At 44.5% G+C, this 71467-nt stretch overlaps 4 protein-coding genes across 4 annotated transcripts; 2 read left to right on the forward strand and 2 right to left on the reverse strand.

Annotated features, from left to right (window-relative positions):
* Window positions 1–878: 878 nt before the first annotated feature.
* Window positions 879–16784, forward strand: LOC108938136 (carnitine O-acetyltransferase-like). Its single transcript, XM_018758493.2, has 14 exons — window positions 879–978; window positions 2776–3054; window positions 4076–4194; window positions 5631–5684; window positions 6689–6854; window positions 6978–7152; window positions 7685–7863; window positions 8256–8356; window positions 10709–10828; window positions 12733–12855; window positions 13002–13137; window positions 13235–13297; window positions 13463–13600; window positions 15475–16784. Exons 1-14 carry the CDS (start codon window positions 940–942, stop codon window positions 15688–15690), a joined length of 1908 nt encoding a protein of 635 aa, XP_018614009.1. The 5' UTR covers window positions 879–939; the 3' UTR covers window positions 15691–16784.
* Window positions 16785–16845: 61 nt separating this feature from the next.
* On the reverse strand, window positions 16846–31745 carry adamts13 (ADAM metallopeptidase with thrombospondin type 1 motif, 13). Its single transcript, XM_018758492.2, has 30 exons — window positions 31544–31745; window positions 31024–31090; window positions 30645–30877; window positions 29743–29899; window positions 29145–29281; window positions 28963–29046; window positions 28758–28882; window positions 28008–28154; window positions 27802–27936; window positions 27550–27700; window positions 27357–27461; window positions 25660–25811; window positions 25011–25074; window positions 24553–24679; window positions 24263–24411; window positions 23083–23203; window positions 22913–22993; window positions 22511–22692; window positions 22240–22381; window positions 21327–21456; window positions 21005–21184; window positions 20503–20885; window positions 20301–20430; window positions 20045–20218; window positions 19750–19954; window positions 19070–19349; window positions 18820–18966; window positions 18505–18684; window positions 17533–17714; window positions 16846–17167 (listed from the first exon to the last, which is right to left on the reverse strand). The coding sequence occupies exons 1-30, from the start codon at window positions 31619–31621 to the stop codon at window positions 17012–17014; spliced, it is 4584 nt and encodes a 1527-aa protein (XP_018614008.2). The 5' UTR covers window positions 31622–31745; the 3' UTR covers window positions 16846–17011.
* Window positions 31746–33518: 1773 nt separating this feature from the next.
* Window positions 33519–48077, forward strand: ptpa (protein phosphatase 2 phosphatase activator). Its single transcript, XM_018758221.2, has 10 exons — window positions 33519–33655; window positions 36922–37031; window positions 38541–38627; window positions 39484–39609; window positions 40005–40122; window positions 40839–40938; window positions 41363–41487; window positions 41886–41986; window positions 42690–42797; window positions 46171–48077. The coding sequence occupies exons 1-10, from the start codon at window positions 33613–33615 to the stop codon at window positions 46243–46245; spliced, it is 993 nt and encodes a 330-aa protein (XP_018613737.1). The 5' UTR covers window positions 33519–33612; the 3' UTR covers window positions 46246–48077.
* A 1503-nt stretch (window positions 48078–49580) lies between these two features.
* On the reverse strand, window positions 49581–51652 carry LOC108937997 (immediate early response gene 5-like protein). The gene has a single exon (XM_018758260.2). The coding sequence runs from the start codon at window positions 51497–51499 to the stop codon at window positions 50636–50638; it is 864 nt and encodes a 287-aa protein (XP_018613776.2). The 5' UTR covers window positions 51500–51652; the 3' UTR covers window positions 49581–50635.
* Window positions 51653–71467: the final 19815 nt, after the last annotated feature.

The raw sequence follows: 71467 nt of genomic DNA on the forward strand, positions 1-71467 counted from the left end.
ATCGAGGCTATACCATCTAGGTGTGTATAAGAATGCTCAATGATCGAGGCTATACCATCTAGGTTTGTATAAGTACTCTATGATGTTCGCACAACGACAAAATGGCCTAATGACTTATTTCTCAGAATGTATCCCTGTCGTTAAGAGACACATGTCGGTAAATAAAAATAGAGAATTCCCAAAATCTTTGTCATCTTGCTCTTGATTACCAGAACTCAGGAACAGCAGAGACCAGCTGTAAACACAATGGAAGTGAATTGAATTAAGGTGGCCCAATAGTTCTAGTACGCTTGGGTGCTCTTTACTGCCATCTATTGGCTGGGAAGGTAAACACAGATCACCCTTGGAAAATAAGCAAATTAATGCTATTAAAACAAACAAACAAACAAAAAACATACAGATAAACTGGGAGGTTTTCATAATCTTAAAAATGTGCAGTGTGCTCAAAACAGGAGGCTGTACACCGAGACAGCGCCACTGAACAACCAAAAACCTCAGCCGCGCGCGTCATTATTTATATTAGAAAAAAACAAAACTTCACAAAAATGTTGCAAAATTTACAAAGGAAAAATAAATTTTACCTCTTATTCATTCAAAAATGTGAAGCTGCACATTGTATCAAAAAAACAAAGAAAGATGCAAGGCAAACAAAAAGACATGAAAGCCGACATTTCAACTCAATTCCAACATGAAGTCAGCAGATCAATTTCGGGGGTCTGGGGGCGGAGCTCAGTGAGGGATGTGGTGTTATGATTGGCTGGAGGGCGGGCGTTATGATGACCAGGGGCGGGGCTGAGAGAGGGGCGGGGCGGTGGGGTGGGCAGGGGGCGGGGTTACGGGCTGCACCCTTTCAGTTCCATTCCCTCGTTCGTCTTGCGTATCGGCGCAGAACCCAGTTCTTGTACAGCAGAGCACTGATCGGACCGGACCGAGAGGAACATGCTGGGCTTCTTTGTAAGAACCATGGTAAGAAAACAGGTATGTTGTTATTTATTAATTTATTACAAGAATTTATATAAGAATTAAAGCTGATCGTTAGTTCATAATCTCCTCCCGCGGTCCAGGCCGTTTCTTGTGTCTATCGTTCATAACGATAGAATTATCGTTATAATAATAAAAATAATAATAATAATAATAATAATAATAATAATAATAATAATAATGTCTTATCTGTGATGTCTCTGTAAGAAAAAGAAATATAATGAACGAAGTTCAGTTGTTGCAATTCTGCACTTATGTGTACGAACTAAAGTTAAATCAGTTTAACAAGTTGAATAACAACTTTAGTCACATTTGTACGAGTTTAAAAAGATAAAACACACGCAGTCCTCTGGCCTTTTCTGGTTATTTAAGAAATTTATAATGAAAACACAGACACACACACTGACACGCACGCACGCGCACACAGTCGCACCTACATTCTTTCACGCTGCTGCTGAAAATAGACACACAAAGAGTCTATATTAGGAAACAGACACTTTTACACACTTTATTTTTATCATCTGTAAATTGAAAAGTCGTGGAACTGCTGTGTAATCATATTGCAGTAGAGCTGTCACACAGTCACTGCACCTGTCACTCGCACACAGTACAGGGCCTGATTTTAATACTTTTATTTTTTATTCTGCAATGAGGTATGTGCTGTGAAATTTACAAATATAATTCGATTCCATATATCGATATTCAGTTTTGGAAAACCTGATAATCTGAAATTATGTTGCTGCACATGCAACACATTTTGCATTAGTGCAGCTTGGTTTGTATAGATAGATAGATAGATACCTGGCCCAAATTATTCCACACACACACACATTTTCAGAACCGCTCGTCCCTTACGGGGTCACGGGGAACCGGAGCCTACCCGGCAACACAGGGCGTAAGGCCGGAGGGGGAAGGGGACGCACCCAGGACGGGACGCCAGTCCGTCACAAGGCACCCCAAGCGGGACTCGAACCCCAGACCCACCGGAGAGTAGGACTGCGGTCCAACCCACTGCGCCACCGCACCCCCCCAAATTATTCCAATAAAAGCTAAATAATCTGTATATATTATTTTATGTTGCTCTGGAGAAAAGTGTCAGCAAAACCAGTAAATCCAAACATCATGCACTCGGCCTTCAGGACTTGAACCTAACCCCATCACTGCACGACCTCATCAGCAGCTTTGTGGGGTGGGTGGGAAGGTGTTGGGTTTCCAATGTTGTGATTCTGCCAGGAAACTGAAAACATCTCCTGCTATGACCTTTAGCATCGTAACGACCACACGGGGATGGGAGGGGGGTGGTCTTCCCTGATAGCACACAGCATGGAAGTGCTCCCCTCGTCGTCTTCCGCATAGAGCGAAACGTGCAAACTCCAATCCCTCTGAGCCAGATTTAAACTTATACACGAGTGTGCAGTTCATAGACGGTGAGGTGCCAGATCCTTACCTACTAAATATTCAACGGACATGTGCGTTATTAAACTTTTATTGATTGCGTGGATAACAAATTGACTGCACAGATGATGAAGAAACCTGAAAGGGGCTGGAAGCTGACAAACATTTCACATGTCTGTGTGATGAATCTGCCAACTATTGCCATTCAGTTGGAGATTGTGGCAATCCTTTTAGTAATTTTAGTTTTAATTTTACTGCATTTTTATGAAATAAATAAATAATAAATAAGTGTTAAACTGAAAAGGACTTCCATCTCAACTGGGGTGAACCCTCCTCCCTCGCACCCTATGCTTCCAAGATGGACTCTGGACCACCACGATCATTTCTCCGTGTACACAGGCTGCACCGGCCATGGCGGTTCCCTCCAAGCTCCTGAAGCCGGTGTCCCTGACGAAGGTGGCATCCCGCTACCTGATCCACCAGGATTCCCTACCAAAGCTGCCAGTGCCAGAGCTCAGGCAGACGTGTCAACGGTACTTGGCTGTCCTGGAGCCGCTGGTCAGCGACGAGGAGCTGGAGCACACAAGGACTCTAGTGGCCGACTTCATGGTGCCTGGTGGAGTCGGGGAGAGGCTGCAGAAGGGGCTGGAGCGGCGGGCCCGTAAAATGGACAACTGGGTATGGTGAGGCATCGGGAGCTTTTTGTTTTCTTTTCCTCGTTTGCTGTCTGGCTTATTTTAGTACATCAGTTCATTAGCAAGGGGCTTTATGTGTTTATTTTCCTTTGTTTGAATTAATAAAATTATCAGACAGATCAAACTGGATTGATTTCCTGGAGAGAAATTCTGTTTGGTTGCAGCATAAAATGTACCACTTGCAATCATACACACATATTCTTCTTCTTCTTCTTCTTATTATTATTATTATTATAAAAGCTGCAACTTCATTATTTGCTTTGAATTATAGTTTCATCTATTGGAGAAAAGGTAGTACAGGTGGTCCCTGATTTACGATGGAGTTTCGTTCCCTGGAACCTATCATAATGCAAATATCATAAGTCGAAAATGCATTTAATACACACCTCCATGTGGCAGATGCAGATCACTGCTGCTGCCTAGCATCGTGAGAGTAAACGTACACACACACACACTTTCTGAACCGCTTGTCCCATACGGGGTCGCAGGGAACCGGAGCCTACCCAGCAGCTCAGGGCATAGGGCCGGAGGGGAAGGGGACACACCCAGGACGGGACACCAGTCCGTCACAAGGCACCCCAAGCAGGGCTCGAACCCCAGACCCACCGGAGAGGAGGACCCCGTCCAACCCACTGCACCACCCCATAGTGAGAATAGTACTCCGCAAATCACTTGCCTGGGAAAAAAATCTAAAAGTTCGAAGTACAGTTTCTACTGAATGTGCAGCTCACTATTGTAAAGTCGAAAAAATCGCAAGTCGAACCAGCGTAAATCGGGGACCACCTGTATAGTGGTTAGAGCTGCTGCCTCTGGATCCAAAGGTGGCACATTTGAGACCCTCCCATTGATCAAAGTATTTTAATTGATCCAGTAAAATTTCCCTGCTGTATAAAAGGGTAAATAACTGTAAGAAGCTTAATGCTGTAAGCTGTGTAATAATTTTTGCTGTGAAACTGCCTGAGAGTCCCCTCCGCCCCCCCCCCCCCCCATTGTGCTCCGCACAGCTCTCAGACTGGTGGTTGCAGTCGGCCTACCTGGAGTTCCGAATGCCCGTGGTGGTCTACTCGAGCCCGGGAGTGGTCCTGCCACGTGCAGAGTTCCAGGACAGACAGGGGCAGATGAGGTAAATCTCAGGAACCATCGGTTTGAAAGGGGGCATTTGAATGGTAAATCCATTTATTCATTTATTCCATTCATTATACAGTTTTGACCTACAAGATTTACTGCAGGTTTACTGCAGTCTGTACAGTAATTCGACAAGCAGTGAGAAGAAAATAGCAGTGCTCCACTTGCACAATTAGTCATTTCGATAATGGCAGCGCGGTCCGTCTTCATCCGCATCAGTTTACAAATCCTGTACATTTTGTGCAAAAACACTGTAATAACCTTGAAAGAGATCAATACTGTAATTGATAATTATGTTTTTTCCCCTCCCAACTTCAATCCTGCAAAATATCCTTTAGCTGAAGTAACTTGTATTTGACCTTTGTATAAATTACCAAAATTTGAAAAAAGTACACTTTGGTCCATTCTTAATATCTTGAAAAAAGTTTTTTTTTTTTGTAATTCTTTGGATGAGTTCTTCAGCAAGCAAATTGGGTGCTCCTTTGCTGTTCTGCCGTTTGCTGTAGTAACTATGACCCCCCCTGCATTTTTTCCTATTTTCATCTCGTCCAATATAGGGCTAGAATGGTCCTGGACAGGCATACACACACATTTAAACACTCAGACACTGCCTGCACATTTAGAGCCACCAGTTTATCTGAAACACGTGTCTTTGGATTGTGGGGGGAAACCAGAGCGCCTGGAGCGGCGTAGTCTGGCGAAGGTTTTGAATTTCAAGTTGACCTTTATACAGACTTCCCTCGACCGCTCTTGCTATTAAAAGCACGTCGACCCACAACAGGAACGCGCAGCTCCCCTTGATGGCCAACGGTCAAGATGACATTGCGTATTACTACGGTGGTTCTTTATGTTCCAACCTAACAGGGTATTATTTTACATCCTTGTGTCTTTTAATCCGTTTATTCCACACATAGCTTACCACAAGGCAACTTATAGAGCAAAACTGACGTTGAACGCTTGCAAGTATTACATGCAGAAATTTCCTGGAAGCTCAGCTGCATTAGATAAATATACAAAACGATGGATGGACTTAATCCATGAACAGGGATTAAAGGGATTTAACTGCACTTTGAGGGAAAACATGGGTACCTGTGTGTGTTAATATATAATGTTTACCTGGATTTGGAGAAACAAAGGTGGTTTTGGAGGATTATAGCAAAATGTGAACAGTTTGCAGCTTTGGGACATGTTCTGCTTTGCTGGAGGTGCCGCCTGATGAGTCTGCAAGGGGTGCGAGTCGACCTTTAACCTCAGGCCTTGGACCCATGTGGTAGCACAAAGTGGAGGAGATCCACCATGAGGGAGGGGGGTGGGGGTGTGATAACTGTGTGCGTACTGTTGTATGTATGCTGAGTGTGCGGCTTTCGCACATATGTACACACACACACACACACAGGTGTCTGATAAATGATGGATGACTGTACGTCTCCTTAGATACGCTGCCAAACTGATTGCAGGAGTGTTGGACTTCAAAACCAAGATTGACAAGTAAGTCCATTTTCCTTCTTTTATCCAGTTATTGATTCACTTTAATTGGCCAGTTTCTAAATTTGGGAAGGTATGGTATGGCTGATGCTATATGACCATAATGCTATCATATATGTGTACGGGTGGTTGTTGGAATGGAACCCTGTTGGAAGTTGACTTTGTCATTAAGTCAAACGCCCTTTTTACCATGTTACATACACTATAAGGGTATATAAATAACTAACATGAATGAATATGATGATGGGCTTTTTGGAATATTTTTTCACAAATTTCACATATTTTTCTTGTGAAATTACATTTACATTTATTCATTTAGCGGACACTTTTCTCCGAAGAGACGTACATCTCATAGAAAATACAATTTGTGCTTTACATTAGGAGAAAGAGAAATATAGTTGCAGACCTGTGATTCTTAAGTACAGTTAGTTTGTTTCTTTTACACCAAATTACACCAACAAAGAATAATAATATCACGACAGTACAGTGTTATGATTACATTTTCATGCTGCACTGTTATTTTCACTTCCAGTTGCCATTTATTTGCATGTTCTTTTCTGCCCCACAGAATACTTTTTTTGCTTGTTAGCCATCGTTAAAAAAAGTAACTTGATTGGAATCACAAAGGAAATGTTCTGCAAAATAAAAAGTTTGGGTAAATACACAACAATAAAATATATAATAAGAAAGAAAACAGAAAGATAATAAAGTAAATTAAAAAAAAAAAAAAAACAGTGGATATATTCACTGTCAGTAAGAAATATTGTCCCTTGGGGGGGCAAGCAGCCAATGGGACTGTACAGATGGAGCAGTCGTCATTAGACGTTACAACCAAACATCAGGACTTGAAAATAATAATAATAATAATAATAATAATTCGAACTGTCATAAGTTGCATCTATTGTCGCAGAGTATTCGCAACTATACAAAAATTCTATGTACCACAAGTGGGAGGATATTATTATGTATCTGATATTATATATGTGTTCTCATGCTCTCCGTGGTAGCGGCACCCTCCCCGTGGAGTACATGGTGGGGAAACCCTTGTGCATGAACCAGTACTACCAGATCCTGTCCTCCTGTCGCATCCCCGGACCCAAGAGGGACATGGTGGTGAACCATTCTTTGGGCAAGGCTCCGCCCACACATGTTACCGTGGTGCACAACTACCAGGTACTACCAGGGGTGTGTTCTGTCAGGGGGCGGAGTCTATGAGCTGCCCTGGAAGGAAGCCTTTTGATGTACAATAAAGGTGTCCGTTTTGGTCGTCTGCTCTCCGTCGCCACCCCCACCCAGTTCTTTGTCCTAGATGTGTACAACAGCGACGGCACCCCGCTCACCGTGGACCAGATCTACATGCAGCTCGAGAAGATCTGGAACTCCTCGCTGCAGACCAACAAGGAGCCCATCGGCATCCTGACCTCTCAACACCGCAACACCTGGGGCAAGGCCTATGCCAACCTCATCAAGGGTAAGGGGGCGTGTCAGTGGGGGTGGGAAGGGTGTATGGGGCAGGAGGAAGGGCAGCGGTTACAGCTGCTGCTTTTCGACTCAAAGGCTGCAGGATCAAATCCCACCTCCTGCTGCAGTATGCTTTATCTGTATAAATGGGTAAATGTCGGTACTGTAACAATCTCAGTCACTGTGGAGGAAACCATCAGGGAAATGAGTGAATGAGCAAATGGAAACTAGTACAGCCTTTAGACCCAAAGGTTGCAGGTTTGAATCTCACCTACACCTGTAGCACCCTTGAGTAAGGTACTTCCCCTGAATTGCTCCAGTAAGACTGTCCAGCTGTATAAATAGGGAAAGAATTGTAAAGCAGCTTTACGTTGTGACTTTGGAGAAAAGTGACAGCTAAATTAATAAATTTAATGTGAGATTAATCAGTCATTAATTTCAGAGACCAGACTAAAAATCACTTGGTGTGTTCCCTGCTGCCGAATTTCTTATTGCTTTTTTAACGTTTTCATTTTTAAGTCTGCTTCGCATCCTCCTTCCAGACAAGACGAACAAGGAGTCGGTGCGTGCCATTCAGAAGAGCATCTTCATCGTGTGCCTGGACGCCCCCATGCCGCGAGCGTCGGACGAGATGTACCGCAGCCGAGTGGCCGTGCAGATGCTGCACGGTGGGGGGAGTCGCTGGAATAGCGGGAACCGCTGGTTTGACAAGACGCTGCAGGTGAGCGTGGCCGTGCGGTAAGGCGGGGCCAGTCCAGGGGGTGGAGCTTGGTGAGGAGGATATCAGTGTATGGGTGGACACTGATAGTGGGAGGGTTCAATACAAAGTGGGTGGGGCTAACCTGCAGGAGGCGGTTTTACTGTTTGGGCTGGGTGGTACTCCGCAGGGGGAGGTCCTAGGGAGCAAGAGGCGGTGTTACCATGCTGGGGGAGGAGCTAGTAGGCAGGGGGTGGTGTTAACTGCACAGGAAGTGGAGGTAAAACTCAGGAAGACCCAGTAGAAAAGAAGAGTAATGGAGAATGAATTTTTCCATGCTAAGCTGGAACGTTTTTTAACCTCAGATCCATGTAAACTTTGATGACGTTGACTCCACGCTGTCTTGCCATGTGCAGTTTATAATTGGAGAAGATGGGTCGTGTGGTCTAATTTACGAGCACGCCCCAGCCGAAGGCCCGCCCATTATGTCCTTGGTGGACCATGTGGTTGAGTACACGTAAGAAGCCGCTGAGAGTCAATCGCCGTGTCACAATACTAACCACAGCAGTCACGTTTTAGTCATCAAGAGTGTGTATTACCGCTATACGCTCAAGTCAAACAACGACTTGGCCACAGACTGTGTGTAATTGGAGAGTTTCTGATAGCATGGCTCCTGGGATTCGTACCTCTCACCCATCTGAGTGTATGTGTGTGTGTGTGTGTGTCCATGCACAAGTGTGTGTGTGCATGACTTGTGAGTGTGCATGTTTGAATTTCGCACGTTCCCACTAGTTTTCCACGACACCTTAAACATGTGCTTTTTAGACGTTGTAGCCTGTCCCCTGTTGGAATTTGTGTGTGTGTGTGTGTGTGTGTGTGTGTGTGTGTGTGTGTGTGTGTGTTTTGTCCCATCTGACTCATGGTCCTGGTTTCTGTTTTGTTCTTCACTTAAGAACAAAAATCAGTAAGGTTATCACAAAACATTATTAAAAGTCAGATACAGAAGAGCAATTAAATGTGGTAACAATTAAAGTGTAAGAAATGGAAATATTGTCCCCTCACCCCATCCTGGAAGGCGGTTGTATATGGGCAGGTGGTGTGGTATTACAGTGGTAATGGAGCAATAAGAGCGACGGCTGAAGTCTCAGAAGACCCTACTGTTGTACATCATATGAGTCACTTCAGTAAATATCCAGTGGCATAAATAGATACAACAAAAAGCTTTCAGTCAAGATATGTGCTAAACACCCGCAATATAAAATATTGCAGCTACTCTTGGGAAATAATTAACATAAAGACAAAACAAAATGCACATGCTTAGCGAGACGTGCAGCAGATGAACGATGAAGCCAAAATACTGGTTTCTCAACTGGTGCATGCAGCTGGCACAAGAATTTGTTTGTAACTTGCTTTGTTTGTAACTCAAAAGTCACTTATACTAAAAAGTTACATTTGATTAATTTAGCTGATACTTTTCTGCAGAGCGACTTACAATGTTAAACTACTTATAATTATTTGTCTATTTATACAGCTGGATAAAGGATAAATACCTTTCTCAGGGGTATTGTAGCAGTAGGTGGGATTTGAACCTGCAACCTTTGGGTCCGAATATGTTTATTAACTTCAAGGTATGTTTGCATTTATTAATTTAGATGATGCTTTTCTCCAAAGTGACTTACAATGTTAAGCTGCTTACAGTTATTTATCAGTTCATGCAGCTGCTTAATTTTACTTGAGCAATTTAGGGTAAGTACCTTCCTCAAGAGTGTTACAGCTGGAGGTGGGATTCAAACCTGCAAACTTTGGATCCAAAGGCAGCACTTCTAACCACTGCACTACCAGTTGCCCCATTGATGTTAAAATTAATACAAATTTAATATGACCAAAATAAAAATACACACACATTCTCTGAACCGCTTGTCCCAGTCGGGGTCGCGGGGAGCCAGAGCCTAACCTGGCAACACAGGGCATAAGGCCGGAGGGGGATGGGACACACCCAGGACAGGACGTCAGTCTGTCGCAAGGTACCCCTAGCGGGACTTGAACCCCAGACCCACCGGAGAGCAGGACCCGGTCCAACCCACTGCGCCACCGCACCCCCTCCAAATAAAAATATTCTATCTCTATATTCTGTCTGTCTGGATTGTTGCTCCAAAGCACAATGAAATGTCAGAAGATGGATTAGAAACTGAAGTTAAAAATAAATAAACACATCTGTGTCTGAGCTGTAACTCGATTGTTCGTAACCCAAGGAGGCAGGCCTGACTCTGGAGCAGCACTCCACCTTGGTAGTTAAGAAGGAACAGTAGAACGTTGATGATCCAAATTAACAGGGACCAAGATCGGGTCGTTTAATCAAATAGTTCAGATAATTAAACATACAGTCCATGAGAATATCCAGTTTACAGGAAACAAAGTGTAATTAACCCTGCAGTGAAATTATTGTGCAAAAGGCTACGACTACTATATTCTCAAATATGAAGTATTATAAAAAACAATTCATCTGGCAAATGGTTTTTAAATGATGACCAAAACATTTTGAAGAAACAGTGTATATTATATTTATTCTGGACCTACCTAATTGTTTTCTATGGTTTAAACTATAAATCACACATGAACAGAAATAAAGACAAGGAAATGCATACAAATAAGAGTATAGTACTGTAATTTTTTTTTTGGGGGGGGGGGTCAGGGGTGGTTTGACACATTCGACGGTTCGGATAATCGACGTTCCACTGTAACTGTATTAAAATGGCTGAGGGTGAGGGGTCGATGTCCTCTATGGCAGCAGAAGAAGTGAGGAAGTGATCGTGACTCTGAGTAAAGTGTGACCGTAACCTCTAGTGCTCTGGGTGTCTTGGCCAAACAGGAAGAAGTCTGAGATGGTGCGCTCTCCCATGATCCCGCTGCCCATGCCCCAGAAGCTGCGCTTCAACATCACGCCTGAAACCAAGAAAGACATCGAGAAGGCCAAGCAGAACATGAACATGTGAGCTCTGATGGGCACAAACACACTATGTTCACATCACATGCCGCAGATACGGTAACTGGACAAAAGTCACTCGTTATTCTTATTTCACTTCATAAACTCAGGTGGTTTTAAAAGAACACATCAATACCCTAAGAAAGTGTGAGCAAAAAACGGTGCATGCATCCCCCATTATCCGGTCTAAGTATGTTCTTAATATGATAACACTACATAGAGTTCATTGGAAGTCGCTTTGGAGAAAAATGTCTGCAAAATAAATAAATAACGAGATCAATGAAATTTTGTTAATTTTTTATGGGGAACAATTTCAATTCATTTTAGCCCCATCCCAAGTTCACTGCAAAATCACCCTGAATGATAATTAATATCATCAGGAAAAAGTCCCATAACACATTAAAATGTTACACAGTTGTACTTTCCTGCATTTCGGTCCCAGAAAATAATAAATAATTGCATTTTTTTATTTGGGGTGGTAGGGTGGCACAGCAGGTTTTGGCCGGGGCCTGCTCTGTGGTGGGTCTGGGGTTCGAGCCCCGCTTGGGGTGCCTTCTAATGGACTGGTGTCCCATCCTGGGTGTGTCCCCTCCAGCCCTGGGCTCTGTGTTGCCGGGTTAGACTCTGGCTCGCTGCGACCCCACTCAGGGCAAACAGTTGTAGAGATTGCGTGTGTCTCAGTGTCAAACAAACATTTTTTATTTGACAGCATCTACAAAGCTTTTCTGAATCACTGGGCCTCTATATAGAAAGTTTCCTTATACTTCTGCATCACTTTATATTTGCAAGTCTACATTTGGAACACACACATTTTCTGAGCCGCTTGTCTCGTACGGGGTCGCAGGGAATCGGAGCCTACCCAGCAACTCAGGGCATAGGGGGACACCCAGGACGGGATGCCAGTCCGCCGCAAGGTACCCCAAGCAGGACTCGAACCCCAGACCCACTGGAGAGCAGGACCTGGTCCAACCCACTGCGCCACCGCACCCCCACACATATAGAACAGATCAATCAAATTTCTTTTTGATACATTACATTATAAATGTAACAAGTCATATACAAATAAATTACTTAATATTCTATTGTCTGTAAATAGCGGGTGTGTTTTTTCCTTCTTGCACCCATGTCTGCTGCTGATGATGGTGTCAGGACCCCCCGTAGAGTATATATTCAGGGTCAATAGGGTACTGGGTATCTATCTGAGGAAACGTTGTTTGTGAAGGGTCTACTATATATAAAATAAATTATTTTTAAAAAATGTATGAAGTATAGTTATTGCGAGAATGAGTTTATGGACCATCTTGAGTAAGGCTATATAGCGACATTTAAATTAATAATAAATAAATAACCGCAACATTTTTTACAGTCTGTCGCACTACAGTTTTCAGTCTCAGTTTATCAGAGCAAATTTTGACTGGCAGACTATATAAATGAAATAAACAAATTAAATAAAAAGCTGAAAATCTGCACCAGTTGATGGCAACTGGTAATAATATGCTTGGACCGGATGCGGGAGGATGAGGGACTAGCGCTTTGTCCCAATATTGGCGCTCTATTATTCTGTTTATTCTCGCACTCCTGGGGAGCGGAGATGTATAGCTCACTCGCAATAAATTACGCTGCTCTCGTTCGCCTAATGAACATTTGCACAGCTTGCTCTCAGTATGACTTGTAGGAAAATTGATTTTGACTGTTACGCTGTTCTAATTAAATCTTAGTTTGATCATGAGAATACCAGGAGCGTGCCGCTTCTCGAAATTCTCGCTCGCAGAAATATTTGCGGGAATCCTTCAAATCGGTTTAGAGGACCGATGGTGTAAAATTTGACTGAAAGTGTCTCCTGTCTGAATTTTTTCACCCCACTTGACGGTTCAGTGCTTTTGTGTGGATTTTGGCCTCGTCTTCTTCAGATTGGTGCAGGATCTGGAGATGAAGGTCATCGTGTTCTCCCACTTCGGGAAGAACGTTCCCAAGTCCTACAAGATGAGTCCGGATGCGTTCATCCAGATAGCCTTGCAGCTCGCTTACTTCAGGTGATCAACCGTAGACATTTATTGACCATTTCTGACCTTCTGCTGCTCAGATCTGGTCCATTTATATTGCTTTTATTAGATTATTTGCATATGCAGGTTTGACGTTGTGGTGAAATGTGTTTTGAGGGTCAGAACGTGTCCCTCAGGATGTACCACGTGTGCTGCTCGACGTACGAGAGCGCGTCCCTGCGCATGTTCAGGCTCGGCCGCACCGACACCATCCGCTCCACCTCCATGGACTCGCTGAGATTCGCGCAGGCCATGGACGATCCCACCAAGACGGTTGGTGCACTACGTTGTTCCGCGAGGGACAAGAGGTGGGCTCGCCTGGACCGACGGAGTTAACGGGTTCTTCGTGTTCTTCCCTTTCTGCCGACAGAGCGTGGAGAAGGTGGCTCTGCTGCAAAAGGCTGTAAATGCCCACAGGGTTTACACTGACATGGTGAGTGGGCGGGGCCTGGCAATGACATCATTCATCTCATGGGGCGAATATCTCTCATGTACCACTAAATAACCATTTTCTTCTGCTTCACATCCTGTTAGATGAATATTCTTCTAAGCTGCTCTTCTTTCTACTCTTTTCCTCTCGTTACCATGGTGCATTCAGGCCATCAGAGGTCAGGCGATCGACCGGCACCTCCTGGGGTTGAAACTTCAGGCCATCGAAGATCTGACTTCCATGCCGGAGATCTTTATGGACACCAGCTATGCCGTGGCTCTACATTACAGCCTCTCCACCAGCCAGGTATGATTGCGGTGTGGGACGAGAGATGTTCTCACCTTCCCATTGTAGTCACAACCTCTTGAGGAGGAAATGCGAATGCATTACTTAGCATGACGATGGAGCTTTAACAGCTCAAACGGTCCTTGGCCTACGATGGGGTTCCAACTACCCCATGAGAAGTGGAATTGGTCGTCAAAAGTCATAAATAACCTTATATGAACCATAAGGACACAACTAACATGCTTAAATACACTTGCATGATGGGCTTTGTTAAGCCTATGCACCACACATTATCATTGTTAAAATAACTCTAATACAGAATAATAAGAATGCAAATACAGGACAGTATTATACAAGGTCAAGTCAAAAAGTATCCAGTAGAATTTGTATTTGATCAAATTTTAATATTGCAGATACTTTTTGATTTAACCTTGTATTTTCATGCTGCGCTATTATTTTCACTTTCATTTCTAAATCCATTGTGTGTCGCTTTTTCATTTCGTCACCATCGGAGCACTCGCTTTCTCTGCTTGCTTGCTATTTCGAATGAAGATAAATTGAAGGGAATCAGAAACAAAAGGTTTTGTAGATGAAATGCAATCTGTTCTAGAAAGTGGGACAATGAAAAATATGGTGCTGATGTTTACTACCAAAACCAGGGGGGAGATACAGTACATGTCTGGGTATTTTCTTCATTTGGGTGAAGGGGTTGCATATCTTTATCTGTTATTTCACTTATTTCATTTTTTGGTTTAATTTGAGTGAAGTCCCAGGATTTTATCCACATACTTGTGCCTGATGTTGTAGTTTTTACCCTTCAGCGGTTTACTCTTCATCCCATGGACTCTGGTGTCTAGATGTGCGTTAACTGGAAGTGGTGAAAGGTCATGGGTTCCTGAGCAAATCTGTCACTGTTTGTGAAGTCATGAGCCTTTAGATTCAGCATTTCTATATGGCAGAGTCTCGATTATATAGCCTTAATGGAATGGCGGTGGGCAGAATAACAAAAATCCATGTAAAACGGTGATGAGCTACCCTCTATGGCTTCCTGTCCTTCCTCTTATTTCTGGGATAAGAAAAAATCCAGATAACATGGAGACATGTGAGCTCTATGGAGAAAATGAGCTTTACTTTAACTCAGTCATTTACATTTATTTATTTATCAGACATAAGGGAGCGTGGTGGCACAGTGGGTTGGCCTGGGTCCTGCTTTCTGGTGGGTCTGGGGTTCGAGTCCCGCTTGGGGTGCCTTGCGGTGGACTGGCGTCCCGTCCTGGGTGTGTCCCCCTCCGGCCTTATGCCTTGAGTTGCTGGGTAGGCTCCGGTTCCCTGTGACCCTGTATGGGACAAGCGGTTCAGAAAGTGTGTGTGTGTTTATCAGACACTTTTCTCCAAAGTGACTCCCAATGAACTCCACATAGTGTTATCAGCCCACACACCTTGTTCACCAAGGTGACTTACACTGCTAGATACACTATTTACACTTAATCACTCATCCATTCATCAATGGAACACACACTCTCTCTGTCACTCACATACTATGGGTGAACCTGAACAGCATTTCTTTGGACTGTGGGAGGAAACCAGAGCACCCACACAGACACGGGGAGAACATGCAAACTCCACACAGACTGAGCGGGGATCGAACCCACATCCTCTCGTACCACCCAGGCGCTGTGAGACAGCTGTGCCCCCGTGCCGCCCTTGAAATGAATATTCGCAAAATTTTTCTTTTAATTACTCTGGAGCACATAAGGGGAAAGAATTAATTGACCACGATGGCAGGATGCTCAGACTGAAGGTACGGAATAATGAGGAACCATGAACGGCAAGACTGAGGTGATGAAGATGGTGTGTGAATGGCTGTTCTCAGCATTGTGTCCCCCTGCCCAAAGGTCTCGGCCAAGACGGACTGCGTGATGTGCTACGGCCCGGTGGTACCAGACGGCTACGGCGTGTGCTACAACTCGATGCAGGAGCACATCAACTTCTCGGTGTCGGCCTTCAACAGCTGCGCGGAGACCAACGCCGCCAAGCTCGCCCGAGGCCTGGAGGAGGCGCTGCTGGACATGAGGGCCCTGCTGGAGCAGACGCCCAAGGCCAAGCTGTGAGGCGTGAGCTGTGAGAACGCGGTGCTGGAGGCCGACGGCCGGGATGAGAGGGGCAGACCAGGGGCTGGGGGGGTGACGTCTTGTGGGGTGATGTCTCAAACGTTGTCTCGGACTCAGATGATCTCAACACTTCTTCACAACGTATTTTCTGGGACTTGACCTTGCAATGTTCTGGCGACATGACCTTCGTTAGTACGACACCGGCTGCCCCAGACTGCACTGCAGCTGAAGCTGTAGTGGCAATTCCTGTGGGCGGGACTTCTTGTGAACTGGGCGTGGCCAACCCTTGGTCTCCAAGTAACTATGATATTTCAACGCAACACACACACACTTGCAAATAATGGCTTTTTTGTATACTTTGAGGTCCGAAAGATAGGCAACAACACCTTTAAAATGTTCTCGTATATCGGACTCGTTCACCGTGTTCCTAAATTACTAGATAAATTACTTTTAAACATTTTATTCAGCTTTGCTGCCTTTTCAGGGTGTTGGAGGTTGATGACATCTGCAAAGAAGTATTTGCATTTTTTAAAACATCCAGAGACTAACACCAATTAAATATCTGCCTCTGAATTATGTACATATTATAGCTCTATTAGATTAATGTTGTGGAAGCAAATATGTACAATTGAGTAATGTATCAGGTACAAAGATACGCTGCTCCAGTCAGCCGTATTTACCAAGCAAATGCAGAAATCAGATTTACGCTAAAGTGATAATGAACCTGCTTTTTATGCTTCCAAGGAAAAAAAAAAAATTATATTTTATTATCAACAGCTTCTGGAGAGCAGGATTCTGCATGAATTCTTTTTGTTTTAAGTAAACTTTGATACACGTCAGTGTTGCGATGAAACATTTATCTGTCCCTGTAAATCAATCAGTTAAAATTGTGTGTATATTTTGAATATTTTTTCTGGTCCATTTCTGGATTTACATTTTAATATGCAGTGTTAGTCGCTGTACATATACTTGAGAAAGGGTTGTAGCGGAGGGTTAATGCACTTTAATACATGTATATCAAAAACAGGAGCTAAGTTTTGTGGAGACAATAAAAAACTGACAGTAAAATTTTTTGTTTGTCTAAAAATTAAATACCACTTAAGACGGAATTCAGAATTTAGGAACTACAAAACACTGTGCGTCATAAAACTCACAGATTAACTCTAGTAAAATATGTGTGGTGGATTTCCAGGAATTTTTAAAATGATTAAAAACATCTCAGGTCAAGAGAGTCTTCAAGCAAATGGTGTATAAAATGTTCCCGGGAGAAGTGTACTGTCCAATAGGACAAAGTGTGAGGTGTGTAGCGGGTGACGGTCGATCAGGGTTCGATGGTGGAGTATTCTGCCCGGAAGCTTCCCTTGGCCTGCAGATACCCCCCGTGGAACTCGATCTCCACCATGCTGCCCGACGAGCGCCACAGGAACAGCTGGTTCCCCCCGAACACCGTGGTCTTCATCACTCTGACATCACGGATCTGCAGGAGGAGCACCGTGAAAGATTCTGAGCGAGGAGGGCGGCAAACTTTGTCTTTCCTCCTTTGAGCCCCCCACTCTTATTCTTAATAAAAGCTGATGTTTCCGGATTCAAGGGTTGCAGGTTCAAATCCCACCTCCTGCTGTAGTACCCTTGATGCAGGTGCTGATCCTGAATTGATACAGTAAAAATACCGGTAAATCGCCGTAAATAGTGTAGTGTTGTAAATAGCTTTAGAGAAAAGCATCAACTTAACGAATGAATGTACATTTATGTGAGTTATGAGCAATGACGGAAACGTTGTCCCTTTTGGGTCCATACACCAGTCTCCACTGTCCCCCCGTGGAGCGGCTCTGCCTCGCTCACCAGTACGAAGGTGGACTGTGCGGCGCCACCGTGCAGCGTCGGTTCGATGCTCAGGGCACGAATTTCGATGGTGGCGGAAGGCCGGACGTTGATGAAGACGCGGCAGGTGTGAAGGGCGGCGTCCGACAGGTGCGTGGGATTCACTATCTCGCCCGTCGACCCAAACAGCTGCCGGTCGCAGTCTGGAGGCGCAGCGGAGATTTGAGTCACAGCACAATGAGCAGTTGCAGGGAATACAATGAAAATGGATGGAGAGCCGACTCCAGAATTACTGGCACCCTTCATCGAGGTGAGCAAAAATCAATATATAAATGAACAACATATACAATGGATGATATTTTGAGCTTAGACATATGGGCTTCCATATACTTTTATTGTTATAATAATTTATTACAGCTAGATCTGACTAATCAGTCGAAAAACTGTGGCACATCTGTATTATTAACTCTTTATTGACTGATTTTGTGGAGTTCGGAACAGAAAAAATTACGAATAAACCACGATACACACACACACACACACACACACACACACACATTTTCTGAACCGCTTGTCCCATGCAGGGTCGCGGAGCCTACCCGGCAACGCAGGGCGTAAGGCCGGAGGGGGAAGGACACACCCAGGACGGGACGCCAGTCCGCCGCAAGACACCCCAAGCGGGACTCGAACCCCAGACCCACCAGAGAGCAGGACCCAGTCCAACCCACTGCGCCACCGCGCCTCCCCCCATGATATATATATTTTTTAAAAAATCTGTCAAAATTACGCTTATTTTTTGCTCACTGATTTTTTTTTACTCTATGTAGGTCAATTGTGCTCCAAACGGCATTAACAGGATCAGGGGAATCAAGTTGCACACATCACATAAACTTTTCCTACACCCCTTTGAGTGGTGGTGTGACTCCACTGTGCTGTGCTGTTCCCGCTTTGTTGATCCTCCCTCCTTTTACTCCCTCTGTCCTGCTGACTTACCGCTATAGAGACCCTTCTTGGTTGACTTCTGGCTGCGGTAGGTTAGCAGCACGCCGTTGCCGGGGGCGACCAGGCCCTGCCGTATCAGCAGGACGTTGGTGTGGCTGGTCAGGGAATAGCCGGACAGCCGCTCGCACTTCTTTACCAGCATCAGCCTGTCGTAGAGCGCTACAAACTCCCCTGCGCACGCAAACACACACACGCACACACACACGCTCAGCACGGGGGATGCAATGAGGTCGCAGTTGCATGGAAAGGGACCCGACCCAAAACCGCTCAGACTTTCCCGTTTTGGGCTCCCGCGAGGCCACCTACTGCTTCTGCAGTCCAGGGAGCTGGACTCCACCTCGATGTGGACAATCTCGTCCAGAGGGCGCCCGACGGTCACGGTGCAGTCGCGCTCGCTTGCGCGCCTCAGGTCCACCGTGCCAGAGGACTGCAGCAGAAGCTGCCCGCACACACCTGGAGGGGGAAAAGACACGGGTTCGACATCTGCAGCAGGGCGTCCCAGTGTACAGAGCCCCCTCCTGGTAAGAATGTGCGGAGCAGCAGGCTGGAACCCAACTGGTCTCTGAAGGGGCTGTGGGTGTGGCTGACGGAGCGGGTAACGTTGATGCCTGATACTGAGGTGGGCGAGGAGTTCCGGGGGCCGCAGGCGTTGTGTCCGATCTCCCGGAGGCCCACGTGGTGGGCTCAGGGGGAGCGCAGTCGTGAGCATGGCATGCCTGGATGGTGATTGGTTTGGGCAGGTGCATACACAGCAGGGGGCTCAGGGGCTGGGCGTGCCCGGGTCCCACGCAGGACACCGCCCTGGACTGGATCCCATTGCCGCAGGTCACTGAACACTGAGGGGGAGGGCATGAGTGAGGCCTCCAGACCATGCCCACTTTTAACGAGCAGCAGCAGGCGTCCGATCGCAAGAGAGCAGCATTTACACAGCAGCCTCTACATTCACTCATTTAGCTGACGCTGTGCTTCAAAGCTACTTATACCAATTTACCGTTTTATAAGGCAGGGTCATTTTTACTGAGCAATTTAGGTTAAGTACCCGGCTCAACGGTACTACAGCAGAAGGTAGGGTTTGATCTTGACTTTTTTGGATTTCAGTGCAGAAGCTTTCACCGCTACACCACCTGCTGGCCGGGATGAACCTGACATCAGACGGCACTGTTCAGAAATAAGGCGTCAGCCCGCTGTTGTTTTAAACAAAGCCAAAAACACGGTGTGAGGTGTGTGTCGCCCTACCTGGCCCCACTCCTGCACCTCCCAAATGAAGGTACAGACTGTCATCAGGCACGGCTCCACGGCCGAGGGTTTCTGGGCAGGGGGGCACAGCTCCTCCGACACTTCCCTGTCTTCACCCTGCTGGAACCGGACACAGGACACACGGCGCTGGGCAACACCGAGACCACAGGATGCCGAGCAGGGTCCTGCCTCCTGTGCCCTCCATCTGGGTGGGGCAGAGAGATGGAGTACAATGTGGTTCCTTAACCGCCACCCCCGCTCCCTCTCTCTCTCAGGACGAGAGTTCACATGTTACCTGGCAGGGCATGGGTCCGTGTTACATGGTACCCTGCTGGAGGGGAGTGGCCCCCTGCACTCAGAGTCGCTGGTGATCTCTTCCCCAAAACCAGTGTCCCGGGAGCAGTACAGCACCCTGTGTGCCACCCCCCCGCCACACGAAACACTGCACACCCCCTGCTGGTAGTGCCACCTATTGGTTAAAAAAAAAAAGATTCATTAAAACAAATGCCCTGCTGGGAGAATATTCCGGATGCTTCCACTGTCATGCTCACCCGGGGGGGCAGACGTCAGTGCTGCACAGTTCTGTGTACGGCTGGGGTTTACTCGAACCGTTGCAGTAGACATCCAGCACCTGGTTCCTGGACAGGTGGTCCACACAGGAGTACCACACCTGCCTTTGTCCTGCAGGGAGTGACACCTCAGCCATTCCACGATTACCCAGCATTTCCACCCTGCCAGCAGAAGCACACCTACCAGTCCCGCAGCTCTTTGAGCACCGGCCAATCACAGGGTTCCATACAAAGACAGGCTCCGCCTGAGCCGATGACATCACGGCGAGCGCTGATTTGTGTCGCCACTGAACCTGGGTCTGCACATCAAAGCCTTTATTGTCACGAGAGGAACTCGAACTCTGGCTCCCCGCGATGCCGCCTCCTCCCTCGGCCTTTGTGTCCCAGCCCACAGGACAGATGTCCACCAGGCAGGGCAGGCTGTCCGCTGGACGGTCAGACTGCGGGCACAGGCTCTCGTCCACGACGGAGTCCGCGCCCCGCTCCATCTGTACGCAGGACACCACGCGCCAGGCCGTCCCTGGTCCACACGCGGCCGAGCACTCTCCAGGGTTCGACACCCGCCACCTGCACAGGACACACCCGTCTTCACTCGTCTTCAGGTGGAATACTGACAGCAATGAAACAGAAAGAAACAGGACTCTGTGTGTGTGTGTGTGTGTGTGTGTGTGTGTGTGTGTGTGTACCTCGCTGGGCAGGGCTCTGGGCTGCAGGCGCTCAGAGAGGGCGGAGCCGAGTCTTGCGGACACTCGGAGGCCGGCCGCTGGAGGAGCTCGGCCCCCTGCCTCTGGACACACCTCACAGAGCGCACCATCTCACCTCCACCACAGGAAACACTGCAGGGGCCAAAGTCCCCTGTTTCCCAGCTGAGGAGGACACAGCAACCACATTGCTCCGGTTAGGGTGTGGGATCGAGAAAGTTTCCATCCATCCATCCATCCATCCATCCATCCATTCATCCTCCAATGAGCTGGACTAAGGAAAGGAGACGCAGGAAGGCAACCATACTAGGGAGGGCAGGCCGCAAGGTGACAGGGGACCTCAAGGAAGGGGGGACGAGGGGTCGCTTCACAGGAGGTCTCTGACAGATGTTCATCACCATCTTCACTCACGCACAGAGCAATAGTCTGCTGTGTTCCTAGAAAACAGTGATGCACATTCCAGCTGATACCACATTCCTGAAGATTTATTAAAGCAGAGGGTGAAAACATAATTTAGACTGCTTAGCAAAACTTTGTGGAGTAGCTGGATATTCTGTTGAAGTAACCTGCGCATGGATTACCGAAGGGCACTGAAAAGGGAACAACACCTCCCCTTGTAGCTCCTTTCAGCAAGGCAATTACACTGAATGCACATCACACACATCATCTGAACCGCTTGTCCCAAACGGGGTCGCGGGGAGCAGGAGCCTAACCCGGCAACACAGGGCGTAAGGCCGGAGGGGGAGGGGACACACCCAGGACGGGACGCCAGTCCGTCGCAAGGCACCCCAAGCGGGACTTGAACCCCAGACCCACCGGAGAGGAGGGCCCGGTCCAACCCACTGCGCCCCCCCATTACACTGAATGATGCTCTAAAAACAGGGATCATTTTTCCCCTTTTATTCCAGGTTGTTTGCAGATATCAAATTTCCAAAGATACAAACTTGTTGCGTTATTTTCAATTCCTTTTTCTTCAGTTATTTATTTTCTAAATTTTCTGTCTGCTGCAGAGAGATGGCAGCCTATGCTTACCCACCGAGCCATCAGTAAAACACACTCAGGGAGGGAAGAAATGGGGAACCGCCTTTATTCAACTCAATTCCACAGTGATTACAGTGGACAATCACTTAGAAATTAAAAATGCACTGAAAAGTTATACCAAGGATATTATGAGTAATATTTCAATCTGAGTGAAATGTGACCCTTCTGGACTCTCATACCTGATCCACAGGTGACAGAACAGGTTGTCATGCGAGTTGTCCACTTGGCTCTGGTTTTGCTCGCAGTTCCCGGTGCGTAAAAAGAGTAGGAGATATTCGGGCTGGTTGCTTCTCCGTATTCTTTTCCGTACTTTCGATACACCTGCAGAACATCGATATGCGACATGTGAGAGATCATGGGCTGTTCTCTGGTTCCTTCCTATTTGTTTGTGTGTGTGTGTGTGAGTGTGTGAGTGTGTGTGTCTCCACACAGGTCGCTTCATCTGCCTACCTGTATGTGAATGTCCTCTTCTACCGGCCCAGGTAACAACAGCTCCTCTTTGTGGGGCAGGAGGTCAGGGGTGAGGTAGAGGAGGTACGTTAACCGTCCGTCCTCTAGAGGGGAGGGGTGTGTGGTGTTCAGGGACACACTGCCAGTTCCAGCCACCACATACTTGCCTTGGACTAGCACAGCTACACAGAAGCACATGCAAGCATGCTGTCAGAAAAATATCCTTTATATTTAATCCCCTTTTTGGCATGTGTTACCCTGTTTGCAAAATTAATGTAAAATATATTAATCTTTAAAATTTAAACATTTTTCTGGCTTCCCATCTAAAGAGGGCGCTGTGACCCTCATTTGACAAAGTTAAATAAACGCTTTTCTGGCCTCCCATCCACAGAGGGCGCTCACCCAAGTGTGTGAAGATGGGCCTGGTGTTGACAATGTGAACTTGAGTTGCATTCTGAGGAAGGGTCAAGAATGTGGTATACTCTGCAAAACACACAAGTATACATTGTTACTGTGCTACATTCAAGGAAAACTATATTTTTTGCTCAGATTCAGACTCTAGTTGACCCGACCTTTGGCGTGACCCTCCGTGTAGGAATCAGAAACGAGACTGCAGGATGAGCCATCTCCTCCACACACCCCACACGCGTCCTTCACCTTCCCAGAATTCAGCAGCCCATCGCATCCAAACAGCTGGTAAAAGAGGGGAATGGGAGTGATCCGTTACCCTGCTCTGCTCCTCCATTGCTGGGCATGATGTTTATTGCTAATAAAGAAGTGAAGGGCAAGTATACAACAGTCATACGCTGACTAAACCTGCTGTAAATCAGTTTTTGTCATTTTTGACAACGTTATTTGTCCAGATCATCAGTTTCACTTGTCCTTTTCTTTCCTTCTTCTCCAGATAGTTCTTACACAACTTTGAGATGTGTTTTGCATCAGTGCCTTGCTGAAGAATGAAGAATGGAGGACTGCCCAACTGGCCGTATCCTTGAAGGAATGGCATGCCTGAAGTATGTTATGATAGCTATGCTGCATCACCATAAAGCGATCAACAACTCTGCGATCGGCAAAGCAGCCCCACAACATCACACTGCCCCCTCCATGCTGGATGGTGAGAAGCACAAAGGCACAGCTTATACATTCGCCCTCTCAGTGTCTCACAAATATCCTACAGTTGGGCCCTATAATTCAGATTTAGACTTATTGGTTTGTAACACTGGCTTCCACTCCTTAAACATCCAGTTTCTGTGTTTTCGGTCCAGAAATTCTCCTTTTAAACCATAATTCTTGTTTCTAAATTTGAACAACAGTCACAGGTCTAGAGATGATCCTCATGAGGTCAGTCACCAAATAGAATCTATAATAGAATCAACTCACCCTTGACAACAGCAGATGCTCATCATAAAGTCAAACCCCAGAAGGAAACTATAATAGATCCAACTGACTCTTGACAACAAGAGATACTCCTCATGAAGTCACTTACCTAAAGGAACCTATGATAGATCCTGCTCACCCTTGGCAATATTAGATGCTCATCACAAAGTCAGTCACCAAAAGCAACCTATGACAGAACTAACTTACTCCTGACAATAATAGAAGCTCATCATAAAGTTGATCACGAAATGGAACCTATAATTGATCCAACTCACCGATGACAATATGATTTCCTAAAATTGCCTTGTGCTTCACTGCAAAAACATGACGATCTCCTATGAAGGTAAAAGGGAGCTGAACTGCAGTGAGCGATACCTGGCACGTCCCCGCCAAGCAAGCCGAGACAGAACCGGTCGGAGCCAGACTGCTGGGCTCGCACCGCGTCCCGTCCACAAACCGCGCTCCACGGCTCACCATGAAGTCCTCGCCCTGGGAGCGGCACATGAGCTTGCACTGGAGGTCTCCTGCATGTTGACGGCACGGGGGGCGGAATACAGAGGTCAGAGGGTAAAAGGCACTCAGGGGCCAGGCAGGCATCCAGCTGTTAAAGCCATGCAATGTCATGCATTAGTCCAGGGACACGCCCACAAGCTACACCTGCTCACCTGTAACGTAGCCCACGGCAGAGATCCAGTGGTACCCAGTGGCATCGCTGGAGGACAGGTACAGGGGCTGGGAGTCTGTCATTGAGCACTGCTCCTCCATGAACTCCAGCTGGGTCCTGGGACAGGGCTGCTCGGGGTGTGCGCACACACACACGCACACAAACACACGCTCGCACACTGAAAGTCACATTTTACAGTAAATACACCTGCATAAATACAGACTCCACCCCCAGTACTCAGCCCTACTTTTTATCACTGAAAATGGGAGTATGGGAGGAGAACCATGAAATAAATATGTAAATAAATATCAGACTGCCAGGGTCCTAATCCGAAATACTTCCAATTATACATACGCACATGCGCACACGCGCACACCCACACACACACACACTTGCAGCACACATGCATCAATACTTAATGCAAGATTCTCATTGCAAACATGACCCGCGGAGCTTTACCTGCATGTTACACAGTTCGGCCTCGGTGTCCGGGCCCTTGCAATTGTTCCCTCCAAAGGCAGGTCTGTCATTGGACAGAAGAGGAGCTCAGCGGAAACTCACACACAAGTCAGTGCTCTGCTCTGAGTATTTCTAATATTTATTTTATTATAGTAGAAAAATTATTGTATATTGCATAGTATATCACAGTGCTGCTTAAAACTATATGAACCCCTTGTGTCCTTTAGTTTCACCACAAAATGTTTATTTAATGAAAAGCAGTCTTTCTCGTGTGACAAAGTAGGTGTGCAATGACCAATTCCATGGGTTGTTCCCTTGAGAGGAAATCGTGTGTATAGTAGAAACATGCAAGTAGTACAGGTATAATAATAAGTGAAGTGTCATTGGTTATATCAACTAGGTCAGTAGAATCAGGTATGTAATTTATAATTATTTATTCATTTCATATGTTTATTTTCATGTAACCTTTAGATTTCATATGTTCATTTTAAAATGTCATACAAGAATAATGACCATCCCTACAGGGTTCACACACTTTCCTCTGTCCCTTTGAGTTTTTCAAAAAAAGTTGGTGATGGATGGATGGATAGATGGATCCCCAATGTGAGAGATGTGATTTCGTCCGGCCAGTCCAACAAGGGGTTGTTACCGTGGATTGTTGCACTGCCTCCTCCTAGCGCTGACCCCACCGCCGCAGGTGCGGGAGCAGGGGGAGAACTCCGACCAGCTGGACCAGGAGCCGTGCACTGCCATGGAGGAGCTCAACTGGGATGGGGAGACGCAGCGCCCCTTCAGACACCACTGGGTCAGTACAGGAAAAACACTTAGAAAGCTCTGCTCATATGTGTGATACTCCACTGTGAGGAGTTCTGAGGAGTCTTACCAGGGTTCGGGAAGGGTGGATGGATGGATGGATGGATGGATGGATGGATGGATGGATGGATGGATGGATGGTTCAGTTGAGGTACATGGGGTTTGGCTTCAATGTGTTTTAACCTTCTTGGTAGTTTAATTCATTTAGTGGTTAGAGCTGCTGCCTTTATGTCCAGATATTGTAGGTTTGAATCCCCCTTCCAGCTATACTACTTTTGAGCAAGGTATTTGCCCTAAATTGCTCCAGTAGAAGTTACCCAGCTGTATAAATGGGCAAATAATTGTAAAGTACCTTAACTTCAGAAGTTGCTTTGGAGAAAAGCATCAGCTGAATGTGTCATTCTGTATTTTGATGTGTGTGCTACCGTGTTTTATGGTAGTTGTGTTTGTAACTATCTTTTAGTGTCACACATCATGGAATGTCATGGAATGGAATCATATTGCTTGTTGAGGTGTCATTTTTTCAGTTTTAGTATTAGTGACTGATGTAATTTGTGGATGTCTTGTATTTTGTTTGAGAGTGCTGTGCTTTGCGTTAACTGTAAGGAGTTAATGTCAGAGGTGCAGTATGGTTTTTCTTGACTATATTGGGAATGTGAGTTTTTGTATTTTACTGTTTATATTAATGTTTGCGAAAATGAATACGTTTCATTTTTTGATTTCTTTGGTGGATCAAGTGTGAATTGAGAATTGCTTTTCTATCTGATTTTTGGAAGGAGTCTCTTACAGATATACATTTAGGAGGTTGATAATGAGGTCTTTTAAAAAAAAAAAATGTGAAGAATGTTTCCTTTGTTTATATTTTAATATTCTGCTGTTTTTAATTATTGTTTTTGGTCTAATAAAGGAAAGTAAAGAAAAAAATCCATGGTACTCCACACTTGTTGCCGTGGGGTCCAGCGCATGGCAGGCTACTGCTCCAGCACCCAGCACAGAATTATCAACATTTAATAAATCAGATCACATTATTGCTCTAAATGGCAAATACAAACCATACAAAATATTTCTAAGGTTTTAATGGTGTGACTAAAAGACAATATAAGATGCAGCGCTGAACAACAACAGCCAAATACCTCATTCCTAATTTATTTGCTATTATAAACAAGAGATTATATTCTTGTTTCTAACAAGAAATAAACACAATGAGAATTTAGGCTTTGTCATCCAGCATTGGGCAAACAGTTTCTGATATTTAATGGATAGATAAATAATAAACAATAAAGCAGGCCCCAGAAGTTCGTATTATAGGTAAGAAATCAGCGATACTCAGTTGAATCCAATACAGCAATATTTCAGATATATTCACTTTGTTTTCCCAGTAACTGCTAACCCCAGGGGGTCTTCATTAATGCCACTGTTTGTAAGACTGCCCAACGCTGAAGGGAAACATGTTATTTACAGCTGCTGTCTATCAGCACTACCTTTCCAACTCTACCGCTATCGGACTGTCAAACCTCAATGGGAAATTCATACCTGATTGGGCGCACACTCAGTTCCATCAAGCAGGGGAACTAACAGTCGAGTGCATGAGCTCTGGTCACCAGGGACGACGTGGCAGGACAGTACGCGACACATATCCTGAAGAGACCAAGAGACAGGTTGTTGCAGACGTTTTTAAGGGTGCAGGGTGATGGCAGTTCAGGGGTCTGAGGTATGCAGTGCTCACAATGTCCCCGGTGTTGAAGGAACAGGCCCTGGCAACGTTGCCGAAGGCGATGCGGCATTGGTCATCGATGCCATAGTACAAGCCTGGCTTCCAGTCCTGCAGAGAGCCTCCGAGCAAGGGCAAGTCCTTTACGCACTCGCCGTGGTCAGAACTGGCAGAGCATCCCACAAGCTCATCACACACAGATGCCCACATGGATATTACTACACAAAGATTCCAGCATGACACTCCCACCACCACCAGGTCACACACCTGAGGAAGCTCTGGAGTTGGTCACGGCTGCACTGAGACCAGCTGAGGTCCACACTGTTGTAGCCGCCATCGGACGCCATAATGAACCCGCTGCTACTGCAGGTGTTGCCCGTCCCATCGTGATTGATGCCGAAGCTGTATAAAAAATGGAAATGGGCAGCCATTCTGGGACCCCTGCCATTCTCCCCACACCACACTGCCCCTACCTGTGGCCAATTTCGTGCGCAATGGTGATGCCCAGGTCGAACCCCGTGTCCTCTGTAATAACACAGCTCCACTGGCTGGAACAGGCTCCACCCAGCTGGGCTACTCCCCGCACTTGCTTGTTCCCGTCCGGCAGCTGAAGGTCAAATCTATGTTGCAACAGTAGAAGAAAACTAGGCTGGAACTGCCAGGTAATCTGGTCTAGACCTTTTAGGTGCTGATTTCAGTGTTCAGAGGAGAATATAATACGCAAAGAGGGAAGAAAAAGGCCCATTTTGTGATGTGATGGAATGAACTCCCTCTCTCCCTCGGAGCTGCTGAATCCTTTCCACTTAGCAAAGATCTCAGAACTATCTATCTCAGATTCATTTCACTTCTGAGCTCCTGGCATCTTGGCAAGTTAGTCTGTCACTACCTGTCACTCTTTGTCTACTATTTTCCTATTTGTATGTCACTTTATATGTAGATACTGGAATGTGTGTACTATGAAGGCAGTGGTATTAAAGAAAGAAGCTGTGGGTTAATAATTATGTGCAGGTATCTAAGCTCTCTACCTCTTGAGGGATACATTGATGTTTACACTCTGGTGTCACTTTGGGGAAAAGCATTTGTCAAATGCATTCATGTAAATGTCAATATAACAGTAACAGCTGAGGAAAATGGTGGTAACTGTGTTATGGAGAGTCATCTGGGAAGAAACATCATGCATTTGTGGGCCAAGAACAGGTATTCATGTGTCTTCTGCAGCCTACCGTGTAATATAAAGCAGCAGGTCGGCATGCAGGGGGTCCGTGTCATTGGTGGGGTTCACCCTATGCCCCCACTGGCACACGCTCATCAAGGAGGAGGTGATGTTGCCCGTGATTTGGATCTCTGGCTGGAAGCAGGATGCAGGAGGATCAGGGGAGGAAAGCTGGAGCTTTGTAGCCCCCCCCCAGCTGAGCGAAGCATGTGTACCTCAGGTTCCGTCAGGATTATGATGCGAATCAGGTGGACCCTCAGACTGGCCCCCAGAGAGATGTCCCTGAGCAGCTCAGAGGCCTGAAAAAGACACCGGGGGGCAAAAAAAAAGCCAGTCAAATCGTAGGTACGACCAACCTTCTCAACCTCCCACCCTCACCACCCCAGGCTCTACTCACAATGTTGAGATTGGTGAGGATGTACCTCTCAGTGTCTTGCCTGTGCACCTGCTGCACATCTGGCCCTGCCACCACCAGCAGCTCCAGGTGGGTGACCTGTGACCCCATGGTGGAACTGCGCTTGAGCCTGACATTTGCTGGGGGGGTCATGGGAGACAAATTTGTGAAGGGAGGAGAACAAAAAGAGGGGACAGAGGAGAAGATCCATCAGACAACACGAGAAGTCTATCATGGGCTCAGTGCCCCACAACACCCTGTGCTGAACACACACCAAGTTAGTAAACTGCAAAATGAGAAGTTAACAAACTGTTAAGTATCTTTATTGCATACAGCTTACAATACTAAGGAGCCCAAGAATACATACCCTTTTACACAGCTAGGTAATTTTTTATTGGAACAATTCAGGGTAAGTACCTTGCTCAAGGGCGCTTATGTACGAAGTGGGATCTGAACCCATGAGCTCCAAGTCCCAAAGCAGCAGCTAACCACAGTGCTACCTGCTGGCCCTTTTAGGTTTCCTTCTGTCACCAGAGCTGCCACCTAGAACTGTAGACTCTGTGCTTTCTAACCCCAATTCCATCTGTCCGGAGATACCTACAGCGAGGGAGGCCCTGCGATGATCCCTCGAACACGGGCCGGGGGAACACCAGGTGTGCTGTGGCTGGGGGTCCGTCGGACGAGCCAGCCAGCTGCTGGTGCCTCTGCAGTACGGGCTGGATGTGGAGCCATGTTCCCTGGGTGAGCAGCAGGCCTCTCTGTAAGTGAAACCAACAAAAGTAACTGCAGCAACGCAGGAGAGGGATGCAGAACACGAAAACAAGATCTTTAGGATTCCTCACAGACTACGCATTCATTCAAGATACGCAGGACAAGATGTTATACCCCATGCGGATATTACAAGAGCTGTACACAAAGACCCAGTCCAACCAAGAACATGAAGCCACAGAGAACAACATCCAGCATAGCCAACATATATCTCCATGACCCGAGACTAAGAAGCTTAACTACCTTCTCCACCCCACCCACCAAACCCATCAGATTAAACCCAAATGGTGTGGGGTGGATTTGGATGTTCCACGGGCATATGGACTGTGATTACCCTACCAGCAGGTGGCAGGGTGGTTAGGGCCACCGGCTCTGATTCGAGTGACCGGGTTTGAATTTGACGTGTTTGATGACCCTTGAGGTAAGTTATTTACTCAATTATCTACCCAGCTGTATAAATGGGTAAATAACTCTAAGTACTTTCACACTGTGACTTGCTTTGGAGAAAAGCATCAGCTAATTGAATAAATAACCGAATAACAGCGGGGATACATATCCCTTTCAGCTCTATCATGTCACTTTAGTCATTTTATGTTAATTGAGAGGAACAAAAAAAAAAAAATGTATTAGAAGTGTGGAAGCAGAAACAGTGACTGAAATGCAGACAAGGAGAATAAGCAGAAACATGGAGTGAGGAACCTGGTTGATTCCTTGGGCGACACCTGGGACTCTCACCAGCGATCCTCCGCAGAACGTGAGGTTAGCGTGGGCCGACTGGGGCTTCAGCACCCGGAGCCGAGCGCAGCAGTCCAAAACCACGTCCTCCAAGGAAAAACAGGATGGGGGCGAACCTCCTCCAGGCAGGCCCAGCTCGTACCTTCTCCCCTGAGCCTCAACTGAACAACGCCACGGGGTGATGGACGGCTCCGTGGACGGGCAGCGAGGCCAAACGAGCTGAAAGTCAGGCACTGGACACGAATGGGTTACAGGGACGTGACTTCAAACTAAATTCAAAGGTGCCTATTTCAATGAAGTACACTTAAATAATAACCATGGTCCATTTCCTACAATATCAGCTATTGTCTGAACCTTTACTGTACTATACTTACTGTACCTGATGCTATGGAGGTGGTACCAAAATAAAAAAGAAGATCCTGCTGATCCAAGAACTGAAGAAAATACTAAGAAGGAAAAAATTAATACATGAGAATTGCATCTGATTACATGGTCATCAGCAGCAGCAGAAGTAGCTACAGTAATAAACAGAGTATCATTTAATATATTATACAATATATTATTATTCAAGAATATTTCTTCGGTATACTGTGTAACTTCCGGAAAGTGCGTGGAAAAAAAAAAAACACAGGTGAGTGGAAAAATACTAAGGGCAACGTAATTTCTTAAATGATTCAGGCCAGTATCGTATTCCATATTTTATGAATGTGTTTTGTTTTGCAGATTGCTTTTTTCCGATTACTGGGTAAACTTTACAAGAAAATGTTTTAAAAGTGGGACCGCCACCAGAAGTCGAAGAGGTCAATGTACTCCAGAAATGCCTGGGATGATAATGACTGGGATGCAAACAGGGCTGGTGGTGAAAAAGTAGCTGTTGAAAGAGCCGTTTTCTCTCTTACCTCCTCCGCCGAGGATCTTCTCGACAGCGTTGAAGCCGGCAGGACCCACAGGACCCAGAGGAGCAGAGCCGCTGCCATGTCTACGCTGAACTGACGGTAAAGGATCGCTCAGGTCATCGGTGTGTGCGATCAGGCGCCGGGCGAGCTCAGCTCACCGAACAGTGTCTGGAGGGCCCAGCAGTGCAGGGCCTCTGTAAACACGCTAAGCAAACATGAGAGACAAACTCAGAAAGCGGATTGATCAGTGACCGACTCGGCCTTGCACTTTTGATCGTGGGGGGATGGGGGAGTACTCAAGACCTGGGCTCAAAAACATATTGTGGCCACTAAAATACTATGTATATTCATGAATTAGTGAAAGAAGAGAGTATAAGGCAAAGGCAGCTGGTAGTGCAGTGGTTTGTGATGCTCCCTTGGGACTTGAAAGTGCTAGGTTCAAATCCCACCTCTAACTGCAGTAATCCTGAGCAAGGTACCAATTATTATGTAAACTGAGTTTTTCTTCCAATACAAAACGATCACATTAAAAATGTAAAATCTTCAAATCATCTTTCTTTCACTAAATAGTTATTACTGTTACGCAATCCTTATCGTGTTGTTTTTTGCATATGTTTTTTAATTTATTTGTAATCTTAATTTACGCTGTTACTTTTTGTGCCCCATCTCCCCCACCCATGAACTTGCGAAAAAGACATTTCATTGTCAGCAACCACTGCTGTACGCTGTATTGTTGTGCATTTGACAAATAAAACCTTTGATTGCTCAATCGATAGATTGATTGATTGTAACAATCCAGATGTGGATCGATTTTCCAAGCAGGAATGTGGTCGGTAACAATTCAAATGACACCTGCTACTTGAGCATTTGATACCGGCTCCATGCAATTACTTTGCTTGGAGGCACATTTAAATGCGTTTTATAATTTAATATGTATTTTTCTCTGAGATGCATGTTGCTTTGGAGATAAACACCTTATAAATGTAGATATGTAATGTAAATGCAATATGAGCACAAGTGAAAGCATGATGTACATTGACTATATATCATAGTGCTGGGACTGAGAGAAAAGGTTTTGGTGCTATTTGTATTCATATATTTGAGTCCAGAGGTAAAACATTTCTGAGAATGCAGCAAAAAAGCGAATGAAATAGAAAAGTCCACTGAGCCGGTTACATTTTGAGGTTGTACTTGGACACAACTGATAAGATATCCAGTCATATTTTCTGAATGCGATAATAAAAGCAGTGATCTGCAAATATGCAGATATGGAGCTTGGAAACAGTGATGGACACGTGGAAAACTTCACACAAGTGACTTCAATGACACAGTGTGGCAATGCGATGCCGTTTCCATTTCCATTTTACATGTATTAATTAGTTAATGCTGTTCTCCAAAGCAACTTACAGTGTTAAGGTTACTGTCTCGCTATACAGTATAATTTCAGTATTGCTCTGCAAAAGTGTAATTAAGAAAAAAAACAATTTAATGCAGTGTAATACACTGCAGTGCAACTTAATAAAATATCTTGCAATGTACTGTATAATGCAATGTGATTTAATTGATAAAACAAAAAATTAATGCAATGTTATACATTGTGATACAATCTACTGCAATGTAACATAAAATAAAGCAATGTAATGGAATTCCATGCAATGGAAAGGAATGATTATTCAGCAATACAAATGAAATAAACAAGAAAAGCAAAACAATGAATGCAATGAAATCGAGTGTGACACGTGACGTGAACCCGCTGCGTGGGGCACCCTAAGCACTACAGTCAGATGTCAGGTTATTTGTAATGTGATTTTAGATAAAGTAAGGTAATGCGAAATAATTTAATTACTAAAAAAGTAATATAATGCCGTGTAACGTAACACAGCGCAAACGAGGAGCGCCTCGGACACCCGCCATTTGGGGCGGCGCGAGCGCAACGTTTTGGTGACGTCAGGACGCTCAATACGTGTCACGGGGCGAGGAGGGAAAGGTGAAAGGTCAGAGGCGGCCGTGTGTTTGACTGCGAGAGTGTGTATGAATGTGTTTGTTGTGAGCGTGCTGACCTCGGCGGGAACATGGCGCAGTGCGAGCAGCAGCAGCAGCAACAGCAGCAGCCGGGTAAGCGGCGCGCTCGCGAGTCTTTTTGTCTTACGCGCGCACACAGTCGTGTGGTGTTTTGCCGACTGACGAGTCAGATTCAGAGTCAGTCAGCGGTGGGACTGCGGGGGCAGCTACTCACTGACCAGGCAGGTTTAATTTTACATGTTAACTAGTTAGAGCTGCTCGGTGACTTCGCTTGACGACTAGTTGTCAGGCGCGGTTACGACTAGTTCAGTCAAGTTGTTGTGAGTGACTGAGGTAACCAGACAGACCTCAGACAAGCGGGGAAACACAGTGCTGCTCAGTACTAACTAGTACTCAGAGGTTAGTCGGTCACGCAAGCGTCGCGACAGTAGTTAGTGTTTAATAATATGTTTAACCAGAGGCAGAGCAGTCAAGCAAGGTTATCGTAGGGATGTAAACTGGTTTTCCACCACTGGGGGGTGGAGGGCTGCTTTTAATTTAACTTTTTTTTTCACTGATTTTAACTTTAATTTATCACCAAGTGCTGTGTAGCTAGTAGTACTAGCATGTGTGGGGCTCACTTTAAGCGTGGTGGGGGGTGCAACAGATTACCACTGATATTACTAGTAATACTATTATACTACTATAATACTACTACTATTATACTACTATACTAGTATTACTAGTCCTAGGCTTAGTATTTAGTGGTTTAGTATTACTAGTCCTTCACCCATATGAACATGTCCGGCTCTAATTAGTAATGTTGTTATTATATTGTTAATAACAACTTTTATCTGGCACTTTTACCCAGGTTCAGCTACTTCCTAAAACTGATTATCACTTTTTGCATCAGGTCATTTCACTTTACTTAAGTTAAGGTTGGGGATTGAAACCCATCATCATGTTAATTGAAATTTCATGGCTCTAACCTGCTTACCCCCTTTTTTTTTCTTTAACATTTCCATATACACATACATATGTTTTTACTTGTATTCATTTTTGTTTCATTTATGTAATACTCAGTCTTGAGCAATAATCTCAATGAATAATGTAAAACTGGTCTTTGAATCTTTGCACTTTCTTACTACTACTTCAGTGTAAATGAATGTTGTGACTTTTTATTTGGGAACATTCATTTACACTTACTTGCATGATCAAGTGTACAACTGCTGTATTTTTTTTTTTTAATAAATCTTTTACAAGATTACCACAACTAGTATATTTATGAATTTATCTGACTCTTTCTTTTGTCCAAAGTGACTTACAGAGTTGGGTTTGTACACCTGCTTACAGCAATTTACACATTTATGCGACTGGGTAATTTTAACAGAGTCAATTCACGGTAAGCACCATGAGAAGGGTGGGATTTGAATCCAGAACCCGCTGATTGTAAAGCACTAACCAGCATACTGCCTGATTATTCATTCAAGCCCCTCAATCTTTCACTTCACTCTTTGCGCTTGAGAGATCCAGTGAACACTGGCAGCTCAGGAGGTGTGTGTGTATATTGTATGTAACTGGTGTGTGGTCACACCTCTGCAAGAGCTGCAGGTTCTTGTGGGGGGGGGGTTCATTGCACAGTAATATCAGGTTAACATTAGTCCCCGTTCTCTCTAATCCTATTTCTGTATTTCAAAGTAGCTATTTTGATATAGCGATAGAGCTGAGCCAGGTGAGAACTCGGCACACCTTGGTACAGTGGTTTGTTCCTGTTATTATTCATTGGTTATCGTTGTTGTTTAGGTCTGTGAAATCGATTTTGACGTGCTGACCACATACACTGATCAGCTACAACATTAAAACCACTGACAGGTGCAGTGAATAACATTGATTCTTGTTACAATGGTACCTGTCAAGGAGTGGGATATATTAGGTAGAAAGTAAACAGTCACTTCTTGAATTTGATCTGTTGGAAGCAGAAAAAATGGGCAAGCATAAGGATCTGAGCGACTTTGACAAGGGCCAAATTGTGATGGGTAGATGACTGGCTCGGAGCATCTCCAAAACGGCAGGTCTTGTAGGGTGTTCCCTGTATACAGTTGTTTGTACTTACCAAAAGTGGTCCAAGGAAGGACAACCGGTGAACCGGCGACAGGGCCATGAGCGCCCGAGGCTCACTGGTGCGTGTGGGGAGCGAAGGCTAGCCTGTCTGGTCCAATCCCACAGAAGAGCTACTGTAGCACAAACTGCTGGAAACCTTAATGCTGGCCATGATAGAAAGGTGTCGGAACACACAGTGTATCGCAGACCGGTAAGAGTGGCCATACTGACCCCTGTCCACATTATATCCTGGCATTCATGTGGATGTTACTTTGACACATACTACCTACCTAAAGATTGTTGCAGACCACATACACCCCTTTATTGCAATGGTATTCACTGATGGCAGTGGCCCTGCCACACTGCAAAAATTGTTCAGGAATGGTTTGAGGAACATGACAAAGAGTTTTGTCTGATCGAGCATCTGTGGGATGTGCTGGAGAAACAAGTCCTATCCACGGAAGCCCCACCTCGCAACTTAGAGGACTTAAAGGATCTGCTGCTGACGTCTTGGTGCTAGGTACCACAGGACACTTTCAGAGCTCTGAGTCCATTCCTTGATAAGTCAGAGCTGTTTCGGGAGCTCGAGGGGGACCTACACAATATTAGGCAGGTTGTTTTCATGTTGTGTAATGTTGTGATCGGTGTATGTGCTGCACTCAGTAACTTATTGGACTCACTGCCACGTTGCACCGCTGCGCTGGTGAGCTGTCAGCACATGTGACACAGCAGAGTGTATTGTCTGTACCACGTGTAGAGTCCCTTCAAAAAGGTTTGTCCTCCACTTGTGTCCGTAGATTTGAAAGGGCTGGTTTCCACCACTGGTGTGACTGAGCCCTTCCATCTGGGTGCTAGTTGTACTTTTTTTAACTATATTGTCAATTTAACAGTGGTCAACAGAGGCTTAAAAATATTGAACATGGCAGCAACAGGTAGCGTAACCTTATCTACTAGTAGACATCTTTAGAGAAGGTGTTGTCTTTACAGGCTGGTGAGGAGAATTGTAAATAGTCGTAGCCGCCAAAATGTTTTTGTTTTGTTTTTGAGGGAGAAATGGCCTTTTCATTCTGATTGTCATTTGTCTGTTTTTAGCACAGCACTTGTTTCCATTAGATCCACATTTGATAATGCGAGGTAAAATTAAAAAAAAAAAAAATACTTGGTCTGCGGTTCATTTTGTATGGTTTACATTTTCCTGGCTTGCAAAGGTTTTCTCTGCAGTGTTGATATTCATTTTATTGTGGAGCGCTACTTTTAGAAGCCACCTGTCTCTCTTCCAGCCTCGTCCCCTGAAGATGACAAGGCTGCTGCCATTATCAGCCTCAACTTCATAGTCCCTAAGAAGGAGATCAATATGGTGCCTGACATGGGCAAGTGGAAGCGTTCACAGGTACTGAGCAAAAGTCCCTTTCCGCTCATTCATCAGGGTCTGTAATGCTGCAGGTCTTTGGTTTGCGACTCGGAGGCTACCCGTTGGTGATTCATTGGACGGACTTTACTGTTTCTCTTGGGTTGTAGAGTTTGTTGGGTTACATTCTAGCTGAGCTCTTAATTTATCAACCGTAATTGGAACTTGGGACCAAGAAGGAATGTATTATAGTATTCAGATCACTTTAAACTGCATGCAGTAGTTTAGAACTTGTAATATTTTTCAGTTATGTTGAAACTAAACTAAATTTCTCTTAACTGTTACTGATGTTTCTGCTAATTAAACATGACTGGAAGTCTTCATAGTTTGCTTTGTAACTTTAAAAAAGCCTTTACCACATATTTACAATCACATGCACACACACATTGTCTGAAACCGCTTGTCCCGAGTGGGGTTGCGGCGAGCCGGAGCCTAACCCGCCAACACAGGGCACAAGGCTAGAGTCGGAGGAGACACGCTCAGGATGGGATGCCAGTCCGTCACAAGGCACCCTCAGCAGGGCTCGAACCCCAGACCCACCGGAGAGCAGGCCTTGACCAAATCCGCTGCACCACCGCGCCCCCTTATTTACAATCAGTAAAAGCTTAATACAGACAAAGCTTGATTATTTGTTGGTTAGGTTAAATGCCTTCTCACATGCTCTTGTTCAGTGAAGATTGCTGATCAGTTCGTTACCTAAACACATGCGATTGTCATCTAGTAATTGAACTTCTCAGAAACTACCATGATGAGCTGTGAACGCTGTGGAAGTGTGTTGACTCCGCATGGTCCCACGCTCCTGTTGTGTGCTTTACTCCCATCTATTGGCTGGGTTCAGAAATGTGGTTAGCATTTACTCTGCTACATACAGAAATGTTAGAAGATAGAAAGATGAGGTTGAAGCAGTTTAAAACTAAACCGGAAGATGCGTGCATTTCCGAAAATTCTTAATGCGACGGCTGGTAATATGAAAAGCCATTCTATTTGATTTAGTGCAGATTTCAGTCCTTTAATGTTCAAGGGCCAACATTTATTATAGTTAACCTATAAATACATGCTGTTTTGAAGGGTCAAAAATAAATCCACCAGGAAGTGTATGTATATAAGGATGCATTTTTCTTGATTACCACTAATTCAGTTGTAATGCAGCTGGAAAAGCAAGAGCGAGTTCTCAGCTTATGCATTCAATTTGAGATTTGAATCATGCACGGCATTCCCATACAATCCTCGCCCAGGCTGAATAATTGAATACTCAGATTGAAGAAAAAAAACACCAGGACTTTGTTCTGCACACAAGGATGTACATTTTCCACTCATGAATGAAAATTTATTTCTAAACAGATATTTTTGAAATTTGGTCCAGATAAAAGCCTCTTAACCATAATAATGAAAACATTTGGGCGAGAAAAAAAATGTTTCCTGTCCTGTTAGTTGCTGAATGCTTCAACTTGTGTGCTGTTTGGGTTTCTTTTCTGTTTCCTCTGACCCAAGGCCTATGCAGATTACATAGGCTTCATCCTGACGCTCAATGAGGCTGTGAAGGGAAAGAAGCTCACCTGTGAATACAAAGTGTCAGAGGTATGCCAGCGTACTGCCAAGTATCAACAGGTTCCTTTTTTAAATTCTAGCTACATTGAGACTAAAACTAATTTAAAAGGACTGAAAATAAAAATGTTGTGACTCCTCAAATTCCTGTTCTATGCTGATTGTTGACCGATTTATTCCATAAACGCATGCAACATTTGTTATTGAGCGCCAGCACTCACAAATACCGACGTAAACGCTGGAAGCGAGTTGAATAAATCTGGTCTCGCACTCATACTGTTTGGCTACGTTTTAATGCTGACCAATGACTGGAAATGCAAGTGACTTTTGCTTGGCAACAGTTTTTTGCAAGTCAAGAACTTGCAGCTGAAAATAATTAAAAGGGAAAGTATTTGTATCTTCAAAAACCTGTAACTCAAACTTTTGTAACCCTAGCACCCACTTTATATTGGTATGAAATCAGTAGTGTAAGTACCCGCAATGCTTGCAGCCATCAGCCTTTTGTCACCTTGGAATTTGATTTCTGTTAATCACCATTTTAACTTGTATGACTGCTTGTTGGGATACTATATGGGTAACGGTAAAATTAATATCCTAAAGCAAAAATTTATATCCCTCACCTTAGCAAAAATTGATTAGGTCCTATTTATCAGTCAGTTATTCTTGCACGTTGCACTGTTGGTTTGATGGGACTATTAGCCACTTTGGATAGTTGTGTCCACCATCTACATGAGTCTGAATAATTTTAAATACCAAATTCCTCTGTTTAAAAGCTCGTCCTTCTATATCCACTTATTGCATTGACATTACATTGTGATATACAGTAGCTTGTTGCATTATGGATTGCTTTTTTACTTGACCTGTAAGAGTTTCTCCCTTTACATGGCAGACGGTGGAGAAGCTGCTCTCCCTACTGAACACCCTGGACCGCTGGATCGATGAGACCCCACCCATGGACCAGCCATCCCGCTTTGGGAACAAGGCCTTTAGGACCTGGTACGCCAAGCTGGAGCAGGTGTGTTCCCTGGCCAGCTGCTCACACTCCCCAGGATGTCACTCGTTCATTCGCTTCACTGCAGCTTATATTCTACAGGGTGGCTTTCAGAGTTCACGCTCTGTATTAGTGTGGTGGCCTGTTTTACTCACTTATTAAAACTTGGCATCTTTCTGTGGTGTAGAATAGCAGGGTCTCTAATTTTAAAAAGTGTTTGGCTATACCTGTTCCTTCAACCTCTACAGCTGTCCATCAACAGGTCTTATTAAAATTGTTAAAACTGTTGTAATTCACTGTTCACCTCATATTTTGGTGGCCCATCTACCTCAATGGGCAACTTGGTTTTCACGGTAACTGCTTTATTTCTCTGTAACGTATTGATGCCATAGCTCACTTGGCGTGCATGTGCATTGCAGGAGGCAGAGGCCCTGGTGTCCACAGTCATCCCCTCCAGTGTAAGAGCTGCCGCCCCAGAGATTGCCGTCTATCTCAAGGAGTCTGTGGGGAACTCCACGAGGATAGACTACGGAACAGGTAACTGCCGGTCCGTTATTCCCGTATGAAATTCCTGGTCTTTCTGTCGTCGCAGGTTGCAAGTCTTGGCTGCGCTAATTAGTACCGAACTGAAAGCTGGACTGTGAGGAGTCATTGGAGACTTGGGTCTTCACAGGAGAGCTGCTGCAGTAAAAATCATGGTGTCCTTCAGTGCAAGTGTGTTCCCTCCAGTTACATTATTTGTACACTTCTCAACACCACAGTTTGTTCACTTTATTACCTTGTTCTGCTTAGTTTGCTGGTTAAATTATAAAAAAAAAAAAAAAAAGCTACAAAGGTATAATCTGAGTGCAGAAACACCCAAGCGCATAGTTCATAGCACAAAGAATGGTTGTCTTGGAATAAATGTTTACTGTGAACTACACGTCTCGCTCACAGAGGAGCAGGAGTGAATGGATTTAATTCAGTTACAGAATTGATGTTCTGGTCCCATATTGGTCAATCTGCAGGAGATTTCTGTCAGAACTGAAATTTGTCTCTTCTGTTCACAACAATGCTGCTTGCACTTGCTAAACTCCTGCGATTTAGCCATTCTTTTTTTTCCCCCCACTGTAAAGGACGCACTTTTAAATGTATCTCCCAAATTGTATAGATTACAGTGCAGTGTTATTTAAATGTACAAAATTAATTCTATAACATATTTACATGTGGAACTTCAACAGTGTCTTGAGTCAGTGTTTTTAATGCCCGTACAGGACATGAGGCTGCCTTTGCTGCCTTCCTCTGCTGCCTCTGTAAGATCGGAGCCTTGCGGGTGGATGACCAGCTTGCCATCATATTTAAGGTGTTTGACAGGTGAGAGAGGCCCATGTTCCTGGTGTAGTACTCTTGACCCTACTTTCCATAAAGTGATGCTGTAAAAGTTGAATGACCCCTCTGCACATTGAGTTGAGCTGGTTTTGTTGACCCTCCTATGATTTATTGCAACTCTTCCCAGTTAATCCTCCAGTAACAGAATTCTGCTCTGAGAATAATCTCAAAAATTACTTCTTTGTGGCCACTAGTTTGCCATCCTTGGTTTTAACAGGGGAAACCACGTGAGGCAGGGGGGGTCCTGAATACGCTGTGCTTTTAAAAGTAGTATCTGCAACTTGAGTTTGTTTTTAAATTGTAAATGGTTTATATTCATTTAAATTGGCCTTAATGAAACAACAAAAATTAGTGGAATTTGGAAGGGAGGCACTGACTGTTAGAGCTCCGCCTCTCACGTTGCATTCAGGTACCTCCAAGTGATGCGGAAGCTGCAGAAGACCTACAGGATGGAGCCGGCCGGCAGCCAGGGGGTCTGGGGACTCGATGATTTCCAGTTTCTGCCGTTCATCTGGGGAAGCTCACAGCTTATAGGTACTCTTTGTTTGCCTGTAGCATTACAAAGTTGAGTGTAAACAAATGAAAAATCTGCCTTTGGCACTGCAAAATTTAACGAAAACCTAGGTAGTGGGGAAAATAGTGGTTTAAGCCATTACTGAAGAATCAAGATTCTTTTACAGTACCTCTGCGTAAGTTACTTAGGCACTAACCCCTAATTACTCCAGTTAAAAAATAATTCCCAACTTTCTAAATAAGTAAAACATCACAAGCTGGTATATAAACCTGGTATTGGATGATACTTTGGACAAAAGTATTAGCTAATTACTAAAGCTAATATCATTTGATGTCTCAATGTAGAATCGAGGGGGAAATTCAAGGTACACCTAGTGGCAATGCAGTGTAACACACATGCTTGGCCCTCTTTGTTTTAGATCACCCCACGCTGGAGCCTAGGCACTTTGTGGAGGAGAAGATAGTAAATGAGCACCATCAGGACTACATGTTTCTGGAGTGCATCAAATTTATTAATGAGGTGAGGGTGTCTGCACTGTGACGTGCTGAAATGAACTGGCCTTGTGTGTTTGGTTTCTCTTGTTGCAGGCGGTGTTTGTGACGTATGCTCCCAGAACAAGTACAGTGTCTCAAAGCAATTTAACTATGTAATTTTGTCTGCTCAAGCAGTAAAATATTAGTTTCTAGTGTGTCAACTCCTCAGTGCCTATATCCGTTTTTTATTTGTAAACCGCTGACACAAGTAACCTACACAGCGAGAGAGCAAGATGTTGAGAGTTGAGGGCTCATGCATTCCTTAGTCTCTTTCATTGTGTCAGTGGCTAACCAGAGAGGCAACCCACCCCCCAGCTCACACACACCCTCACCCGTCATTCGGGTGTCCGTTGTTTTCCTCCTGCTTGCCTCGTAGGGAATCCCCCAGACACCTCTGGGGTGAGGGGCTGCCCTTTCTTATAATGCAGGGTTGTGATCTGTAAGGCAGGGGTGGGAAGGAGGAGGCAGCTGGGGCACTGTGCTTTATCAGCGGGGGTCACTGAACCCCTCATAGACCTGTCGTTGATGTGTCAGCACATTTTGAATTTTTAATCGGGTGCGCACGTATGTGTGTCTGCACATTGGTCTGTGTGCATGTGAGACTTGTGGCTGGTGGGGCCTTTTTCCCAACCTGTGACTCTCAACCTTAGATTCTTTCCGTCAGATTGTCTCTCTCTCTCCTGCCACAGATGAAGACTGGACCATTTGCAGAACACTCCAACCAGCTGTGGAACATCAGTGCTGTGCCCACATGGTCCAAAGTCAATCAGGGACTCATTAGGATGTACAAAGCAGAGGTATGAGATCTTACATTTATAATTTGTTTTCCTAAGTAACGAACAACTCAGTAAGCAAAAGTGCATCTACAATAAACAGTTTTAGATACACACAGCTGCTAAAACACAGCTTGTTCGTGTGATAGTCGTCATTACAGGTGTACATGTACGAGTAGTTGCCCATAGAACCGACAGTCGGTCAGGAAGAATAATGGTGCTATGATACAAATTTCTGAAGCTGTCAGAAGTTGAGGAGAGAGGTGGGTTTGAAAGAGATGCATTCTGAGACTCTTCTTGAGTGCTATTACCTATTTGGCAGTTCTGAGAGAGGTTGTTGTACCGCATATGGGCAAACCTGAGAATGGAAGAATTTTTGATTTGGAGACCCTTTATAGTGAGACCACTAAGCAGCGAGAGGCAGAGAAGCATAGAACTCTTCCTGGTGTGTGTGTGTGTGTGTGTGTTTGTTTGTTTGTTTGTTCTTTGTCTTTTCTAAAAGCCAACATAAATATTTTTCTGTTTACAAGCAATAAAAATACTCCACTGTGTAGTGGTATGTATGTGTTTATACAGGATGAACGTTTGCCTCAGAGGAATATTTACCAGAAGCTGTTTTGTGGTTTCGCTTCACTGTTCCGGCCCTGTCCAGGCAGTTGCCCTTTTACTTACTGCTATAAGCATTACTGCGGAATTTGCCAAACTCGGTCAATGCACACCTACCTAGTGTGATCCACAGTGGAGGTTGTAAGGTTTTTTTGGATGTGCTCTAAACACCGAGTTTAAATAATTAACATTTTATTATCTGTGAACCTGTTAATGTGTTTCACGTGCCTTGCGGCATGCTGCTGTTCAATCAACGGTTGTTAATGGTTTAATCAATGCTAATTCAGCCGTTGTTGTGCATCCTGTGCGGGAGGCATTTGTGGCGCCCATGGCGAGTCAAGGTCACCTGGATCTGCCCTTGGTTTGTACTGCGCTGTCAAATTCTTTTCTGATAGTTCTTTAAAATTGGTTTGTGTGCCTTTTATTTAGCCTCAATTTCTCTCCTTCCTGAGACTGTATTATCCCTCTGGGGTTTAGTTTTAATTCTGAAAATGACAAATATCGAATACATTTATCCCCTATTATCAAGTCCTTCTTTGTTCCTGAAAATGGACCAAAGATCAAAAAAAGGGTAATGAAATTACTTTTGAGGAAAAATTCTTATATATGCCTAGCCCTTCCCAAATTCACTCTAGAATTGCCCTGAATTATGCCTAATGTAATAAAATATTTAGAATAGTGAAATATAGTCAGTTAAAATGAATAACTGTATTGCTTGTTCTTGGAGAACTATGGTTTGTTTCTGAGAAGCATTTTTTGAATCATACAAATGGTTGTAGCAGCTAATATGGGCTGGTATATAGAAGGCTTCCTCACTATTTACCTATGGGTCCAAAGGCAGCAGCTGTAACCATTACATTACCAGCTGCCCCGCCACTGAGAACGTGGGTCCATGCTTCCCACAATGCAAGTGCATCTTAGTCGGCCTCCCACAGCTGCCCGGGGCAGAGTTCAAATGTGACATCAGCTAGTCGCACTGGACCGAATATCGTGGGCCAGTACCAAATGTCACAGATGGGGTAAATAAAAATCCAAACCAATTAACCATAAGTTTAACCCCCAAATAACTGAGGATGAGTGTAGTTTTTTTTAAATAAAAAAAGTCATTCTAAACTTTTTTTTTTTATGGGCTGTATTGTTATAATTATGTCTCGTCATATTTCTGCCCAGTGGTTTAATGAAGTCATAGATGAGCAAGGGAGGGTTAAAGGAAGCCTGCACCCCAGTGAACCACACCTTCCACACCCACATCCTGTGCTGCTACCAGAATATTCTACACTCCCCCTTCCTTCTTGCGCCTGTGTGCTCATATCCTTTAGAGCTCGCTGTGTATATTTGTGTGTGTGTTTGCGAGGTTTATGTTTCTTTCTTCTGTGAGAAGTGATTAAATCACCATGACAAATTAAATAAAACCAGTCAGGATAACTCCACAGTAATTCATTATGTGGACGATGTGTTAAAATAAAAAAAAAGTGTAAATTAAACTGGTGCAATGATAACTTAACGTGTGTGTTGATAAAGTGTAAATAAACGTGGGAGGAGAAAAATAAATGGATAACAGGATATGAACACTAAGCAAATTTTAGTTTCACAGCAAATCTTAGTTGGCACAGCTTAGAGTCTTAAATACCTGTAATTGTAGTTTTATTTTGAGGCATGTTGTCCAGATGACATGTCCAATATTTTAAATATAGCTAGTTCTTAAGTTTCTGTCCTTTGTACAGGTGCATCAGCCATGTCTAGGCCTCCGTTTATTAGCAGGTTGGCACGGCATCTGACTAGTGATCATTTTGGACGTGGTGAAACAAAAGCAAATAGAATGTGTAAGAGTGCTTTCTGGAACATGACTTGCATTGGTGTCCAGATTCAGAATGTACAGCTCCACTTCTCTAGGGACACAGAGCTTAATGAAATTCTGGGCACCATGTTTAAGTGCATTTAATTGTCACAGCAGTGTTCAGATACATATGTCAGAGGCTAATGGAAACGTGTGTGTGTGTGTGTGTGTGTGTGTCTGTGAGAGAAAGGTATTGAATGTGCTATCAGTTGATGGCACAGAATGTCCTTTATAAGGTCCATTCTGTCTCAGCATTATAGCATCTACAGTCTGGAGATGTATTTTAAAATGTCTTCTACAGTAGTCAGAAACGAGTATCCAACACAGATGTCTCCTCGAGATTGACCAATACGCGAGATGCATGCGCAATTCTGAACTCCATGGGACTTAAGTAATGACTCTCTGGCTGAAGTAAATCCATTTGTTGCTGTTGCTCTGTGACTGAGCTGTGTAGTTCACACTAAACACTTTCTCCATGGACCCTCATTTCCAAGACACCCGTCCTTTGTGCCGCGAACGTTATGTGAACATGCTTCTGGACTTGCACCATATCTATCAATCCATTATCCTAAAACTGCTTCTACAGTATAGTATCACGGTGGTCCACAGCAATTTAGAGTGAGCAGTCCACCTGAAATACGTTGGGAGTGTAGGAGGACACCAGGGCACCCAGAGGAGCCCCAGACAGGAGGGAGAATGTGCAAACTCCAGCCACACTGAGCCAGATTTGACCCCACGTCTAAACCCACAGTCCATGAGCTGTGAGATACCAGAACTGCCAACTGCACCATGTATGTGAATAAACAATTGAAGTCTCCTCAGAATAAGTTGAAGGCCGTTAAGCTGACGCGTTGTTTGTAGTATCTGCGGCCATATTCATTTCTTTAGGAATATCCTCCCCCTGACCTGCTTCCCACAGTAAGTCCTTAACTGTGCTTCTCTTCTCACCTGCAGTGTCTGGAGAAGTTCCCCGTCATTCAGCACTTCAAGTTTGGCAGCCTGCTCCCCATCCAGCCGGTGAAGCCCTGAAGGGTCACAGAAGAAGAGTGTGACGGAGGCAGTCAACATGGTGGGGATGGGGTGGGGTGGTTCAGCTCTTAGGAATCTCTGTACAGTAATCCCTGTTTTTACTTTGTACCCCCATCTTACCCACCTCCAGTGTTCTTCTGATTTTACCACCCAAATCATTCACATTGTGTGTCACTTTGAATGTGTGCACTAGCAAAAAGTGGCAGTCATCAACAATGCTTTTCTGAAAATTTTTACCTGTGTACCTATTTATTTATGTAAAAAAAAAAAAAAATATATAATGTGCATAGAGGTGTGTAGGTAAACCATAGGTGAGCAACAACTGGTGTGAGAAGTGTGATCTGCTGTGGGTTCCACTTGCTGATCTAACCAAATTTTAACTTATTTTGTACACAACCTATAGTGTGCAGTGGTTTGAGGGAGGGAGGGGGTCAGTGAATGAGGTTTCATTAGGGGTGTTTTTGTAAAGAAAGCTGAATTGGTTTCTTTCATTTTCAAAGATTTGTTGACATTATTTAAATTAGATGTAAATGGGCAAGAACGGATGCTGTCAGCAGTTCAGATTTGCAGTTGCTTCTTTCCAACAGAAGGCATTGCCACAAAGTGGAGATGAGCATAGAATGCTCTGATCTTTTGAGGTATAACTTTTATTTGTTAAATTCAAATTCTTTACATTTAAGAAAGCAACAACAAAGAACAAGTGTTCTGTTTGGTAACATGTTCTCAATATGACCTTAAATCGTTCTAGAAATCAGTTTTAATAGCCGCTCCTGTGTCTCACCATAATTGATTAAAAAAGAATATTAATTTAAAAAATAACAACGTAGGTGCTTTTTCAGACAAGTTTTGGAATATTGTATTTGGTCATTAAAATGGATTCTGCTAGATGTACTGGTCTTTTGTACTGAACAAAAGAGGGCTGCATTTAATTTTGGGGCGTAGATGATAAGCACAAAACCCCAAACGCATCAGTACTGTGGAGCTGTAGCCGTAGTGACGGCGCTAGTGCTCTGCCAGGTATTCCTTCGGACAGAAGACTGGGGTGAAATAATGCAGTACCTATGCAGTCCCACCCGGCACCTTCCTCGTGCACCCGAAGACAAAAGGTTAGGTTTCTAGCCAGTTCACAAGATGACTGTTTGAGCCCAGGGGACATGTTAACCCCAGTCCAGTGCTGGGGCACCCAGGATGGGCAATGCCAGTTTGTGGAGAGGGCACATCTTAGCATATTATTTTAACTCCATTTTTTTCCCCAATTTGTGTCTTAAGGACCAGTTCCCTGTAATGTTGTCCATCACCTGACACTGCATGAGGACTAGGGAGTCACTGCTGTGTGTGTGAGTGAGTGTGAGAGAGAGAGTTTGAAAGCCCAGAAGCTGCTAAACACTGATATTTTGTGCCAAAAGTACAGTTCCAGTCAGGGCCCATTGACACACATGCAATTCCTTCCCCCGATAAACCTCAGGCAACTCGGTTAACCAGAGGGTATAGTAGGTGCATCCCTGTAGAACAATTTTAAAGTGCTTTGAATTTGTATGCTGTTCTAGTGCTATAGTACAGTTAACTTCTTGGTGATGTGACACGGCATGATGTGCTTTTTTTTTTTTTATTTTTATTTTATTTTATTTAAAAACTTGCTCTGTACTTCCTAAGAAATGATCTGCCTGTGTCACCCAGTAGATGACTATTGGTTAAAGACTTCGGTATTGAGTATCTTATAGAGCCTTTGAGCTAAGGCTAGTCCTGTGCTGTAATGCAATGCTGAGTTCTTGAAGCCAAGGCATTGGATTTAAACCCCATAAATACTCGCATTGTGTACTACGTGGATCCTTCTAGAATAGGTTGAACTTACAAAAGGAAATAAACTTTAAATATGCAATAACTGCATGCAGGATATGGTATTTTGTGGTGTTCAGATACCTCTTTTCTTTTCATGAGTCTCTCTAAAGGTGAGAAACATTACTTTTTTTTTTTTTTTTAAAAAAAAAAAAGCAAGGATTTCACAGAAGCTTTGTTTACCAAACATCCATAGTGAGGGTCATACTGGCACTACCCCAGTAAACTATGCAAATGGAGAACAGTGTGTGATGAGTGAGCCATAAGTTGATATATATGTAAAAATAAGCAAAGCACATTTAGAAGCAGATAGATGTTAGTTTTTTCTCCGTGTTTCTTAGGAAGGCGCAGTATCCCCTCTGAACCACGCGGAGGCGCTCTTCCTACATCACTTTTTCTCGGGTCGCGTAAGCCCGATGTAACGGAACAATCGGGGGCTATTTTTTATCTGTTTATTTAGTAGAGGGAGAAACGCGCGTTAAAAACGGTCAAACCCCAGTTTAGAAACGCAACTGCTGGTGTAGTTAAGGTCTTTACGACACATTTATGCGCTGTTTTATGCGTATCCCGTCGGAGTGGATTTCGCCTGTTCTCTTGTCTTGAGCATGATATAAATAAAATAACGGAAAAGAGAAGACTGCAACGTAAAAAAATGTACGCTAGTATTTAAATTAAAAAGTGGAAAAAATGGGGTTGGCCGTTATGGTTATGAGTAATTCGCGCTGAAGCTTTTTCTTAAAGTTTGCGCGCAGACTGAACAATGGAATCATCACGGATTGAGGGGAAAGTGGCAGACTGTCCACAGCAGGTATTTTACCCGAAAGATGAGCGAAGGCGCAGTTTGGCGATGGGGGGGGGGGGGGAACACGCGCCGCAGATGCTCGGGCTTCTCGCGCAGTTTCTGAAGCACCTTCACGCGCTACTCGAGACCACCACCACCACCACCACCAAGTGGCCCGTGACAGGGATGAGCGTGCGGTAGCGCGTGGCAGGCCCGCGTCCTTGCGGGATTTTTGAAACATCTTAATGGGATTGAATGGGACGAATGTACCTTCGATCACTAAGGGGGGGGCGGTGTATATAACTGAAAACATTATTGATCTAGCTTTGCTTCTGCAAGCTGTGGGCGCAGTTCCAATGCATTATGATGGAACATTTAAAGTTCAGGATTATGAGACTTAAATTCCTTCTTCAGAAGCGCCCGTGTCGTTTCTGCTCATGCGGGGAAAGAATGTCACCAGAATTGTGTGGCACTCAACTAGATCATTTGTGTGTCCAACTTGATCATTTATCTGCTGTTTCCGGTCGAACGCCCTCAGGTTCTGTCAATACATAGACCATCTTACCCTTAAGATGATGGGAAGCAACTTCATACTTAAACAGTAACCCCATGAATTAACACATCTCTCATTTAGTCTACCCGAACTTCGAAGTGAAATGAAGAAAGCAACAAAATGAGAATCTCAAAAAGTAATTTTATTACAATACACATAGTGCTTATATAGAGAGGATGCATGGCTAAAATCACAAATTTGCCTTTTTAAAACAAAAGGTCAGAATAGCAAAAACTTTAAAAACTCACAAGACCAATGCTGGCATAGTGAATTACAGTTAAAATTGGAGGGGGGGGGGGGGGAGTAACACGCAAGTGACGCTCTGCAATTCAAATCTCAATTAAAAAGCATGTATGGATGGATGGATTAAATAGTCTACGGTGTGCATTCTGGGAGTTGTAGTGAAAACTGATCGGTCCAATTTAAACGGTGACAGGAAGATTGACACAAAAGGACTACAAGTCCCACAAAGCGACAGACAGCGGACGCAGTCGACACCACAGGAGAAACTTACTAAACAAATACATTAACCACAGTTTAAGCAGAAAAGTAATTTATGACGCTTTTTTTTGCCAATAGTGGAAGGTGCGGGCATGTCGTCAGGATGTGCCAAGAATACAATTATACTAAATCGAGAATATGCTTTTAATACTCAATTTTAAAGCGCCACTATCCATGTGGAACTCCAGATTATTTCAGATGGGGAAATAAGTCAATCTAGTTTCTGCTTCAGACGGAAGACTCTTCCCGTGTTAATTTGATGTTTTTAAAATATCGATTCGGTGGTGTAGTGTGTTAAAATCTTCCATGTTAAAGAGGAGAAACTAATAGTTCACATTCATTCAGCCACTTAAATGTTTGCAGCAAAACTACAGCTAGTTTAGCGCTACACGCTGGCTTTAACTTTAAGGCATGATTCACATCGACGACCATTAGAAACTGCTGTTCAAGGACGTTTAAAAGTTGGCTGTTTTAGGTCCCCAAGGAAGTCTGCGACATCACATGTGGCACCACCGTTCCCCTCTCAGACGAGAACAAAAAAAAAAAAAAAAAAAAAGCTCAGATATTTAAATAGCCTAGGTGCTCTTTCTTGCAAAAATAAAGTGATTCTGTCTTAAATTCTGTACAATTCCATAGACTAGATTCCCACCCCCACCCACACCCACCCATGATCATGTCCATGCCAAGCCTCGAACCCCAAAGCCCAGCTGTCCGGGGCGTCAAAAAGCCACGATGGCCCTGGTCCACGCCCCCAGGCTGGCCAGGACCTGCTTGCTGCACAGCTGTCCGTTCATGTGTCCGTTCACGGACTGCTCCAGGTCCGCCTGCCTGCTCACGAGCTCCGTGAAGCCGGAGCCGAACATGGAGATGAGGGTGGAGATGTTGGACGTGTCTAGCTGCTCGGACCCGGGACAGCCAGGCAGCTCGTCGGAGGTCCGCGCTCTTTTGCACGGCGTGAAGTCGGGACACTCCTCTGGCTCCGACGCGTAAAAATAGCAGAAGTCCGCCTTGCGCTTCTTGGCGTGCCCGTGCCCGTGCGCGCCCTGGCAGCAGTCCTGGTGCAGGCACCCGTTCTCCACCGTGGTCACCACATGCGTGTCCAGGTCCAGCACCGTGGTGCGGCTGCAGGAGGACGACGAGAAGTCGCACGGCTCGGAGCAGCAGCTCCTGCAGAAGGACATCTCGGGCTCCTTGCACGCGTCCTCGCCGTGCGGTAACGATACGGACACCGCCGCCGCGGCCACGGCGCACGCGGGCGCTGCGTGGAGCTGCGCGGGCAGCAGCGCGCCGCACAGGCTCGCCGCGTGCTCGACGCACTCCTCACCCTGCTCGGCGCACTCCTCGGACACGTCCAGCGGGTCCAGCTCCTGGATCTCGTTGCACACGGTCATGACCTCCTCGTACTGCTGCATCCGGTAGATCTCGGCGTACTTCTCGCTCATGTAGAGCTGGCGCGCGTTGCGCAGCACGTAGGACACGAGCAGGTTCTTGTGGAGCCGGATGCCGCCGCGCTGCGTCCGCGAGCTGTGGATCTTGCGCAGCGAGATGGAGATGAGGCTCTGCGCGTCCACGGCGCACTCCATCGCCTTCGCGTCCGTCGGGAGGGCTCAAGCGCTTGCGGTGCCTCCCGTTGAGAAGAGGTGGCGGGGACTCGTCGAGGAGCGGGGCACTGAGAGAGGGCTGCGGACACACATTGAACAGCGATCCTCCGCCCCGCACGCAGCGAGCAAACAATCGGCGGCTTGGGCTCCTCGGCCACACTACTTATATGCCGGGCGAGGCTCCGCCCACAGCGGTGCGCACCAATGGCAGTGTCCTGTAGTCAAAGACAGACGTGAAAACCCCGCCCACAGCCGAGTCTTGTGACCAATGAAAAAGACGCGGTTCCTTTGTACTATTCAAATAGAGAACTGACTTTATCGGAGTGGAATGAACTCATGAGGGAGAGTTGCTGTGATGCTGTAACTTCAGCGAGGAGCCGCACACTTTAGAAAAGAAGTTAAAAAGGAAGAAAAAACACAAAACAAAACGAAGAGCTGCGATGGACTTGCGTTTTGAATCATTGCCTCTTCTCTAAAACGTCTTACAGTTATTGTTTGCATCCATCTAAATAATTTAGGAAATTCAAAAAAGGGAATTTATTCCTTGCGGATGGAAGGGCGGTGAGGGTCCTTCTCAAGCAGTTTGAAAGATTTTACGTATTTTATGTTTGGTAGCACATAAGCATTCATTATTAAAAGGATGCACACCCTTACATCGATACTGCTTATAGAAACTGTGTTAAATATTTTACTGGAACGTAAATTTACATGCGTACTGAGAAAATTACATCAGTTCGTGGAAAATGAAGATAGTAATGACATTTAGTGCAGTAAAACCATCATTTCAAACAATTACAGCACTGAAAATGTCATTTATTGCAGTGGCATACATACCACTACAAAGTAAAAGGCATGCAAAATCATGTCGCAAAGAAATTAATTTATTAAAGATGTTATTTTGATGAATTTGGACAGCACAGGAATGGTGACTCTAGATTGTCGTTAATAATAAACTTATTGTTATTTATTAGTAGGCGTTTTCATTCAGAGCAACCTTATAATATATTGAATTAATTCAGGACTCCAATACTACTTGAAGAAACATTCAGTTCTTTAACCACATTGCAGTGTCCTTTACTTACAGTTATATCTGCATGTCCAGCACAATACATATGATTAAAAATATGAAACTATAACTGAGTATGCATTTTTTTTCAGCACACCCGTATGAAAAAAAAAAAAACAAGAACAGGCCTAAGAACAAATAAAGAGGTTTGACTGGATGACTGGACTGGTGAGAGAGTTCAAAGGAAAGTTGTTCAAATGAAAGTACAATAGCTATAAAACAATTTAAGATACAGCTGAACTAATACAGCAAAATATAAATTTTAGGGTTTTTAGCACTGGTGATAATAGGATGCTTAAACTCAACATTAAAAATACTTTGTTTCAGCGGTAGATACAAGGGGCAGTTTGTAGAAATTATGCCTCAAGAAGAGCTGAAGGTGCCAAATGAATGAATGAATGAATGAGTGCCAGATATCAACAAGATTCAAGCTAGAAAAGTGGTGCTTGGTACAGGATGAATAGACATAATACATTTATAGATGCTGTACTTATGGAATTGAAAAGACATAGTGAACCTCTGAGCTGGGTTTAAGAAACAAATACAGCAGACAGTTTCTGCGTAATGACCGAAAATCTCCCTAAGATGTTACAGAATGCATAACATATTATTCTTTGTTTAGCAGATACCTTTCTATACATGTGTCCTGTGTACCTTACTTTCATCGCATAAAGCTGTGTAAAGGCGACACTAATCTATAGATGTAGACAGTTAATGAAAACTTTATTAATATTTGCTTTTAATCTCTTACTCCGGAAAGAGAGAGTACAGTACCTTAGAGCTGCGATAGTCATGCATGTGTTCGCTCTGACAGCTGTGTGATTGCTGTTGTGTAGGAATACATAATATGGTAAAAGCAAGGCTTTCTGCGAAATGTGGTACTTTGGGAGCGAATTACCTGAGAATCCAATTCGAAGTTAAGAGTAATTCTGCTTTGCTAATCGATAGTCCTGTAATAACAGAATCTGTATCACTGTATGCAAACCAGAGGTAAAGGGACCAGATTTAATATATGTGTGTATTACTGTAAACATATACAGTATATTTGTACAATGTAAATATACACACACATCAGCTGAAACCGCTTGTCCCATACGGGGGTCATGGGGAGCCAGAGCCTAACCCGGCAACACAGGGTGAAAGGCTGGAGGGGGAGGGGAGACACCCAGTACGGGACGCCAGTCCATCACAAGGCACCGCAAGCGGGACTCGAACCCCAGACCCACCGGAGAGCAGGATCCGGTCCAACCCACTGCACCACCACGCCTGTAAATATACATTATACATAAATAAGCAAATATATGTAAATATGTACTGTATATAGCATAATACATATATATATATATATATATATATATATATATATATATACACACACACACACATATCTATATATATCTGTGTGTTTTATGACAACAAAACTTGGAATTTCTATATAATTTATATGTATATTTATATTGTATAAATATCTATGTTTACACTAACACACAAAATGTAAAAATAAAACTTGTGTGTGTGTTTTTCTATGTGTGTTTTGATTTCTAAAACCATCACGATCCCCGTCAGGTTTAAAATGAAGTTTAAAACACTTGACATGCATCAGTGACATGTCGACTTTTCCGCATTTTCTGTCACAACTTTGCAAATCTTAGGGTTTAACTGGAGCTAAAATAGCGAGGCATCACTGATCTCTTCAAAAATAACTAAATAAGAGTGGAAGTTATGAAAACCAGTCATTAGATACACGTCATAGAGACGTGTTCCAGGTATTTTACACAGTGGTCTTCATTTCTGCTCTTTTCTGCGCTACCCTACTCTTTTCCCCACAAATCTATGAATGTACGTATTGCACAAGAAATTACTTTTTATTGATTTGTTTCCCATGTCGGTTTCCTGTTTGGGATTCCTTATTTGTGTGTTTTCTTCTGCCTTTATCGGCACTTTGCTTGTGAAGCTGGATAATTAGACTTATTCACATCTGCAATAATTAGAACACTTACAGTTACGATTAAATTTGTTTCACAGCTGATCTGAAAGCACAAGTGAAAAAGAGGATGCATTTAAATGCTCTGTAGGGTAATAATTTTAAAGGGAAGTGTGTCCTATAAAAACATATTAATCAGTTTTCAATAATCCTTTATTTAATGCAGTGTTATGGTGCTGCAAAGCCTAAGCAGGGTACGATTCCATCACTGGGGAACCACATATTCATTCACACACACACACTAAAAACCACTTAGAATGACTAGTTCCCCTTGAACCACCTGTCTTTGGACTCTGGGAGGAAACCAGAGCACCTGGAGGAAACCCACCCAAAAATGGGGAGAACACGCAAACTTCACACAGACTGAGCTGGGTTCGAACACGCATTTGAACCCATATCGCAAGGGGCTGTGATTCAATACCTGCTGTACCACTTTGGGTGAAATAAACTACTGTATATTTCCCTGCACAATATTACCTCTTTGTGAAAACACTGCTTTTTTCAACAACGTAACAGATGTTCAGATTTTTCGGTTTTCGGAAAGCCCAGATTTCTAGTGTCCACCACCCCCCTTTGCCATTGATTCTGGAGCAGCGGAGCATAATTTAATGCAACATTGCCTGAAATCTGACAGCCTGGGGGGGGTTGTAGGGTTTGGCGGGTCCCTTTTTTCAGCCGTGTGTTACCGCGATGAATAAATACCCACATGTAAGGATGACAGACTATCGAGCCACAATGATGATGAACCATTCTAGGCGTGTGGCAGACGTGTGTGTGAGACAGGAGGTGCCATTTTTACTCGTTTTGCAGTTCTCTGTGCTATCTCTAGTAGGAATAGTACCATAGTAACAATAATTTTAGAGGATAGCCTTGCACTCCTTAGATTGTTCTGGTTACAAGATTATAAGTTTTACTGTTCTGTAGGAAGCTGTTGTTTCTGGGCTCCTAACAGAGTACAATTTGACATCACACACACACATTTTCTGAACCGCTTGTCCCGTACAGGGTCACGGGGAACCGGAGCCTACCCGGCAACACAGGGCATAAGGCCGGAGGGGGAGGGGACGCACCCAGGATGGGACGCTAGTCCGTCGCAAGGCACCCCAAGCAGGACTCGAACCCCAGACCCACCGGAGAGCAGGACCTGGTCCAACCCACTGCGCCACCACACCACCGCACCTCTTGATTTGACATCAACATTTGTTTATTGGTGCATTTGAACTCTGCTGGAGTCTGTTAAACCTTTTTCATTATTAGTTTACTGTGAGTTTGCACTACATATTTAATATACCTGCTGCTATTCCACTCAGTTTAATTTATATAAACGTCTTATGTGTAATATCATGTTAGATGTTTTGTACATATGACCTTTTCATATGCCATTCAATGCAATGTGTGTTCAAACCAGCATTAATGAAAGCACATAAATAGTAACAACAAAGCAGAAGGTTTAAGTCATAACTGAAATGGTTATTTTTCTTTTAGATGTTTTATACACTTTATCAAATGAACACATCATTACACTTGAGCACCACAGTAAAAATCAGTGTGATGGACTGCTGTTGTGTCCTCTGTTTCCGGGACGACCGCTGATAATTAATGAACGGGTGGGTGGTGGTAGGGCTCATTATGTCCACTGTCACAATATAAATTGATGAATGATAAATACTTATCTCCTGAGGCATTATGGGAATTGTAGTTTTGAGCAGGTGATTGTGTGGCGTTTGCGTGGCCCTCGCATACATAAAGTGACACAAAATCAGAAGAGATACCAGAACCAAAATTCCAGAATTTCTCCGTTCTGGGTCTATTGCAGTGGAATAATCTCCCTCCTTCACTCAGAACTGTTGAATCCTTCTCAACATTCAGGAAGCGTCTCAAAAGAAATCTTTCAAACCACTTTTCTCTTGATCTCCTGTCTATTTCAAAAACTTACACTATATTACTTACTCAAATTTGAAAAAGAAAACTACCAATTTTATACCCTGCTGCTTGTATAATGTATAATGTGGTTAAATGGTGGTATTGGACTAACTGACCATATGTCACTGATGATCTTTTTTTATGTGACATCATATCTTCCTTTATTTTGCTCCTTGGCACTTGTGGTGTAATAAGTTCCCTCTATCCCTCAGAGCTACTGAATCCCTTCTAAAACTCACCTCTTTCAAACCCGTTTCCCTCCCGACCTTGATACTGGTACATAACTGGTTTCGATTGTTCCTCTCGCACACGTATTTATTTGTTCACAGATATTCCGCTCCAGTTTGACTTGATTTTAATTATGGTACAACTGAGAGAGGCAAATAGCTAATAATAAATGTGCTTAATATTATTGTCCCTTTCGTGTGGGTTTATTGTATTCCCACAGTGTCCGTGTGGACTTTGCTGTCTAGTTGTTGGAGAAATGGGCTGTGATAATAAAAAGCAGTCCTTACACAGCTGTTGTAACCTTGAGCAAGATACCTAACAAGAAACAATCCAGCATTATAAATGGGAAATATTGTAAAAGTCAGTTATGCTTTGAACCCTCTATGCGTCTGCAATGCGGGGTAATCGACTAATATTGTATAGTATTGGTGTAAAATCGTGAGTATTTCATTGGTCAGTGGTAAACGATATTGTGACAATGTTGCCTGGCTGCTGGAATGGAAAACATATTCTAGTCACAGAAGTTATCAACATAAAATATGAAAATTTAATACTATATGTTAGAATACACACCGTGAAATCAGAGGTGTAAGTTTAAAAAACGGATGTGTGGGACTCTCGCCTATCCTGCCGACTCTGCTGTAGTGTCATGGCGGCAGACAGTACCACGGTATTTATTCTCCCTTTAAATTGTGAACGTCTCTCTTTATTTCAGACGTTAGATCCCCTAAGTCCTGACACAACACATACTTCTATCCAGTGTTCTTGATCGCACCCGTGGCCTGGATGACTTTCTTAAAAAATAAATTCGCTCATTAATTATTCATTGCCTGTAGTCCTATGCAGGGTCCCAGTGGTCTGGAGCCTATCCCAGAGGCATAACCTCTGACGTGGGGAATTCCGGTCCATTTCAGTGTTTACTTTTCTAATTTAATGAAGTCTAGTTTAAACTGTCTATAAGATTTTCAGAGATTCAGAACAGATATGCATATGGAGCCGCTATCGATCGCAGCATTGGGTTTCAAACATTTGCAGAAAAGTTCGAAAACTTCTCCGAGGGCTTGAACCGCCAACGCGTGCTTTATCCGCAATAGCTATACAGCCCCTGCTGTTTAGTGGCATTCGAGAAAACATTGCCATTTTACAGTGCGGCCCCGCCGCGCGTACCGTAATCCGTTAAACTCGGTTGAGACAGTAGGGTCAATACCCGAATTACAGAGGCGATTGCATTGTTCAATCACGCTCCAGTCCCAGCGGTGTCTGCTCTTTATTCCCCGGCTGCAGCATTACACCAGTTCACTGCTTGATTTGGATATGATTGTCTTGCCCATGGGAAAAAAAAAAAAATTGAAAAATCCTGAAAGCACCCCGTTCTGCAGAATTTGGACACCCAGCAGTGTGTCAGAGTAGCGGAGCCTTGTGTTCTCATCGCTTCAATTCTCAGGAGCTTGTCTCCGCTGTGCAGCTCAACTGGGAGCAAACAAAAGCACGCCAACAACGGGCGAAGAGCTTTAGACACAGATGAAGGGTTGTTGAAGGAGAGCTGGTTTGCGTGACGCCGTCACGTTGCCGGTTCGCATCCCCGAGCTCAGCCACCGATAGAACAGAGAGTCAGTCTGTCTTGGAAGTCAGTGCTGTTTGCTCTGCCTTCCCCACCTCTGTTCCTGCTATCAGCCTGCAAACCCCAGCGCCCCAGTGCTCAGTGTGTATGGGCCGCAACTTCTGTTGGACTGTGTCAGTCCGACCGCTTTGGCCGCAGCCCATTCTCATTCCGTATTTTTTGCCATAATTCGCTCGGTCACTTCCCTCGGCTCTATTTACCAAATTGTTCAAATCTGGGTTAAACAAATCGCTCATATTTTCCTTGTTTTTTTTCACGATCCAGTACATCTGTTAGTAACACGACCCGTCACACGGGGTCGTCCCTATGACCCAATCGTCTGGCTTGGCTTCTGGCTCGGTGTGTGTTCCGCCATACACTGAGCCACCATAGGTTACTTGTAACTCTGTTTTTATTATTCTTATTATTATTATTACAGTTTAAGTGCTTTGTTTTATCGTTCAACTCAAACAAAAGTTTTATAAGTATAATTAACGCAGCTGTCATTCAGGCTTCAGTCAGTGGAGAGCAACAAGTCAAAATAATGGTGTGTATGTACAGTGCGCACATGTGTGTGTGTGTGTGTGGTGTCATGGAGCTCGAGGTATTGACTGAAGACCGATTTTCTGCACAGGAGTGATGGGTCCTGTCAGGGAGGAGGGGTCAAGGGCAGAAATACCACAAATTACACCCCCCCCACACCCCTCCCACTGGCCCCCTACACCAGAGAATGGGCTGGTCTTTGTCCACTGCAATTTATGCTCTTTCCAGCAGCATATGTGCACATTCAGAGAAGGAGGTGTGTTTTGAAGAGGTTGCTCTTTCCTGCTGCCACACACACACAGTCTGAACTGCTTGTCCCACACAGGGTTACAGGGAGCCAGATCCTAACCTAGCAACACAGGGCATAAGGCTGGAGGGGGAGGGGACACGCCCAAGATGGAGCATCAGTCCACCGCAGGGCACCCCAAGCAGGACTTGAACCCCAGACCCACCAGAGAGCAGGACCCAGTTCAACCCACTGCACTACCGCACCCTCCCTTGGTTGGGAACAGTGTTTCCCCTTTATTTGTTCCTAAAACATGTCAATTTGCTTTATAAGGAAAAAAAAGTCACATTTAATATTTGCAAAGGTTCACATTCCGATCCCGACCCAGGTTTAGATCCCACCTCCTGCTGTACAATTGTGAACCACGGTACATACCCTGAATTGCAAGGTACTCAAAGTGCATAAAATAACATCAATAACCAAACTGTACAAATGATGGATCAATCGATGTATAAATCCTAGTGCACAACCGTAATATTGTAATACTGTGACTATTATGTCACTTTACCTCACTATGGAGAAAAAAGTCATGTAAAAGACTGAATATCAGCGGCACATCTGCTGATTGTGTTAATTGACCTTAGACAGAGTAATCAAAATGACAGCAGCTGTATACGTGACATATAAGTGATTGTAAATAAAAAAGCCATGTGAATGAGTAAAAACAAGCTATATAAATGAGTCAGTCATTGTAGGCAGATCCCTATGCAAACCACTGTAAATTATTTTGGGGAAAAGGTATCGCTATAATTATCAAAAATTAAATTAATACCTTTAAAGTATTAATTTAATTTTAAGAAGTATTTGAGGGCTATTAGGGGGTGTGGTGGCACAGTGGGTTGGAGTGGGTCCTGCTCTCCGCTGGGTCTGGGGTTCGAGTCCTGCTTGAGGTGCCTTGTGGTGGACTGGCGTCCTGTCCTGGGTGTGTTCCCTCCCCCTCTGGTCTTTTGCCCTGTGTTGCCAGGTTACGCTCTGGCTACCCATGACCCCATATGGGACAAGCGGTCTCAGATGATGTGTGTGTATTTGAGGGCTGGGAATATATGATATTATCAGTTGGAGAGTACCTAATGTTAATTGGTAAAATTGATTATTTAAAAAATAGCAGGAACACTTCATGCAAGCAGGCATTCACTAAAGTAAATCAAGGTAAATACCTTTCTTGTAAGGTTCTGATATGAATTTGAATGTTTAACCTATTGATTCCCTGTAGTGGACTGGTGTTCTGTTGTGAGGGTTACCCTGCATCACGTCCTGTGCTTCCAGGAAAGACTCTGGACCGCTGTGGCTCTGGACAAGAGTTTATTGTGAATGAATGAATGAATGAATGAATGAAGTCCACTCCATGACCCTCTCCACATTACACAGCAGTGGCAGAGAGCGGCGTTTATTTGCAGGAAACTCCTCTGCGCTCCCGCCTAATCGGTTGGCGTGCGGCTGCCGCGGGCTTTTGGGGAAAAGACGAGAAGCGACGCTCTCACTTCCTGTTCTTCCGTCAGGACACGACACGCACGTCGAGTTCCCCATCCGCTCTTGACCCTCTCGACAAGAGGAGAGGAGGAGAGGCGCGATGCCGCCCCCCCCGTAGCCGGGCTCTGTCGACCGGCCCTCCGCACTCAGCGATGATAACCAGGCGCGTGCGGCTCATACCTCGTTTCCAGGCTTCAATTACTGCGCTGAAATTAATTAAAAGAACGAACAACGAGCCTCGTCTTCTCTCAGAGTGGAATTGGAGACGTGGAAAGAATACATGAATTCCTTTGTTGCTGGGAATTGTATCCATATTAATCGGCATGTGTAACATTGCAAGGTACCAGGTATTTAACACTGCTCCATATTAACATTTTCATTTCAAATAACAATTGGCTGCGCTTGAAATTAACGCCCCATCGGAGCATTGGTTAGGGTTTCTATATGTAGGGGAGCAGTGAGAATCATGGGTCTCATTTCTGCACGGCCTGCATGCAAATATTGTGCAGGTGTTACAGATGTTACCATTTTATAGGTATGAAAAGGTACATAAAGGTCGTGTTTCATTGCAGTTTTCTGTTCCAGCCCCTATAATCGGTTTGGCTGAAGTTGATATTTTTATTTATGTTTTCTGAGCATCTTGGGCTTCCCCCTGTTCTTCTGTCTCAGTTTTGGTTGTTTTTCAGTTATTTTTATGACATCATGATTGCTAATTTAAATACGGCCAATCAGAGTGCCCCGTCTGAAAATAACAGTTTCACTATTAATGAGCCCAACAGTCACTTGTCATCCTGCCAGATGCACAACAGCAGGACGAACAGTAATGCGCAAATGTAGAAGTGTAGGGGGGAAAAAAATGTTATTTCTCAGCTCTGACACATTTTGGGGGGGAATTTTGAAAACAGGCCATTTCTGACAGAGGATCCATGATTAGTGAACCGCATTAAAATGTGGTTGTAACAAACTTATTTATTCCTGTTTATAACTTCACTTATTGTATTCTGGACAATCCTTATAAATATGGAGTCAAGTGCATGTGGTGAAAGGATATTTTTCGTTGCCAGGCCCCAGTCTGATCGTACTTCCAGGAGGATTGTCTGTCTCTATAATTTAAACAAATCCGTGTGGTAGGTGTCACGTAAAAGGGATTCGATCCTATAACAGCCTGCAGCTTTTCAGCCATTCGCTGCAGAACGAACGTGACATTATTTTAACGTACGAACGGCGCTGGGCGGAGAGGAGCTCTGCGAGTGTGTGTCCGCGCCTGCCCGCGCACGCCTGCGCGGGAGCGTTTGCCTTCGCGTTTGTGCCTGCGTGTGTTGTTCGCGGAGGGCTGTTCTCCCAGCTCGGCTGGAATTTTGACTTCCCCTGACCTGTTGAGACTCATCTGCATGCCTTGGGGGCCTGGGGGATTGGAGGCGTGGCCATGCCAGAGCCTCCCTCCCTCTCTCACACACACACACACACACACACACACACACATACATATACAAGTACAGAGGGAAGGCCCTGCAGCTACTTGTGCCCAGGCATGCGCCATGGGTGGTTGACGGATACGCTACTTCTGACTGTAAATGTGGTCATGGTACCCCCCCCCCCGCCCTCCAGCCCCCATGGTGCACTAACTGTCAACTTCTTCATTTGATTTTTTCAATGCAAAACGTAAACAAAGTACCCCCTGCACCTTTGCACGTTGCTTCATTTGGGTTCCGCGGTTTTCTTCCCTGCCGCAACCGCGTCGACAGGACACGCATGCATGCCGACCGACCCCTGTGCAACATGCGTGTGTTTGCACGCGCACGCTGTACGTGCATCTGTTTTGTATGTTGCATGTAGACGTGCGGAACCCCCCCCCCCCCGGTTATTGAGCTCCGACGTTGGTGCTTTTCAGTTGAACTATTTTGTAACTTCCTCCAAGAGAAGGCAGGGCTGGGTGCGGGAGCTCGTTCCGACACCTACACGCCTGCGCACGCTCAAACACGCTCACACTTGTGTGCACGAGCACGCATTCGTGGATCCATGCGCTCACGTGGCACACACACAAACATGGAAATGCATGCATGCACATGGGAGCGATGCAGACTGCCGGGAAAATGTGTTACAGCCAACAGGGTAAAACAGTGTATTTCCTTATGGGGAAGTGGAGTGAATCATACTGGCGGTATGAGAGGGATGATAGTTATTTGCATCCAAGTTTCACCAGTGCACAGCATCCCGTCCACCTCCTGTTCCATCACTTACTCTGGAAATCCTGTGTTTAAGATTTTTCTCTTTTTTGCATTTCACATCTGTAGTTGATGAAACCCCTTAACTGAAGCCTGATCGCTGGTTTGAATGAATCAGATGACGTTTTTTTTGTCAGTTCTAAACTTTATCTTCAGACAGAATGTGGACGGCAGCAGAAAATGAGCACAACCCCAGGAAACGCCCACATGTTTCTTGATTTTTTTTTTTTTTCTATTTCTTTTTTCTTCATTTTTGTCATTCTTCGACTGGTTGCTTCCTGCCCGCCGGAGGTGAGCGGGGAGACGAGGGGAAGGTGAAAAAGCCGCGCGCTCCGAGAGCTCCTCACCTGAGCACCAGTATCATCACTTAGCTTCACACGTTGGAAATTGTTCTTATTTTGCAACTTGAAGAAATATGAAAAACTATTTAACTGAATTTCTCATACCAGTTAGGGCAGCAACTGCGAAAGGAGCCACAGAGGCCACATGCTTGTCTATGAGTGCTAATACACTAGCTCAGCAATACTACAAAACTATATATATAGAAAAAAATATATCTGTGTATGTGTCTGTAAATTTATATTATTATTATTATTATTATTATTATTATTATTACAAACTCAGTACCGGGGGGTAGTGCAGAGGGTTTGACCGGGATCTGCTCTCTGGTAGGTCTGGGGTTCAAGTCCTACTTTGGGTGCCTTGCGATGGACTGGCGTCCCATCCTGGGTGTGTCCTCTCCCCCTCCAGCCTTACGCCCTGTGTTGCCTGGTTAGGCTGTGGTTTGCCATGACCCTGTTTGGGACAAGCAGTTTCAACATGTGTGTGAATATTTATTAATATGGAGTGTGTGACTGGCAGAGAGGGTGTATTTCACTGGTGTGTGGATGAGTGACCCAGTGTAAGTAGTGTATCTAGCAGTGTAATTCACCCCGGTGAATAAGGCGTATGGGCTGATAACACTACATAGAGTTCATTGGAAGTTGCTTTGGAGAAAAGTGTCTGCTAAATAAATGTCAATTTAAAAAATAGAAAAATTAATAAAAATTATTAGTTTGATCAAATCAATTGCACATTAATCCACAGTTTGGCAGTTTTACACATTTCTAATGCTGAATATTTTAACGCACTTTAGGCATCTACCTCAAAAGCAACACAACAGGGCCCCCTGGGCATGGGATGCCTTCCCGCTCTTTGTGTCCTTAACTGCTTTGCTGCCCATCAGTTGTTTTGTGTGCTTGTAATTATAACCCTGTGATTGACACCTCCACCTAAGTCCTGAGAAAGCGCATGACGGTGGGTTCCCATGATGCCGAGTTCCTCCGCCCGATGCTGGCCAATCACGAGCTCATCCTCCCCGGGTTCGAGTCTTCCGCTGCGGCTTCGCTCAGCGCACGCCACTCCGCCAACACGCACAGGAAGCGAGCGGCAAGTGCAGAGCAGGCGGCTCAGGGTGCGACTCCCTGTTGCAGCATTGCAAATCAAAGCTCCGGCCTCTGTTTTACAGCAACATATTAACGCATAAATGAATAAGCATGGCGGAGCTTGCAGATGTCATGGTGCATAATAAGCATAAATGCTGGATTTTTATCTATTTATTTTATATAGTTTATATTCATAACAAAAAAATATTATTTATACTGTTAGCTTCCTCCACAGCTTTACAGCCTGCAGAAATGATGGAGATTAAGGGTAGCATTTAACCTGAAGGTTCTAGTTCTACTGTTGCACTCTTGTAAAATATTGTGGTGTACAAAGTGCATGGCAGCTGGAAGGGTCATGGCTGCAGCCACTGCCTTTTCAATTGAAGTTTGCAGGTTCTAAACCCACCTCCAACTGTTGTACCTTTTGATATAGGTGCTCACTGTAAATTGCTCCAGTAAAACTACCCAGTGGTATAAATGGATAAATAATTGAAAGATGCTTGGGCGAAAAGTATCGTAACTACATGTATCAGTTCCACCTTCTAGAGAACTGCAGGGGTCTACAGAATAGTAAGTTGGGTCTCAAGATCCTCTTCTTCGAGCTGTTTGTTTTTGTGTAAGAAGTACAGCGATCTAAGTTGAAGAAAACCATCAAAAATGGAAGTGCTGCATGTGACCAAGTAGAGTTTCACCCTAATTAAACCAGTTTGTCTAATTATAGCGTTCTGGGTCACGGGACTGACGGGTGAGATCCCTGAGACTCGGCACACGGCTTAGGGCGCTGACCTTTGCTATGCTGGTGAAGGGGACTCCATGGCAATGCTGGGAGCTGTTGAGGTCCGGATTCAAGCTGTGAAGGAAAGCAGTATCCATCGGCTGCAGCCGGGTATGGGCACGAAAACTGTCTGGGCAACAAGAGTGGAGTATTTACTGTGGTACACACACACACATTATCAGAACCGCTTGTCCCATACAGGGTCACGGGGAACCGGAGCCTACCCGGCAACACAGGGCGTAAGGCCAGAGGGGGAAGGGGACACACCCAGGACAGGACGCCAGTCTGTCACAAGGCACCCCAAGCGGGACTCGAACCCCAGACCCACCGGAGAGCAGGACTGCGGTCCAACCCACTGCGCCACCGCACCCCCCAGCGTGGAATAATCATGCTGTAGAAGGATGCTGACTGACAGCAAGTTGTTTTCGTTTTCAGTTCCACCCCACTGATCATGTCATGTTTTCCTTTCCTTTTATCATTAGCCCCGATGTTATGTAACGAACTCCCTCTATCCCTCAGAGCTGCTGAATCCCTTCTTAAAACTCATCTCTTTCAGACCCAGTTGACCTCATGAAACCTTCATTAGTCCTTCCCCTTCTGTTACTTTTTATCTGGCTATTTTCTTATTTTTGTTTCACTTCAGAAGGCAGCTAATAATAGTTTTCCTATGAAACTGGTTGTATTGAAAAAAGAAGCTGCACTTCAATAATCTTGTTGCTTGTATCTAGACCTTCTGTCTGTTGTAGGACGTGTTTTCGTTTGAGTTGTACGTCACTTTGGAGTAAACCAACAGCCAAGTGTGTAAATGTATATAACATCTTACGGAGTTTAAGAAAGGAATCTGCTGCTAAGTTAAATTATGCTTATTTGACTGCGAATGATGGGGATTGTTTTAGAATGCACTCGTTGGGAATAAAAAAACTTTAATGTTGAAAGCTTGTTTTAGCAAATGATGGTGATGGGCGTTTTTTTTTTTCTTTAACTCGGAGTGGTTACCAAAAACATGGGACCCTTGGGCGTCGATTTGCGAAACTCATGCACGGAGAGGCCTGTGTGTCATTTCTGAAATGAAACTCCGAGGGGCGTCTTTGTCGAAAACGGGGAAGTTCTCCGCTTTGTCATTTCCGCCGGCCTCGCATACGCAGCGTGCCCTGACGCGCTCATTTCAGAGAAGAGGGAAGTTTCACTGAGCGAGGCACTTATCTCCGATTTGCCAACGCGGTACATAAAAACAGTCGGATGAGTTTCCCAGGTGATCCGTCTCTCGGCTTCCCTGCATCCTGTGTCCGGCAACTTCAAAAGTGGCGTTTCGGCTTCTGCTGCTACCTGGGATTTTCCGGCTGGTGGTGCATCTGCTTATCTGAGGTCCTCCGGCTGCCCCGTTTGCTGAGAAAAACGAAACCCAGCAGTCGCTCTCTCCCTCGGCCGACTGTTTTGTGTGTTTGCTCACTTCCTCCCTTTGTCTGTGAGTAGGAGGAGCCACACAGGAGGTGTGGGGACCTCCTTATCTTTGGGAATCCCCCCTGGATGGGGATCCCCAGCATGTGTCATGTTCTCACACTGTTCTCACACTTTGGTTGGCTTGATCTCTTCACGTCGCTGACACAGAGGTGTCTCACACACACACACACACACACACAGATACACACATATCTCTCTCCAAAGCCTTTATTAAATTGTCTTTAATGGTAATTTTAAATGCTGGGAGGTGTGGTGGTGCAGCGGGTTTGGCCAGGTCCTGCTGTCTGTTGGGTCTGGGGTTTGAGTCCCGCTTGGGGTGCCTTGCGACGGCCTGGTGTCGTGTCTGGGGTGTGTCCCCTCGCCCTCTAGCCTTATGCCCTGTGCTGCCGGGTTAGGCTCGGGCTTGCCGTGACCCTGCTCGGGACAAGCGGTTTCAGACAGCGTGGTGATTTTAAATGTATTTTTGCCCTGTATTATCAATATTTCTATGGAGAAGCAGGTAACATAGTATTTTGCACTGTTGCCTTGTAATCATAACATCCCAGATTTGAACCCCATCTCGTTCTGCACTATCTTTGATTAAGGTGCTGACCCTGAATTGATAGAGTAAAAATACCCTGCTGTATAAATGCGTAAATCATGTTAAAGGTGGTTTTTTAACATTGTACAATACCTGGGACAAAGATGGTAAGTTTGTAAAGGTTAAATAATAATTTTTGTGCACTGTGGCTCAGCTCACACAGTATAAGTGCAGTTATCGCTGTAGCAAGACTTCAAAAAGTGTGGTGTTATTCCTGGGCCAGAAAATCAGTTAGAATTGAAAAGAAGTCTTTCTGGACATTCAAGATGTTCATTAACATATACAAAGCCATTTGATTATTTTAATTTAGCTGTAAGTGTATGACTGCTGAGATCACACATCCAGCACGACTTTATTTCTCTGTGGTATGGGAAACGCAGATAACTGATCCCGAATTTCTTTTCAACATGGCCTCAAATCCAATATTTCCCCAACAGCTCGATAACAAAGCAGTTGCAGGAGAATTTAGAGATGTTGATATTCCCCTTGCCTCTCGCAAACAGCCATCCAGGGTTATTGCTGTTTGTTTACATCATGTAGAGTATCACTCATCATTATTGATTTAATTGAACTTAGTTTCAGTGGCACCTTTGAGGTGTTGCTGTTGATTTTCTTCCTGCTCCAGAATGTCGGCTGTTTTGGGTGTTTTGGCCAGTTTTTAAGGTACAAGGGAGTTTACTGCTGCAGAACAAGACAAAGTGACCATCAGCTTGGTCCTTCATATTCTCCTGGCCTCCTGGAACACAGGAACTCCAGATCCAACATTAAAAAAGATATATGAAACATGACAAATACTTATTGAAGGTCAGCCAAAGGTAACTTGGCCAGAATGTTTTCACTTGTTTTTTTTTTTTTTTTTTTTGCAAGGACTGCTTCTTGTTTCCATAGAGGGGCATGGCATTCCATGGCTTGAAGGGCTCTGGATTTCCATGATGAGGAGTATGAAGGCTTGAGGAAGAGTCAACTGCAGCAGAAGACCTGTTGGGTAAGAGGTATAACGGTTCTGGTCACCTTGATGTAACTCAAACAGTTCTGTAGACATTTAGACTCAGATATATTTTAGATCTCTTGTGCTGCTTGAGGATTTACACTTTCAGTGTGATGAACAGATTCTATACTGGAGGATAGAGGAAGTCCAGGTATTTTGCGCTTCATCCAGAAACTGAACAGGAAACTGAAACTCTTCAGTCAGTTTCGGGTGGAAAGGGGCTTTGAAAAAAGGTGTCTTGTCTCAGTCAGTTTATTCCCACTTCTCAGATTTTCTGACAACTTTGCACCACTTGAAACGTCTACCATTCCAGTTTTTTTTTTTTTTTGTTGCCAAATTTGCAACCTTTTTTCCTCATTCTGAAATGTTCAGCCAGTGCCACGATGGAGTTTGTGGCTCTGGTTGCCCTGGAGGCCTCTGACAGCCAAAGCTGAGGGAACCCGCCATGTGTTTCTACTCAACGACCACCTTCCCGCTCTGCTCCCGACAGCAGTAATCACCTGCTAAGGGTTCCCCAAATGGATACTCCTGTCGTTCTTATTAGCTTCTGTTACTTGATGTGGGCCAGAAATACAAGAAGGTCAGCAAATATCATAACTTTTTTTAAAATCACAAGCATTTCCTTTTTGTAGCTTTGAGCAAATGCAATTAGCACGTTAGCAACAGGATTAGCGTAGCAAAGAACGGATGCAGCACAGCGACAAGCCTGTCTGTTTTTCATTTGGGGAGGGTTCATCTGAAAAGCTTTGGAAGAAGGAGGCGAGCCAAACTTCCTCAAAATGTGTTAAACTAGGAACGTTTCTCAAGGGGTTCAGGCAACCCAGGTTCTGTCTGGCAATTGTACAACATATGAGCTTTCTTTGCCTCCTCTCAGTAGGGTAGCAGGTATTACGGCAGGAAGGGAGCTCAGGACTCAGCAGTTGCCTGTTCAAGTCCTGGTTGCTGGACCTTGCTGATGAACCTTGAGAGCCTTGAGCAAAACTGGTTGAGGAGAAACACTCAACTGTGTAAGCGGGCAAAGTTTAAGAACTCCAAGCTTGATTATTTGGATCACATACGAATGTCTCAGCAGCCAGATAATGCAATAATAATGCAATAGTTGTAGTAGGGATCACAGGGGAAATTCCTGACATCTGTAATTCCATTTGTTGTTGGCTCTTTTCCCCTTTCTGTGTTTTCTCTCCGGAGGACAGAGGCTGATCTGGTGTTTGTTTTTTTTGGTCAAGCAGTCGCCTCGCCTCCCCAGTGTTGAATAGAACGATAAGACAGTAGGAATACATTTTCAGAATTCCAGAAATCATTTTGTGTGGAATCCAACATGCGGCGAACGTCTGAGAAAGATGGAGACGGCGAATGAGCAAGACACAGAGACTATAAACAAAACGCCCGAATGAGTGCTAATCGAACACACATGGCCTCGCCATGAGGACGCCTGTCTTTGCTACCCTGTAGAATTTACAGTTTTTGCGAATTGGAAAGTTCACGCTGAAGTACTAAGGAATTAAGAGTATAACAACTGGGTGTTGGCATATCCACATTTCAGATGAGGGTTTCCGCAGCTGCTTTAGCGCTACAGTTTTCTATAGACTGTGTGTGTCTGTTTTTAGAGGGAACTATTCTTGTCCGCTTGTCACTAAAAACCAATTTTTCTCCATTCCTCTTAACAGCAAAAGTCAGTATTAGACAGGGTAAACTCCGACTTGGCTCTGGGTTAGATGCCCTCAGTACTAACCGTGGAAGCCACTCTGCCCTTTTTCACCCTACTTTATTGGCCAGAACTTCTAAGATAAGGGGCTTTATCTGCGTCTCCCCCCCCCAGCTCTCTGTTGGCCTGGATTGGCCCTCATCCTTCACATTCCTCACAGTGGGTCCTGTAAACCAGAAGGCAGGACCCCATTTCCACCTTGGCCAAAGTTCAGCGCTGGATGGTCGTTTTAATGCCGTGGTTGGGGCTATTACCTTGAAATCTGAAGGTCGCAGGTTTGAATTCTTCCCCTTCTGTAGTAGCAGTGAGCACAGTATTGACTCAATAAAAATACCATAGCTTGCCCAATGCAGAGATGCAGTTGCGTGAAACATATCAGAGGTATTGACCACAAGGTAGGGTAAGCCTTGGAAAGGATACCAGCACACCAGTCACACACACTCATTGACTCACAAATACACACCCTACAAGCATTTTAGAGTCACCAGTTCCAATGAATCCTATTTTGGAGGAAATGTGAGCATGGGGAGACCATGTAAAGTTTGCACAGACAGAGCTGGATTCAAACCCACATCCAAATGCATGGCCCAGGAACTGTGAAGCACCAGATTTGCCTGCTGCGAACTAAGTAAGACTACCCTGTTGTGTGAATGGGTAAATTATTGTAAAGTTCTTTAGCTGACACTACAGATCACCTTAGACAAAGATGTCAGCAAAATGAATGTTATTATACATTGTAAATGGTTTCCAGAGGTCTCAGTTGACCGCCTCTGTGGAAATTTCTAGACCGCTGGACAAATTTTGTGACTTGAAGCACTTGATGCTCTTCCTGAATGTTCAACCCTTTCTACAAAAAAAAAAAAATCAATAAAGATTGTTTTTGTTAATGTGGAGAATTATTATTTATTTATTGGAAATTGTCCAAAGTGACTTTCAATGACAGATAAGCAACTTTAGAGTGATTTAACAATTTATACAGTGAGGTTGTATGGTTGTTTGAGTTATTTATTTGTTTGTTTGCTCAGAGCAATCCAGGGTATTATGTTGCTCAATTCTAATCGCAAGAGCAGGGATTTGAATTCCAGACCTTCCAAGTGGAAGTCTCTAACCAGTACACCATCTACTGCTGCCCCTATGTTGCAAAACTATAAAATAGTGCTTGAATAACTGTGCGTGTGGTTGGAAAGGCAGAAAGGCGATTATGTTTGCTGACTTTGTGGCTCGCTTTATGCCATGTGTTATTAGATATGTTGGCTTATTGCAACTCATGCTGGATTCCATTCCACAGTACACATCGTGGCCACATTAGATGCAGAAAAGACTGGTCCTAAAAGTATGATCCAAGTTTTGGAACATAACCAAGTCCTGAGTAATAACACAGAGACAAATATCTACTTCCTGGGGTAATTAATCCACCCATTAGGAGAACTTGTTTATTTGAGCTCTTAATCACTGTTTATCTAATACAATTAAGTTTTTTTTTTTTAAATGCTTATTTAATAAAGCAAATGTGTGTGTGATTAAGTGTGGGGGATTAGAGACGGGTCGTCTGGCTTAGGAAGGTTTGTGATTACACGGCTGCAAGTTGTCACAAGTGTGTTGTTCACTATATGAAGACATGAGTTTGGGGCTGTTGCAGTGGGAGCTTCACTGATTTTCTTCACAGAGATTAATAAAGTACGATGATTAAAA

This window comes from Scleropages formosus, chromosome 17 (assembly GCF_900964775.1).
Source record: "Scleropages formosus chromosome 17, fSclFor1.1, whole genome shotgun sequence".
NCBI classification, from domain to species: Eukaryota; Metazoa; Chordata; class Actinopteri; order Osteoglossiformes; family Osteoglossidae; genus Scleropages; species Scleropages formosus.

Coding starts and splice junctions, on each gene's coding strand:
- LOC108938136 (XM_018758493.2), top strand. CDS start 940: ATGCTGGGCTTCTTTGTAAGAACCATGGTAAGAAAACAG. Junction 7,153..7,684: donor CTATGCCAACCTCATCAAGG/GTAAGGGGGCGT, acceptor TCCTCCTTCCAG/ACAAGACGAACAAGGAGTCG. Junction 8,357..10,708: donor GACCATGTGGTTGAGTACAC/GTAAGAAGCCGC, acceptor TTGGCCAAACAG/GAAGAAGTCTGAGATGGTGC.
- adamts13 (XM_018758492.2), bottom strand. CDS start 31,621: ATGGCAGCGGCTCTGCTCCTCTGGGTCCTGTGGGTCCTGCCGGCTTCA. Junction 24,412..24,552: donor TGCCGTGGGCTACGTTACAG/GTGAGCAGGTGT, acceptor GTCAACATGCAG/GAGACCTCCAGTGCAAGCTC. Junction 19,955..20,044: donor ACGGACCCATGCCCTGCCAG/GTAACATGTGAA, acceptor TGCCCCACCCAG/ATGGAGGGCACAGGAGGCAG.
- ptpa (XM_018758221.2), top strand. CDS start 33,613: ATGGCGCAGTGCGAGCAGCAGCAGCAGCAACAGCAGCAGCCGG. Junction 41,987..42,689: donor GCATCAAATTTATTAATGAG/GTGAGGGTGTCT, acceptor CTCCTGCCACAG/ATGAAGACTGGACCATTTGC. Junction 42,798..46,170: donor TTAGGATGTACAAAGCAGAG/GTATGAGATCTT, acceptor TCTCACCTGCAG/TGTCTGGAGAAGTTCCCCGT.
- LOC108937997 (XM_018758260.2), bottom strand. CDS start 51,499: ATGGAGTGCGCCGTGGACGCGCAGAGCCTCATCTCCATCTCGCTGCGC.